Source organism: Saccopteryx bilineata, chromosome 4 (assembly GCF_036850765.1).
Source record: "Saccopteryx bilineata isolate mSacBil1 chromosome 4, mSacBil1_pri_phased_curated, whole genome shotgun sequence".
Lineage (NCBI taxonomy): Eukaryota > Metazoa > Chordata > Mammalia > Chiroptera > Emballonuridae > Saccopteryx > Saccopteryx bilineata.
This window is the reverse complement of record NC_089493.1, coordinates 116,137,426-116,209,514: the sequence shown is the minus strand read 5'-3', so window position 1 is coordinate 116,209,514 and position 72,089 is coordinate 116,137,426. Positions and strand designations below refer to the sequence as shown.

The 72,089-nt window shown below is 36.4% G+C and overlaps 1 non-coding gene across 1 annotated transcript; it reads right to left on the bottom strand.

Moving 5' to 3' along the window:
- Positions 1 to 53,248: 53,248 nt before the first annotated feature.
- Positions 53,249 to 53,324, bottom strand: TRNAS-AGA (transfer RNA serine (anticodon AGA)). The gene has a single exon. It is a non-coding gene; the product is annotated as a tRNA-Ser (tRNA).
- Between the last annotated feature and the right edge of the window lie 18,765 nt (positions 53,325 to 72,089).

The following is a 72,089-nucleotide window of genomic DNA, read 5'->3' as shown; positions in this document are numbered from 1 at the left end:
AATTTATAAATTCAATGCAATACCAATTAAAACACTAATGACATACTTCAAAGATATAGAACACATATTCCAAAAAAAACAAGAATAGCCTCAGCAACCTTGAGAAAGAAGAATAAAGTGGGTGGTATCACACTTCCTGATATCAAATTATACTATAAGGCCATTGTACTCAAAACAGCTTGATACTGGCATAAGAATAGGCATATAGATCAATGGAACATAACAGAGAACCCAGAAATAAATCCACACCTTTATGGACAATTTATATTTGACAAAGTTGTTAATAGCATACAATGTGGTAAAGACAGCCTCTTTTAAAAATGGTGTTGGGAAAATTGGATAGCTACCTGCAAAAATGAAACTAGACCACAAACTTACACAATTCACAAAAAATAAACTCAAAATGGATAAAAGACTTAAATGTAAGTCATGAAACCATGAGCATCTTAGAAGAAAACATAGGCAGTAAGCTCTCTGACATCTCTTGCAGTAATGTATTTGCTGATTAATCTCCATGACCAAGTGAAATAAAAGGACAAACAAATGGGACTATATCAAACTAAAAAAGCTTTTGCACAGATAAATACAATAAGAACAGAATAAAAAGACACCCCACAATGGGAGAACATATTTGATAATACATCTAATAAGGGGTTAATAACCAAAATTTATAAAGAACTTGTAAAACTCAACACCAGGAAGACAAACAATCCAATCAAAAAACGGGCAAAAGAAATAAATAGACACTTCTCCAAAGAGGACATACAGATGGCCAATAGGCAGGTGAAAAAATGTTCAACAACACTAATCATTTAGAAATACAAATTAAAATCACAATGAGATACCGCCTCACACCAGTCAGAATGGCGCTCATTAACAAAACAACAAATAATAAGTGCTGACAAGGATGTGGAGAAAAGGGAACTCTCCTGCACTGTTGGTGGGAACGCAGACTGGTGCAGCCACTGTGAAAAACAGTATGGAGATTCCTCAAAAAATTAAAAATGGAACTGTCTTTTGACCCAGCCATTCCATTTGTAGGAATATATCCTAAGAACACCATATCACTGATTCAAAAGGAGAAATGCACCCCCATGTTTATGGCAGTGTTGTTTACAATAGCGAAGATCTGGAAACAGCCCAAGTGTCCTTCAGTGGACCAGTGGATTAAAAAGCAGTGGTACATATATACAATGGAATGCTATGGGGCCATGAAAAAGAAGAAAATCTTTCTTTTTGCAACAACATGGATGGACCTGGAGACTATTATATTAAGTGAAATAAGCCAGGCAGAGAAAGAGAAATATCATATGACCTTACTCATTTGAGGAATTTAATGAACAATGTGAACTGAGGAAAGGAATTGAGACAGAGGAGGGATCAAAGGGACAAGAGGGAAAGAGGATGGAGGGAAAGGGGATGATAGAATGGGATAAACCTGAAGGGAAGGGGGGAGGGCGTTTTGTGGAGGGGCAAGGAAAATGTTGAGGGGAATATGGGGAAGGGAGGCATGCATTCAGAGCAACATTATAATCTATGTAAACCAAATAAATTAAAATCAATAAAAAATAAAGTATAGCACATACAATTATGTACAGTGCATAATATTTAAAAATGATGATAAATGACTATGTTATCAGTTTATGTATTTACTATACTATACTTTTAATAGTTACTTTGAGTGTAGTCTTTCTGCTTATTAAAAAAAGTTTGCTGTAAAACAGTATGTTTTATTACACCAGTAGTAGCCTCAACCTCAGGCATCTCCTGTTTACCACATCTATTGATTGCTTCATTTTCATTTTTGCTTGATTCAGTCTTGATGTGTTTATTATAAATTCAATGTAGCCTAAGTGTATAGTGTTTATAAAGTCTACAGTAGTGGACAGTAATGTCCCAGCCTTCAATTCACTAACTATATACTTACTAATTTCCCCAGAGCAATTTCTAGCCCTGAAAGCTCCAGTCCTGATAAGTGCCCTATACAAGTATACAAGTGTTTTCATCTTTTATATCATGTTTCACTCTACCTTTCCTATGTTTATATGCACAAATACGATTGTGTTACAGTTGTCTACAATCTTTAGTAGAGGTATAGGTTTGTAGCCTAGGAGCAATAGGCTGTATCATACAGATCAGATAGCCTAGTTGTGTAGTAGGCTGTACCATCTAGTCTTTTGTAAGTATACTTTATGATGTTTTTACGACAAAATCACCTAATGACGCATTTCTAAAAACATCCTCATCATTAAATGACACATAACTGTACATGATGAGTTTGAAAGGAATTGAGAATAGCAAGTTACCTAAGAAAGGAAACTCATCCAAAATGGCTGATCTCATTCAGAAAAAAATATCTGTTATGTTTGAGTGCACGGCGCGTGTGCGCGCACACACACACACACACACACACACACACACACATACAAATAACAAATATCTAAAGTATAGCTAGCAAATGCAATAAGAAAACATATAATAAGAAAGTTGAAAACCAACAAAACAGTGATGTTGTAGAAAGGAATGAGCAAATTGTGCTGAGTAACAAGAGACCTTTTAAAGTTAATCCTATTATAATGTGAAATTAACTTTAAGCAGTAACTGTTGACTGTTTTGTCTTCTGCATAATATAACCTCTAGGCCAACATGCTAGAATCTTTCTCTGTAAATTTGAAACAGATGGCAGCAACTCTGCCCTGAATAAGTGTCACAGTTTGCAAATCAAATGTAGCAGTTCTACATTTTCAACATACCATGAGAAAATCTGATCTGTCACTTTTTGATTAAATCTTGCTTAATCATATAATTTAAAATTTTAAGTGATAAGTCAGGAGAATTTTCTTGACAGAGGGCTATAAAATGGCTACAATCAGTATAGTTTTGATTATCTTAAAAATGTGATTTGAGATTAATCTTGGATATGTAATTACATTGTTTTATTCTGCTTAATCTATATAATAAATATTTTGAAAATTTGCAGATTTGGATTAATTTATGAAGAGTAAAGTTAGTTAAGATTTGGGAGAAAGTCTGCATTAGAATATTTTTAACAGAAATGGAGTCTTGTTACATTTTGCTATATATTTAGGCTAATAACCAATAAAGTATTTTTTGTAAATACCAAGACTTCCTTAGTGAGTAGATTAAATTACCTATTTAAATCATAGTGTTATTTTATTCATAAGTATAAAAATAATTATATTATAAGCATTTTAAAATTGCAGTTAAATATTTTCTCTTGTTCTCATCTCTACCCTGCTGATTCTACAGTCTGATATGCAATGGTGACTTCATGAAGCAAACCATTTTATTTTCCCATTAAGGATGATATTAACAAAAGGGCAAAAAGAAGAAAGAATACTGTGCTCAATACAATCTTACATACACACATTAGATATTTAATAAATATTTGCTTGTTGATCTGCATGTAGAAAATTGTACAATTACTGAAATTAGTAAATTATCCCAGAGTGAAGACATTCCAGTAGCCACAATTGAAGTCAAGAAATACTGTTATTAGCAGCTTCCAAATTTCTCTAGAGCCCCCTGCAGTCACTGCCCCCTCTTTTCTCCATAGTTAACTACTAATTTCATTTTCAACATTATACTTTATTCAGTTTTATAGTCATTAACACCACACATATGGTAGACAATAAAATGTTTATTCTAAGAATATAGATTCACTTTTTTTAAATGCAATTATATTTTATATAAATGCAATTATACAGTATGTCTGTTGATGCCACATATCTCAAATATATATAAGTATGTATATTATATATGTATATACACAAACACCACACATATACATATACTCCATATATATACATATATATATATACATATATATATATATATATATATATGATCAACTACAGTCTAAAAGAGTTTTAGCTTCATAGAAATTGAGTGGAAGGCACAGAGATTTCCTACATTGTCTCCTGCTCCCACACATGCATAAATTTCCCTATTATTAACATCTCCCACCAGAGTATACATTTGTTATAATTGTTGTACTACACTAACACATTGTCATTCAAGTGCATAGTTTACAATAGGGTTGATTCTTGGTGTTGTACATTTTATAGGTTTGGATAAATGTATAATGATATAGATTCATCATTCTAGTGTCATACAGAGTATTTTCACTACCCTAAATTATTCTTGTGCTCCATCTATTTATCTCCTTACTTCAAACCCTAGTAACTACTATTAACTGTCTGGGTACTTTTTCCAGAATGTCATAGGGTTTGAATCACACAGTATGTAGTCTTTTCAGATTGGTTCCTTTCACTTATCAGTACTATACACTTAATGTAAGGAATTACCCTTCTAACCTTGAACCTTCTATGACTTGAATTGGGGAACTTCAGTTAAAAGCCCCAAATGAATGTCTCTTGGATGCAAACACTAAGAAACTGTGTGAGTGACCTTTGTGCAGACACAAAGGGATGCATGTGACTGGGCTTTAGAAAATTAGCCTAGAGACATTCTAGATTGCCCCTCCCTTTGTGCTTGTTAATTAGCAAAAGAAAAAGAATGTACTGACTAAATTAGCCCTTTCTCCATGTCAGCAAAATGGCCATTAGTCATTCTTTCCCCTAATCACTTGGTCTCCCTCCCTTGTAATCCTGTTACCTCTGTTCTGCTTCTGATCAATAAAAGCTGTGAGAGAAGGAAATCCAGGAGGTCTTCATTGCCTCTGTTGGCAGACCTCCCCCTCTTTCTCTTGACATCAGTTTGTGTCTTAAGTAGGTTTTTTCCATATGACATTGGTTGTTTCCAGAGGACTGAAGTACTACAACTTAAGAGTCTCCATGCTTTTTCATGGCCTGATAGCTCATTTCTTTTTAAAGTTGAATAATATTTTATTGTCTGTATGTACCACAGACAGTTTATCCATTCACCCACTAAAGGACATTTTGGATGCTTCCAAGTTTTCATAGTTATAAATCAGCTTCTAAAAACTTTTATATGTAGCAAACAACTTTTTTAAAGACAAAAACAAACTCTATCTCTAGTCTAATTATTCCTAATAATGAATCAAGTTCATGATTAATGAATATAGATATAATACAGAGGAAAGAGGAATCTTTGGGTTAAAGGGGTTAGAAGGTCACAAAATGACATCACTTAGTTCTAATTTTCAGTGATCCTTGTGCTAAGTAGTTGTTTGTCATATGAATTAATATGATGGGCCAAAGATCAAGCTATCGATTGATTGGTGTAAAATACTTTTCTATGATATGACTCATTGCTTTATCTCAAGAGTCTAAGAGGACATTCAAATTAGGTACTTATTTACAAAGTCTACTATTATGGTACTAAATTTCATAAGGACAATGGCAAAATGGAAAAATGTGAGAAGCTTAAAGCAAAGGAGGACATTATTTCATTTGAGAACAATGGCTACCAGCAGTGTTAACTCCTTTTATACTAAGCCGTAGATGCCTTTTCTAATAATAATATATACAACAGCATTTTTGTTGAGTGCCAACTGATCTTTTGTTGAAGCAAGTAGGAAGAAAATAAATTTTTAAATTGCATAAATTACCGTGATCTTTTTTTTGCAAGCTTAAATAAATCATGTTCCTGTAGTTATGTAAGTCATGTTACTTTTTTCTTTTCTTCTTTCTAAAGCTAAGGTTACTAAAATTATGTAGTGCCAGACCATAGAGAATTAAATCTGATAGCAAATGCTGGTGGAGCCTGGAATTATTAAAGCAGACAGTGTACTGAAATACAAAAGTAATGTGTGTTGAGATACAAAAGTAGCTTAATTATTTAGTTATGCTATTTCAACCTTCACAGTTGACTTCTCAGGACTAATATTGATACATTAAAGAGTTTATGCCAAAGAATAGAATCATCTTTTTTACTTATTGTGGTTTAAATAGGACCTTGCTTGAAAACAAATATGGATGATATAACCAAAATGAATTGATTAAACTAGCTGGCGTTCTGTCCTTGACCTAGACTAGTGAGTCTCAACTTTGGTTGCATAGCAAATACATCTGAGGAGCTTTAACTGTTGAAAATGGGTTCCATGCCCAGACATTCTGATTTTATTGATCAAGTGTGGCCTTGGCTTCCTAGTTGTAACATACAGCTGGGAATGGGAACAACTGACCTAATCAGGAAGCATATGAGAAAAGTACATGGATCTTAAAGAGTCAGAAGAGGCTGTTAAAATCAGAGACATAAGTATAATTTATGAGGGTTAATAAAACCTAATGAGCCTCTGAAAAAGAGCTGTTATGAGGATAAAATAAGATTATTCAAGTGAAGACTGGTGGTACAGTATTTGGAATGTGTTAATAATAAGCATTAATAAACATTATTTTTTCATTTTCTTTTGCTGCACCTCTCTTCACTCTAGCCCTTTAAAGGGTAGGGACCAAATATAATGGCCACTGTTTACTGCCAATGTGGAGCTTCTATTTTCTTTATATTTTAGTTCTCATTGGAAGATTGTTGCTGGGTAATATGGGAGATAAAGAAGTTAATAAACTTATTATTCTTCTGTTTTCCCTGCTCAGTATCTAATTTACTGCTTCCTCCTCATCCTTCAGGTCTCTATTTGAATGTTATATCCTCTGGAAAGTTTTTCCTAACTGCTCCCCCACCTAACCTAGGTTGGATTCTACTGCACACCAGCCTCCATGATGTTGGCAATTAGTGTATAGAATTTACTGCTGTATCTCCCAGGGTACACAATGCACATTTAATAATTTTTACTGGATAAATAAATGAAGTCATATAAAGTAAAATAATATTGTAATACCTAGTCTAGGGCAGTATTTACTGAGTGTCAAATAGATGGTTATAATATTAACATAATTTTTAATATTTTAAATGCTTTTACATAAATACTTTTGTCTAATCCTTTGATTAATTTTTTTCCCGTTTATATCCTCCAAACAGTGCCTTGGTTCTCACTGAGTTCACATAGTTCTAGTTAAGGTAGACAGGAGGAAAAATGAGTCAATAACATTGTATTAGCTCAGTGGTAATAAATGTCCCAGTAAAGGGCATGAGAGGAGGTACGTATATGTGTGTGTATTAGAGAAGTTGCTTAAGGACGTGTCTAAGAAACTAACATCAGAAATGAGATCTGAGACAACAGTGAGCCAGCCATGTAAAGATCCTGGGGGTTGAAAATTACAGGTCAAAGGAACAGAAAGTGCAGATTTCCCAAGGTCAGTCTGAGTTGCTATGTTCTATGAACAGTGAAGAGCTCCCATAACCACATAGAGAGCAAGAGGAAAAGAGTGGAAAATAAATGTAGAGTATAGTTGAGGACCAGTTCATGTAAAGCCTTATAGGCCATGGTAAGAATTTGGTTTTTATTCAAAATGGGACAGGAAATCATTGGAATATTAAATATTTTAGAGCTTGGAACATTTTTATTATAACCTAATCAGGTTTATAGTTAAAAACAACTTGAATAACGTGTGGAAAACTGATTTTGAGCACTATACGAGCACCAGAGTGAATGCACTGCCTTCATCCTTGCAACTGATGATGGCAAATCATCCTAAGGAGCAGCAGTGAAGATGGAAAAGTGGATGAAAAAATGCATTTTGGAGTTACAGCAGGAAATACTTGGTGATAGGTTGGGTTTTGGGTGGAGTAGTATTATTTGAATGTGTGAGCAGGCCAACTCTACCCATGTGTAAAGCCGGTGGCCAATGTTAATCCAAATTCGGAGGGACCCGAATTATGGAAGACAGAAGCAAGGTCCGTCGTTTACACATTAAAGTTTTATTGTCTAGCTTGCCCAAGTGGCGGGAACTCCGACAGAAATCTGACAGAGAGCGCGTCGGCCCTTTGTTCTACTTAGTTTTTATAGTTTTGTAAGTGGGAAGTACAGAAGCAAAAATTGCAATTAGGAGCCCCTTACCGTTATTGGTTATAGTCATATGTCCTTTAACATGATAGGACCACGTTCAATTGGCAAGCTATACATTATTTTGGAGAAAACAAAATTTACAAGTCAACACAACGGTAGAAAGATGTCTCTTTACATATTAAAGGCCTTCCTATATTTTCTAGTGTTCATCCGCCATCTCTCTGTCCAGAGTCAGAGGTATTAACCACATGCATTTACATAAGAGAGGTAGTTTCCGTGGGGACAAATGCCCACAAATGGCTCATTGCTATAAGAAAAAGTTTATTTTGGCTTTTCCCTTCCTGCACCTGGCTAGCCATTCACTCCTTTCCCCACAGGTGTGGTGGAATGTCAGGGAATCCATGCTTCCTTCCCTTTTCATTTACAATACAATGGCAAGAGCCATCCTGGTTATGCTAGTCACACAGCACAGAGACTATTCTCACAATTTCTCTTAACCCAAATTAATAAAATGTTCTCCAAGCCTCCTAAAATATTAATATTAATTCTGTAGCCTTTGGTACTTTACAACACCTGTGGGTGAAATGGCTCAGTGGCTCCTCAGCCAAGGCCAGGCAGGTTTGCATTAGATTTGGGCAGACGATAGAGGGACTGTGGAGTTGGAAAGGGTTGGGCCATTCCATTTAATAGAGTCTCACAATGGTTGACAAGCACACAGGCAGGGGAAACCACCTCTCAGGCAAACAAACTGCAAAATAGGCCCTCATAGTGGTGGGAGGCAATCCACCATCTCCAATCCCCTGAGCACAAGCACCCTTAGCCTTACATAGGCCACACACATGTGGTGCTGCCATGTGCTCATGCACCAATCAGGCAAAGTGCTTGTAGCCGCCAGTGAGCAAGCCTAACACAGCTGCCCCACACCATGTCAGGGGGTTTGATGGTTAGGTGGTATATATAGGTCTTGGTCTTTCCACTGTAACCCTGGGGACTTCCAAAGCACAGACCTCAAGGAGTGATTCTTAATCTTCTTCCTGAGTGCAGCTTTGGCTATGGTAGTCAGGAAATAATTTCTGGAGATTAAAGTCCTTTAAAGGGTGATTAGGGTTTGAAAAGTTGCATTCAAAAGCATGAAGGTAGAGATGAAAATGACTTGAAAAAGTTTGAGGGATAGTGAATAGATTAGTTTGTGTGGATGAAGGATTAGTATAGGTGTAATGCTGGTGGCTGAGGCCAGGCAGGACCACATTGGATTCAGGCAGACAGTAGAAAAACTGTGGAGCCAGAAAGGGTTGGGCCATTCCGTTAATAAAGTCTCACAACAGTGGACAAGCACACAGGCAGCAGAAATGCCTCTCAGGCAAACAAACAGCAAAATGGCCCCTCACAGTGGTGGGCAGGTAATTGCCATCGCAATGCTCCATCTCTCATCTCTCTCGAGCACAAGCACCCATAGCCTTATATAGGCCATACACACGTGGCTCTGCCAGGTGCTTATACACTGATCAAGCAAAGTGCTTGCAGCTGGTACACCAGAGCGCAAGCCTAACACAGCTGCCCCACAATAGGGTAAAGATATGCATGGAAAACAAATCTGGTTTCATTTTGTGGAAAACCATGAATGTCATCACAGACTCCATGTATTTTAGCTTTATAAAACTCAGGATGTTTTTTGAGAAAACCCAGTGATAACATACCAGGAGGACTGATCTAGCAGTGTTGACATAATGGCCTACAGAGAGAAAAATTTTGAAGGCAAGGAGACTATGTAAATTCCATTTAAGCAGGATTATTCCCCCACTAATTTATTCACATGTGCAGTTTGACAGTCACTGAGCACCTGCTGTATGCTAAAAACCAATGATTACCAGGATTCTCTTCTTATCTAAAAGTAGAATCAGGTATGATTGATGAAAACTGTGGCTTGACAGACACTCCCAAAGGGAGGATAAAATACAAATCTCTTAAATCACCAAAGAAAGTGTCTGTAAAAGCAGCTTGCTTTTATTATTCTAATACTGTGCCATTATAATTTATAGCTCTACAGTGTGTTTCTACATGAGACTATTTCCAAAGCATGAATTATAGATATCCTTAATACTGTCCTGCAAATTAATTATATATTTTATATACTCACAAATGTATGTTTTGAAGGCCACCAAATAGATATTTAAAAAGAGCCTGATAATGTAATTTAAATCAAATTATTATTTTATGATATACTACATTCCATGCACTTTAAATATAGATATATTTTACATAGAGCAAAAATAGTTTTTATAAAACTAAAAAATGACACTAAATCCTTTTTAACTTATATATGGAGAGAACTATTTAACTAAAGTGCAAGTCATTTTTTTTACCTAATATTACATGATATTTGGTATGATTTTTTGTGAGATGAAACTTCCAATAGTAATGTATAATATCCCTGCCTAACTATATTCAACACTATAATCCTTGACAAAAAAATAAAAGACATGTAAGAAATATAAAGAAATATTGCATATAATCTAGAAACTTGAAAACAAAGTGAAATTATCTGATTTTTTTAGCCTGAACAAAAGAATAGTGGCTAAACATTGAAGGAAGATTTACAAAATTTCAATTTAAAAAGAAGCATATCAAGAAATGAGGGTCAAAGGCATACTGCCAGCTATAGCTCTGTTGGCAGGTATGCTATAGTGCAGGGGTCTCAAACTCAACTCAGCATGTGGGCCGCAGAGCAAGATCACAGCCATTCCGCGGGCCACACTAGGTCTACAAAAGGAAACTGTTACGCAACACTTTTCTCACTGCAGTTGAAAACAAAAAAAAATCAGTACAACAAGCACAATCGTACATGCAGTTTACTCAGTGTCACAAAACGACCAGAAATTGTAGTTCACATCACAACTGCTGTTAACTAAGCTAATATCTAGCTAGGATGCTAGAGAAATGAAAAATACAAGTAGGCCCCTAGGCTTACTTAATTTTATCCAAAATATTTTGAACTTCGTGGATTAGTCTGCAGGCCGCACAAAATTGTTCGACGGGCTGCGAGTTTGAGACCCCTGCTATAGTGAACGTCCAGCACACTGAGGGGGTGGCTTTACCTTCCCATTTCTAACCAGCATATTTTAAATCCAAGACTGGAAAACTCTTCCTCTGAACACCTGTCCACTTTTATGTAAATATCAATGCAAAAAAGAAAGTGCTTGAAAACCAATTAGATATTACATCTTCAGGAATTTTAGGAAGTGAGTTTCGCCTATATGCAAATGTAATTCTATTCTAAAATAGAATGTCATCATATATTAGAGGAAACACTTTAAATATTTCTGATAAAACCGCCTATGAGAATTTACATAATGGGAGAAATTTGCCAGTCAACTCCTGAAGTTGATGATTTTGCTATGAATTTTACTCGGACTCTCTGTGGTTAACTTTATACTTTTACATTGAAACCATTACAACCAAACAATAGTTATTTGTTTTTCTGGTTATTCTAAAAGAGTAAAACATAACTCTGGGTATTAATTATCCACATGAGATAGATAATTTTTTCAGATATGAAAACTATCTGATAAATTATATTTTACAGTACCTGAACAGAATTAAAGCTATAATATAAGCTTGGGAGTTAGCTCTCAAAGAATATTTCCTTCACATGGTGTTTTTGAAACCTATACTTACTGTCGTCAAAGTAATATTTGTGTTAGATAATATCATATTTTCTTTTAGAGAACTTTAGAGAATTTCTAGAAAACATGAAAAATTTACTTATGGTTTTTGTCTGTAAATACTGTAACTTATTAATATTTAAAATAAATTATTGAATAAAACTTTGGTAACTGCCTTAAATAAGTAAAATTGCATTGTTTCTAATACAAAATTTTTTGTTGAGGATCATATTAGTTAAAGATCAGTGTTATAAAAGGGGAGAAATAGGGCATTTAATTAAGATGTAGCATAGGTCCACAGCTCATTTAGCAAGCAATTACTTCGATTTCATTGAATATCAGCAGACAGTGCCCAACATCAGTTTCTAGGTGAGAGAAAGCAAATGCCATTGATGTTTTGCTTTAAACATAGACAAAGTTAACTAATCAAAATCAACACAGTCCATGACTACAGATGTGTAAATTTTTTACTTAATTAAATTACTTTCAAATAAACTAAGATCTTCAAGTCATACCTAATAGTCAATCAATAAAGCTTAAATTAGTCCCTTCTCCTTAACAATAAAGAATATTAGAATGCAAAAGTGCATGTTTTTTATAGGATTCTTAAGGTTTTTCAGTTGCTCAGCTGAGAACATTAAGTGTCTTCTTTATGTAGTATATCATAATGCATTAAATTGTCCATTTGATAAAACTCCATATAAAAATAAATTAATAGATATTCTAACTTTCTTGATTCTATTTTCTTTGATCTTACAAAACAGTAAAATGATTGTATAAAGTGTGGTTCCGAGATATTAATAGATATTAACAGAGCCTATAACAGAGAAAATTAACATATTTTGGAAAATGATTGAATAAATGAACCCAAAAATAAACAGCTGAATAAAGCCAAATATTCTTTGACTTCTAATGACAAATCTAACTTTTATTCTTTGGTTTTATTGGTTAATAAAGGTTAGAAAGTATACTTCCTGATTCATCATATCTTTCTGTAACTATTATACATGACTTTATGATGTTAAAAATAGGCAATTTAAGGACATAAAAATAAAAGGCATAGAGTTAATAGCATCTAGTTCCCCTTGAAGGATTCAGGAGGCTTTGTAAATAAAGTTATAGTTGAACTAGATTTCAAAACATTAATTTTCACATTAAATATATATACTGAGGAGTAAAAAAACACAAAATCTTATTATTCTAAGCTCTTAGATTCTATTAATGATTCCAGAAACAGTTAAAACTTTTAATATGTCTATCATATTAAGTTTACAGTTATGTATACTAACTAAACTTTGTTTAGTGAACATTTTTGTGAGAGATGTTAATCATCTTATGAAATACTTCTTTTAATTTTTATCCTTCTTCCTTTTGTAACTAATTAACAGGCAGTATTTGAACCCTACTATGCACACAGATCTCTAGAAAGCATTAGTACTAAAACATAAATTTGATATGTTGGTTCCTTCCTCATTTATCCATTGGAAAAAATATGATTTAAGCATCTACTCTTCTTGGAACAATAGTTGGCACTGGGAATTAAAAAATGAGAAAAAAATGTACTCTGATAAATATAAAAATGCAATTGGGACAGGTATCATAAAGAAGAGATAATAAAGAGAATATAAAAGAGGGGTCTGACCTCACTAAGATTTCAGGAAGGTTTTTTTCTAAAACATATGACACATGAGCAAAATTACAAAGAATGCCTGGTAATTAACTTGGTGAAAACAGGAATGTTAAGGATGACAAAGCATTCTAGGCACAGAAAAAATCATGTGCAAAGGTGGAGACTTATTAGGATGAGAGCAAGTTAGATGAGAGAAAGAAGGCCAGAGTGACTAGGGAGGAATAAGCCAGACCTTTCCCAAGTTTATAGGCCAAACTATGGACTTACTTTTAAGAAAAGGGTAAGACATTGAAATGTAGGCAAGGAGGTGAATTCATTAGATTTGTGTTTGAGAATATAATCCTGGCTGCAAGATAATCCTGTTGAATTTATTAACAGGAGTCCAGACTAAAATTGGCCCTGAGATGAAAGCTCTGAACAGATAGAGAATTAATAGAGCAAATTTCTTTTCTTTGAAAGAAAAAGCAGTGATAGAAGTGAAGGTAGGGTAGGGGATGAATGGTAAGGAAGGAACTTTACAAAATAGAGGATCAACTTTGGATAAGATTTATCCCCTAAACTTTCAAAGAAAGTTTAGAAAGGAAGAGTGAGTTCTAATTAGAAATGCATGTGAGACTTGTGAATAGCATGGAGAATTTAAGAATATTCATGCTTCATTGCAAAGAAGACGACAATATTATTGACAAAAGAAATAGATGTGTGGAGTTGTTTAAGGGACCTGAGTAGAATAGTAATTTGTGTACCATAGATACTTTTAAACAATAAAAATGCCTGTTTTCTTAAACTCTGTGTGTGTGTGTGTATAGCCTTTATAACAAAAAGTATCTTTGGTCTTAAAAGGGTAGGTAGGCATTGACTGATATCTATTTATTGGAATAAATACTTAAATAAGTACTCTACTACTTTAAACTATTAAATTTGATGAAATTATATTATTTAGAAAATATAAAGTCTTAAAGCAACATAAGCATCAGAAAAAAATTTGATATGCTTGCAAAGTTTATTAAAATAATAAGAACCACTATTTCATTGAGCAATTATTGTGTTCCAAATACTATACTGAAATCTTTATATCTGTTATCCAGTTTGGTTCTTACATACCTGGTTTTATTAGTTTCCTTTTCCATTTTGTAGATGTTAAAATAAACTGGCTAAAACTTTTGATCAAGATCATTGCATCCTGAGTGGGAGCCCAGAATTTCTAACTGTGGTCTCTTGTAGTTCAATATCTTTTGCCTAAACCACTCTCTAAATTCAATCTGATAATGAGATATTTATATTTTGTCAATCAAGTTTCAGAGGTTGATCTTTTTAAACCTACCTTTGCTAATTTTCTATTCCCTAAATTTAGTTCAAGAGCAACAAAATTTCCTGTCCCCCAATACACACTCAAAGGGAAACACTTTGATACATGCAAGCATGCATCCATCTGACTCTGACAACTTTAATAGATAATATATATTTTTAATAAAGTTTTCATGAAGCAGTGGAGAAAAGAATTATATTACCTTTCCACTGCAGGACCTCATAAAAATGCTTCCAATGCTAAACTTCCACAAGACTTTATTTCATACCAAAGCTGTTACAGTCATCTTTGTCCTTGCACTCCATGTTCCCTTCTAACACCAGGTCTCTAGTCTCTTCTCTTCCCCTTCCTCGATGTGACTGTGACAGTTTGCGCTTTCTCCTCCTACAACCAGAGCTTTATGGAAGGTTGTGTCCTTTCCTTTTATTATACTCTGCCATTGCAGTCTAATTTGGCAAAGGGCCTACCCCCAAAACTGGTTTTCCTCCTGTGCTCAGCTGAAGAATATTGTGTAATATTTATTTTATGTCATTGAAAAATTTTAGAGAATATATAGAAGGTAGTCATTAAACTTATTGTATGAACCTTTTAGAATGCTTATAAATATGCTTTATTCTAGAAATAACTAGAAATATAGAGTTATATCCTCAATTCTAAGACTGAATTGTATTTATGGATTAGGTGCAAAATTAGTAATTCCAAATTATAAGTGGTACAGAAAATATATTATTTAGTTTTGCTTTGGAAATGCAGAAGTAATAATTCATGCTACTTTTGTAAGAGAAATCCTGAACCTACATTTAGCTTTTTTGTTTTTTCAGAAATTCCTATTACATCTTTAGATTCAGAAACATATCTTGTGAATAACTTTGTACCTCCATGTTTTCATTCACATTATCTTCTCCATGTTATTTTTTAGAAAACTACACTGAAGATCTGAGCATACAGATTATAGAAATGCAGGTAAACATCTATCATGAATAAATATAAAATATACCCAATTTACTGTATTTCATACATATAGAAAGGTCCAGGAAGAATTAGGGAAGGCCTAGCACAGAATTATTAATTTCAGAAACCTTAAAATAAGCTGAGTTTTAAAATTATATGCCTAACAGTCTGTCCTGTGGTGGTGCAGTGGATTGAGTATCAACTTGGAATGCTGAGGTCACTGCTTCAAGGCCCCAGGTTGCCCAGTCAGTGCACATGCAGAAACAATCAATGAATAAAGTGAAGCAACTATGAGTTGATGCTTCTTATTCTCTCTCTCTCCCCCTCTCTAAAAATCAATAAGATCTAAAAAAGAGTTATATGCCTAACTGATATCAGTTGGTAATTAACATCACCTATTCAGGAATTGTACTGATAAAAATAAAAGGGCAAAAATAAAAATTAACTCAGTATAACTCATTTTAAAAAAGCTCTTAAATCTATTCCCTCTGCTTGAAATTAAAATGAAATAATGAAATAGCATTTTGAGACTGTTCTGAACAGAACCACACAGCTAACTGTGCAAGAGAAGCAGAGTTTTTGCACAGATGGCCTGCCCTGGAACATGCCAAATTCACCCAACATATAAGAACTCTGGGAGAAGTTTTTCTGCCAATAGGTAAATACCGTGCCTTTCGAATTTGAATTGCCAAAACTAAAGTCTGAGGATGTTATGTTATGATATTGCTTATCTCTGATGAAGATCATAAATAACAAGAACATTATATTATATGGTTAATGATATGTAACTAACTCTTCGTGATCCAAATCACTGCACTAAAATTTTAGCCATGCTTGCCTACCTCCAATCTCTTCTCAGCAGTAAAGCCAAAGTGAACTGTTCAAAATGCAAATCTCATTAGCCACTGCCTTGCATAAAACTGTTCAACACTTTTGCTTTGTTCTTGGGATAAAACTCCAAATACTTGACACATTAGAGTCTTAAATGGTATGACTGTGTCTCTTCAGTCTGATAGCAGACCACACTGGTCTATAGCTTCTATAGCTCTCTCTGTGATCTAGGACTATCAACACCATTCTGGTTTGTGGGCACTTAGTGTCCCCTATATATGGAAGTTCTTCCTGGACCAAGCACCAAATCACTTTTGACCCTACCAAGTTAACTGGAGGTCATCCCCAATTTTTTTTTTCAGGAAAGTCTTCTTAGACCAATCCTTCTCTAACGCATCCTCTCCCCCCACTAGATTAAGGCTCTCTCTTTTTGGAATCTGACTCATAGCATCTTACGTTTTTCCTTTAAATAAGTAGTAAAGTTTAGCAATGTGCCTGAAGTGTAATATGTGTTAATATATGTAGAACAGTACATGAGAGGACTGATGTTTTAAACACCATTGGAAAATAACAATAAAAACAGGCAGGGACATTATAGTCATAAATATGTTTGTGGTAAGAATTTCAATCTCAGGAAAAGTGGAAATGAGTATAGAGACTACATTTTCATAAAAAAAAAATTATTTAAGACTTTTAAAGACAAATGAAACTGTAGCTCTCTACTTCATTGCCATAGTTCAAAATTCGGTAACAGCTTAGTCCTGATAGTTATATAGTCCCCAGAATATACTAAAAAACAATGAACTTCACACTTCAACAGAGTAAATTTTATGGTATGTGAAGCATACCTGAGTAAAGAGATAAGTTGAAAAACTAATGTCCCACTGTAGCAATTAGGGCTTAATGAGAAGATATTCAGCTCTCAGAGGCAATACTTGATTGTATATTTTTTGCCATCAAATAAAAAACAAATCCTGAACATTCTTATTCATGAGAGCTGTACGTTATCTCAAAAGTAAGACAAAAAGGGTTTTTGTTGTATAGGGAGGAATAAACAAGGCTAAAGGGAACCAGGAATTTGAGGAGGGGGATGCGTAGATGGCATGATCAGAGTGTGGAACGAGAGATGCCTTCCACGGTCAGCATTCCAATGCATGCTTAAATTCCAGAATGGGGAATAGTTTAGGGTCCTGTGGGTAGTGGAGAAGCTTGGTCAGTTTAAATTAGTGAGCATTTTATCCAGATTGGTGAGTGGGGGACAGAGTTCACTTAATTATTTATGAAAGAAAAAGTGGAAATTTGAAGAGTCTGTCTAGCTCTGCCATAGGTAAACAAAGCGGACCTGCAGGCACTTTTATCAAAGTCATATGGGGAAAAGTGATTCTTTGCAGTCAACTGTTTCCTGAGTCACATAAGGGTAGGAAGATTTCTTAACCCTATTTTTTCTCCAGGATGATAGGGCTCAGGTGAACTTTAATATTGTCAGTAGTCTTTATTAAGAGTTCCTCAAAAAGGTATTTTTGGTTACAATCATGGTGCATACAGATCATCAGGTGCAACAGATCTCAGATAACTAAAACTAGTAAATTCTCTGCAACTCAAACATAATTAGCTGTGGATATTTATAGCAGATGGGTAGTCCAAGAAGGAGGTTCAGGTTTGTAGCACAAGGATTTTTGGATTTTCTGTGTTTGAAATATTGTCACTCTATTGTACAATATTAAAATTCACAAATTTATCATTGATTTGGAAAGCATTTCTGTGGGCATCCTGATAGAAGGTGTTAGAACATAGTTTTGGCAATAATTGTAGGCAGTATTAAATGTTTTATGAGAACTACATTAGTGTAAATCACGATTTTTAAAAGTGAAACATGAATCAGTACCTTAAAAATCGGACTTCAGTGCAAGAAAGCAAGAAACCTGATTTATCTGTACCATTGATACTGTATATGTAAGTGCCATTTCTCAGAAGCATAAAAATCTGACTATAATATATTGGTTAGTGTAAGCAGAATAATATATATATTCCAGGCTGTGCTAGTTTCATTAATCATATATTTTAAGAATTTTCAGCTTATTTTTTATGCAACATTGCATTACATGTGGCATTGATATGCATGTGTAATTTATTACTTGGCAAATAAATTATCCTACACTATTTTATGGGCTTGATATATTGATTTTCAGTTGTGATAGATCATTTTAAGATGGCGCAGCTTTACTCGTGGTGATTTATCCGTAGAATCACATAGACTGTGGGCCAAGCTGAAGCAGCCCTTTGAACACTTTGTATAGGCAAAAAATAGAGTTGTTAAACTGAAATTTTTAACCTCAGTAGGAAAACATATTTAAACAGTTGAAAGAAATAACTTTCAACAAAGATCTAATTATTTGTTGAATAAGTGCTCATAAAAAGTAGTTTTGATATGTCTTTCTCTTCCAAATGCTAATCTTTAAAATGAATAGGTAATAAAGTATACAGTCAAAGAAAAAAATGTTACCAGTTTATTTAAAAAGTGTCTTCTATGATTGCTGATTGTCTTTTATCCCTTATTAGCTAAAACACATAAAATTGCATTGACTTGAAATATTATCATCCTTTCTCTTCTTTTGTAGAAAACTCCCTCTGAACAGAGTTTCATGGAGAAAAAACCATGCAGTGCCCCAACATCAAATATGTCATGGCCACTAGTGTACATATTGCAAACAAGGAACAAGATAAGTAAAAAAGGAGTATTTTTTAAATGCAGGATTTATTTTTGGAAAACTTTATAGAATTTTTTTTGGTTTATCTTTTTTGTTTGTTTGTTTGTTTAATCCCTTCACTTTTTTAACCTAGCTTCCCCAAACCCCTCCCCTCTAACAGCTGTCAGTCTCTTCTTTATGAGTCTGCTCCTAACTTTTTTTTTAATTAAGGGGGAGGTCGAGAGGCAGAAAGACAAACTCCCACATGCGTCCCGACAGGGATCCACCCAGCAAGCCCGCTATGGGGCAATGCTCTGCCCATCTGGGCACTGCTCCATTGCTCAGCAACTGAGCTATTTTAGTGCCTGAAATGAGGCCATTAGAGCCATCCTCAGCACCTGGGACCAACTTGCTCAAACCATTTGAGCCATGGCTGCTGGAGAGGAAGAGAGAAAGAGAGAGAAGGGGGAAGGGTGAAGAAGCAGATGGTTCCTTCTCCTGTGTATCTTGACCAGAAATCAAACCCAGGATTTTCACACACTGGGCTGACACTCTACCATTGAGCCAATCAACCAGGGCCAGCTCCTAAGTTTCTTAGTTTCTTGTGCTCATTAGAATCTACATATGAATGAAATCATATGCAACTTGTCTTTCTTGACTGTTTTATTTCACTTAGCATAATGTTCTTCAGGTTCCATGGTACAAAAATACCACAGCTTTTTTATACACTCTTCTACTGATGGACATGGACTTCTTCCAAATCTTGGTTATTTTAAATACTGCTGTAATAAACATAGGAGAACATATATTCTTTCAAATTAGTGTTATAGGTTTTTTTAGAATATAGTCTCAGAAGTGGAATCATTGGGTCATAAGGCTATTCCACTTTTTATTATTTGAGGAAATGCCATACTGCTTTCAATAGTAGCGGCTCCAATATTCATTCTCACCAACAGTGCATGAGGGTGCCCTTTTCATCACATCCTCACCAACATTTGTTGTTTTTGATTTATTGATGATAGCTATTCTGACAGGTGTGAGGTGATATAGCATTGTGGTTTAATTTGCATTTTCATGGTAATTTGTGTTGTGCAGTACCTTTTCATATGGCTATGGCCATTTGTATGCCCTTTTTGGTTAAGTGTCTGTCTATTCAGGTCCTTTGCCATTTCCTAATTTTAATGTGGTATCTTTGAAATTATTTTAAGACATTTAAATATGAATGAAATTGATTTAACTAGATGAGAAATATAGGATTTCTGTTCTGTGCATTTAAAAATACACTGAACTATTATAGGACCGAAGTTGTATAAAAAGACAATATAATTCTCACATGTCATGAATACGTATATGCAATTATAATTAAAAACACAAATTAGTAGATATGAAGCTCAAACATCTCTGTTTTATAATAAAGCAAATTTCTGAATATTAGAACTCAGTTGTTATTTCAGCAACTGCCACTAGATGTCAGGCAGCTTTCACTATCTTCTTACAGAAGGTCCATAAGTTCTTTTTAAAAATATTACAGCCCTCAAAATTTAAATTTCAGGCTCTTAATGGATTTAGGAACAAGGTCTTTAAGCATACATTAGAATTTGATAAAGTTAACTATCACTAAGAATGTTTATTTAGCCCTGGCCGGTTGGCTCAATGGTAGAGCCTCAGCCTGGCGTGCAGGAGTCACAGGTTCAATTTCTGGCCAGGGCACACAGGAGAAGCGCCCATCTACTTCTCCACCCCTCCCCCTCTCCTTCCTCTCTGTCTCTCTCTTCCCCTCCTGCAGCCAAGGCTCCATTGGAGCAAAGTTGGCCCGGGCACTGAGGATGTTTCCATGGCCTCTGCCTCAGGTGCTAGAATGGCTCTGGTTGCAACAGAGCAACACCCCAGATGGGCAGAGCATCACCCCCTGGTGGGCATGCCGGGTGAATCCTGGTCGGGTGCATGCGGGAGTCTGTCTGACTGCCTCCCCATTTCCAACTTCAGAAAAATACAAAAAAAAAAAAAAAGAATGTTTATTTATATATACATCTAAATAACTATTTTGATTAAATTGACCTTTTAATTTAGTTAAACATAGATTTTATAAATTTAAGTATTTTATAGATTTGTCAAATACTTGAAAGGCTCTTATCTAATTTTAGCTATAACTGTAGATTTAAAACAAGGATATAGTCCTTGTAGTACTATATATTTATTCAGTTTGAACCTCTGTGAAGCCAGGAGCCACCATTGTGGCCATTCACATGCAGGTTCGCATTGGATTCGGACAGACGGTAATGAAACAATGGAGCCAAGAACTGGTGGGCCATCATCTTTAATCCTAGCTTGCACCTGGTGGGCAAGTAAAAACACACACTGGGTTCCAAAACCCACTCATTCAATGCTCTCAAAGCTACTGACTTATCTGAGTTTCCTAGAATCAAAGGTTTCTAGCTCACCAGACTTATTCACCTCTGTTCCCCATCTCCTTCCTTCTCCCTGCACAAACTGCACAAACTGGCTTCTCACTCAGCACTCCACCATCTTGGCTGCTTCTCCTGGCCTCCTCCACATGGCCTTTCTCTGCTCTCAAACCCCAGGCTACAAGGATCCTGTCTGCCCACAGCCCACCCCCAACACACATTAATATCACCTGGGCGATGGCTTCTACCTGGGCAGTGCCATCTTTAATAAAGTGAGCATAATATATTTTATCTGCCCAACAGCCTCTAAGAAATACTTCTGTATTAATTTCATGCAAAGACAATGCATCTTATGTGTGTGCTATGACATTAACAGAGTCCATTGTACGAGTAGATCTATCTTAGACTCTATTTATAGTATTTTGTTTTGGAGTAATAAAGAACAAACAACTGCTTAATATGCTCACAGATTAGGAAGAGAATGCTACCTTGTTTTTTAAATAAAATTTTAAGAAACTTATTTTCACACTTTGATTTAAAATAGGAGATCTAAACTTTTATTTTGAAGTTGGTATTATTTCTTTATCAATAATATTTGTAGGTAATTAATGTAGCTAAGAGAATATGGGGCTGTAAGTTAGAAGGCTTTGAAGAATTGTTAAATGGTTTAGCTTTCACTTACACTTTTCTAAATGTATCCTGCATTGCATAGCCATTTACCCTATCTGAATTATAATTTTCTAATCTGTAATTTATTTATATGAGAATCACATGCTATAAATTGTGTGAAAAATTATTATGGAATTATAATAATTATTAAATGGTCATTCCTCTCATTTACATGTAAACTGCATAGTGGAGTCTCTCCTAAGATTTCTAGTAATAATTGGGGATAGAGAAGCAGGTGTGTGTGTGTAGGGAGGAAGGACTAGGGACAGACCTGTATTTGTCCTACCTGCTTTATTTCTTAGTCTTGCTCTTTTGAAATTAGTTCCCTTTGTAAAACTTCTTTGTTTTATTTATTTTTTATTTATTTTTATTTTTTTGCATTTTTCTGAAGCTGGAAACAGGGAGAGACAGTCAGACAGACTCCCACATGTGCCGGACCGGGATCCACCCTGGCACGCCCACCATGGGGCGACGCTCTGCCCACCAGGGGGCGATGCTCTGCCCCTCCTGGACGTTGCCACGTTGCCACCAGAGCCACTCTAGCGCCTGAGGCAGAGGCCACAGAGCGATCCCCAGCGCCCGGGCCATCTTTGCTCCAATGGAGCCTTGGCTGCGGGAGGGGAAAAGAGAGACAGAGAGGAAAGCGCGGCAGAGGGGTGGAGAAACAAATGGGTGCTTCTCCTGTGTGCCCTGGCCAGGAATCGAACCCGGGTCCTCCGCACGCTAGGCCGACGCTCTACCACTGAGCCAACCGGCCAGGGCCTTCTTTGTTTTCTACTAAATATCAGCTTGAATTCTTTATTTTTTAAATTTTGTCTCTTTCCATATCAGGTTCTTGAGGTATAGTTCTCAATTAAAGTGACCTATCAAGATATATATTTTCTAAATGAACTAGTTCTTACCCTGAGTTAGCTCTTGATGCCAGTAATAAAAAAATACATTTTATTCCTTTTTAAATTCACATGGTACCTATTTTGGTACTTATTGCACTAAATCAATAAGACCTATAGACTTATTGTCAATAAAGTCTTTATATTTTCATATTATGGGTATTGTTTTTTAACATTTCAAACTCAGGTTCACAGAGTTAAATTGATTCTACACTATTTTACTAAATGCTATTATTATATTGGTCAATGCAAGTTTCTTTATTGACTTTCTTTTTCTTATTTCCACATGGTTTCCTATTGTAGCAGATTGAAATGCTCAGTCTTGTTCAAGTCTGCTGTGTTCTTGCATATAGACATGCTAATCATTAGAGGAATTCTTCTTGAAGCCGAGTTTTTATAAAAGCAGACCCTTCCTAGAAGATGCCTTTCCAGAACAGATGGGGAAAGAGGTACAAAATAATGATTTTTTTTTATCAAAGATTTGTAGGAACCTCAAAACTGAACTCAGTTCGGCTAGAGTCAGCAGACCAGGAACAAAGGGATTTAGAGATTTTGTGGCCTTTGTCAGATCCCTGCGGGAGTCCAGCTGTTGGCAGTTGTCAATCACCTCTTGTTGCTTCCATTTTCCTTCCCTTGATATAGAAGAAACCTAAACTCTGCCCTTTCTTAGCATGATTTGAGGTACTGCTAGGGCTTCCATCTTCTCAGTTGGCACCTTTTCATCAATAAATTTTTCCTTGCTCCAAATTCTGATGTTTTGAGGTCTAGCCTTTTGAAGCAATGGGCACACAGACTTTGGATGGGTAGCATACTCACTCCCATATTTTTCTTACTTTTATGACTTTAATGTATAGTATATGTATCAAAATTTTCTCATATACTTACATGCATATAAGTGCAGAACCATATATATATATATATATATATATATATATATATATACCAGATATACTATGTTTGTATGTATGTATATATATACTATTTCATGTTTATGTTTAAAAGAAGCAAGTGGCTTAGTTACTGGTGAAGGTAGAGCTTATGCTGCCCCTCACTATGAAGCTAATGCCCAGAGACGAGGACTGAATGAATATTAGTATCTTTAATTGAATCATCAGCAAACCCGAGAAGGCTTAGGGCTTCAGACCCAAAGTCGGCATTAACACCCTTGTTCTTCTGGCTCTTTTTATATGATTCAAGGGCTGTTAGTAATGGTGCAAAAGGCTAATTTGTGCAGATAGTCACATAGGCAAGGGTTGGTGGGCTGTTCTCCTAAACCACATCAGTATGCTCTGTTTTTTGAGTAGACAATAGATAATCTGTCTTCTTCTTCATCTCTGCATTCCTCCCGGAGACCAAGTGATTCAATTTGTCATCTTTTTTAATCTCTGGATTCCTCCCAGATGCCTCCCAGAGGCTGCTGAGAAATAGGCTCCTCCTGATGCCTCCCTGAAAGCTAAGCTTCTTGCCACATTTCAAAGAGGAGGATCATGGAGAAGTTTAGAGACAAGAGAAAGCAAATGTACCAACTGATATTTCCTAACCCTTCCAGCTTGATCTAAATCCTATTTTTTTCTGTCATCTTTTTTCCTTATGGCAATGGGAAAGTATAATAAATGAGATATTTTTAATCAATATCAGAAGAATAATTGCACTTAAATCATACATAATGTTTACATGAAAAGTGATTAATTAGTGGTAAAATGGTTCAGAAAAACCATCCCCAAAATATGTCCTTTAGCATAATGATTATTTTGAGCTATACGCAATCAAACTCAGAAGACTTAGAAAAAACTCTTCATTTCCCTTTTAACTGCCTAAAAGAAATATAAATTTTTCCACTTATGGGAAAATCTGCAATTTAATTATATTGGAGAGGGGGCCTGTACCAGGAAAAGAGCTATTATCAGAGATATATACATGTAACTTTTCTTTTTTACACCAAGAAATTTCAGCATAGCAGGTAACCTTTGGTTACCGAACATTTCTTCCTCTCACATTCCTTTAAATTGCCTTTCTCTCCTTTGTAGCCCAGATTCCTACCCCTTTGCTTAGCCCAAGATATCATATAAATCTCAACTTCCTGGCTGACTGCTGAGTCTCATATTTTTGTGGGGATCTCCTATGTGCATGATTAAAGTTGTTTTTCTCTTGTTAATTAGCCTGATGTCATTTTAATTACTAGAGCAGCCACAGGACCTAGAAAGGTAGAAGGAAAAATTTTCCTCCCCAATAATGACAGCTATATGAGACTAATCTGAACATAGTTAACACATTGCAACTTTATATCTAACATTTGTGATGATAAGTCTAAATACTATGTTTTCTGTTTTTTATGTGTGGAACTAAAATTGTAAATTTACATTGAATAATACAATTAAGGAGACAGAAAATTTCCTGAGAAATGCCATGTGCTCTAGGTAAATGTTTTCCAGAATTGACTGTATATCACAGATACTTGGGAACCTTATAAAAATATATAGATTCTTTGGCCCTCCTAGCTTTATTAAATCAGAATCAATGAGTAGATCTCTAGTCATTTCTCTAATTTACATGTCAGCTAGGTAGGAGGAGGTCATGGAATCTTTCTTAATCTCCCCAAAGATAATTGAAGTGGGGAGAGCAAGGTGTGGAGAGGTGAATGAGGGGTGAGTCTGGATTCTGTATTTATATCTATTATCTATCTATCTGATCTCTATTTCTATCTCTACAGATATAGAGGTAGATTTTGATAATATATATAAGATATATATCATATATATATATGTCTTCATCTAGATCTATTAATTTCTCTCTTTAGAGAGATTTAGAGGTAGAGACAGTTTTATATATACAGGGGTTACTCGGGTTACAACAGTCTTGAAATATTATACAATGCTTTGAGTTTACAATGCTCATTCCCATAAAAACTAAAAAAAATTAAGATGTGAGTGTTTTGGCTTTTGCCATTAGCATCTTACTTATGGACTATGTGGGGGAACTACTTTGGCAGTGCCAAACTGGCATCAAATGGAGAGGAGCTATCTGCTGAGGACCTCATTCAGCTGAAGAAGCAGCTGATTGAAGAAGAAGAGATAGAAATCCCAGACCCAAGAGATTTACTACTAAGGGTTGGGCAGAAGGTTTTTCTATGATAGAGGATAGGTTGGCAAAATTTCAGGCTGAGGACTTGTAATGCCGGTGGCTGAGGCCAGGCAGGTTCACATTGGATTTGGGCTGACAATAGAGAAACTGCGGAGCCAGATAGTATTATGGCCATTTCGTTTAATAAAGTCTCAAAAAGGTGGACAAGCACACAGGCAGGGGAAAACCTCCTCTGGCACACAAACAGCAAGAGTGGCCCCTCGCAGTGGTGGGCAGGCAATCTGCCACCCATAATCCCCTATCTCTCCTCTCTCTCGAGCACAAGCACCCATAGCCTTATGTAGACTATGCACATGTGCCTCTGCCATGTACTCACGCACTAAGCAAAGTGCTTGCATCTGGTAAACCCATGAGCAAGCCTAACACAGCTGCCCCACAGGACCCCAGTGATGACAGATTTCAGTAAGTTCTACTCTACAGAGTAGTTATTGGATGTCTTGCAATGCTATAGGCAGATTTTGGAAGAGAAGAAGTCATCAACCTTCCAGACTAGCTTGGAACAATATTTTAAGAAGGTAGAGAGGCCTGCAACAGGTCCTGTACCCTTTACAGCAGCTGTTTCTTAAGACTAAACACCTGTAATACAGGTAGAATTATCCCCAGTGTTCCTACACATTCCTTAGGCCATCCTGATTCACCTGACCCAGTATCTCCAGCACCTTCTGCAGCTTCTCCTGCCTCTCCAGCTTCCTCCTCCCAATAAGTCACTCTCTTCCACCTTGCAATGCCCCTTCCAGTGTGCAAGCCAGCCACAAGAATAAAGGTAAGGGATTTTTTCACACTATTTTTTATTCATTTTTTCTGTTACTACAGTACAGTGTACAGTACAGTATACTTATGTTCTTTTCATTTTTCTGTAGATTAGTTGTGTTTTTATGTTCTAGATTATAATTTTACAACTGTGTTAGAATAGGTAATTGACTTAGGCTAGGGTGTGTTTCGATCTACACCAAAATTTGGGTATGTCACTATTGTACGAACAGAACTGTGTAGTAACCTAAGGCCCCTCTATATGTATAATACCATTTATATATTTGTATATTCTCAAGTAATTCTGATATAGCCAGTTCTGTGTACCACTGCTTAGTACACATGGCATTTAAGACTGAAAAAATGTTATTTGCTGGTTAAGCACTTAAAATGATAAAAAAGTAATAGTAATTATTCCAAGTAGCCTCAATTAATAATCTTATTGCTAATATTAGCTAAAATTTAAACATTTTAACAACACCTTGAATTTATTTTTGGTCTAATAATTTTTAGGTTTGTGTGTTTTAATTTTCCTCTGCATCAGGTACTGGTGAATAAAAGCATTTTTTATATTATTTTAAATTAATTAACATAGTGGTGGGGGTCATTACAAATCACTTACATCTATGTGAGAAATTTTCTATTATTTTGCTACTTATTTTTAAATCTTTTGTATATATGTGTGTGTGAATATTTATTAGTAAAAGTTGAAGCTATTAGGACTTTTAAAAAAGCTCCCTCTGTCAGAGTTTGAGTGCTAGTCTGAAGATTATAAATATGTTCAAAATTCATCCCCTCACTTGATCACTCACAGGATGAAGGCTTGATCATTTCACATAAATCCAAATTAAACTCCTGAGTTGATGTGTCTTTGTTGGTTACAGAGGAGAAAGTGGCTGAGGTGTACAAATTACTTGTAGCTAAATATGCTAGCCTCATTCATTGGGGAGGAAATAATTACTAAGCATTTTATGTTGCTACCAATCAGAATTGTACCATGATCATTTTTTTAGCCAATTAGATAATGCCCTATGAGTATATTAACTCTAATCTGGTCAGAATTTATTGATTTAGTTTATTTAATTATTTATTTACCAACATCCTAAAAATCAGAACTGAAAAAATATTGTCTAAACACAAATTGTTCAATAAAGCATGTGTACTGTTTCACTAAAGAAGCATTATAGCCACTAATGAACAAATAATACCTTATATTCTTTGAGGATAAGAGATTTCACTTATAAAGTGGTGGCAGAAGAGACTATGGGAAGTATTACACCAAAATAGTATTCCCTAAAGATGTAACGGTGGCTTTGTTTTCCCTCCTGTTAAACTGTGGGCTTCTGAGGCTCTTTGAACTCTGAAGGTTTAATAAGAGCAATTGAAAAACTATGAACAAAGATTTAACACTACTCCATTTCAGCAAAGAGGGATTTATTAACTTCAATTCACAAATCTTCAGCTGTGTCAGATTTCAGTGGTTTAGAAATGCTAAAGGGAGGAAAAAAGTGACAGAAAAAAATGAACTATATTTTTCTTTAAACAGAAAGGAGTTGAAATAATAGACAAGAGAACAAAAGATGATTATATGGGGTCTAAACTGATTGACTACCAGGTAGTCCCAGCAGGCAGTGAACTGGGGTCTGTTTATTTTGGGGGAAAAATAAATAGATATTGCTGTCCTACTTAGGAAGAAATCCTTATTTGGTCATGGCTGAGAAATCCTCACCCCTTCTTTTTAATGTTGTAAGAAGTGCCAAGAATTTAAACCTGAATACAAGTTTGGATATGTAGAGAAAAAAAAAGAAAACCTAGAAGAAAACTACCTGTAAGGAATAACATTTATCTCTGCATGATTCAATTAAATGTTGTAAATGACTAAAAGAATCTGTTGAATCACAATAATGGGAGATATTTTTATGCATTGATACCTAAGTGGAAATCTGAACACATAATTTTTTTAGCAAGTTCCATTAATAGATTTTTTTAGAATTTATAACCTCTTTTATTTATTTATTTACTTACTTTCTTACTTACTTACTTATTTACTTATTTATTTATTTATTGTATTTTTCTGAAGTTGGAAACGGGGAGGCAGTCAGACAGACTCCCGCATGTGCCCGACAGAGATCCAACTGGCATGCCCACCAATGTGGCGATGCTCTGCCCATCTGGGGCATCGCTCTATTGCAACCAGAGCCATTCTAGCACCTGAGGCAGAGGCCACAGAGCCATCCCCAGCGCCTGGGCCATCTTTGCTCCAATGGAGCCTTGGCTGCGGGAGGGGAAGAGAGAGACAGAGAGGAAGGAGAGGGGGAGGGGTGGAGAAGCAGATGGGCTCTTCTCCTGTGTGCCCTGGCCAGGAATTGAACCTGGGACTCCTGCACGCCAGGCCAACACTCTACCACTGAGCCAACTGGCCAGGGCAATTTATAACCTCTTTTAAAAATTAAATCAAATGTTCACACTAAAAATGAAAATAATCCAAGTACGTAGTTTTCTGTATAGACTATTTTCTTGATTATGTGTCATTTATACATGCCTCTGGCCTTCTGGGATTTCATTCATTGCACTAAAGATTCATCATACATTGTGTGCTGGCATTTTGTAATATAATTTTCTTAGAAAAGAAAACATGTTAATCTATGGATTAAATTTTAACTTTAGTTTGATGTTATCTATCTAAAGGAAGTATATGCCAATACCTAGAATTGGATAAGATGTCTCAGACAATACCAGTAAAAAGAAAAAAAAAATCAAGAAATATCTCTTAACTATTATTTGCATAGGTTGAATTTTTCTTTTTCTTCATCAGTAAATAAACTGGAGTTTCTACTTTTGCATGTTGGTTCCTATTATACACAGTATTACATTCTAATTTTTTCTTCTGTTTGTTACCATGCAGTCATGTCTGATGAGAGCCGTTTCTCAAGTATTCTCATGGGAGGACAGTATTAAAGTATATATTTGCTTTTAGCATTCAGGTATTATTTTCCCGTAAGCCCATTCATGTTTTTCTTAAAGAAAAATATATTTTCTAATTAATCACATTATTTTTTTGCCACCTAAATCAAAATATTTTATTTAAATATAGTTTTCAGTGAACATATACTGCTCACAAATATTAGGGGATATTTTATTGCTTCATATTCATTTTGAAATATCCCCTAATTTTTGTGAGCAGTATATTTAACAGCAGCTTAGACTTATGGGATGTATTGCTGATAACAAGGGGAAGCATATGGCACAATTGTTGCAATCAGCAAACAGTAACAAAATTCTGGCTCTGTCATTTTAAATATAAGTGATCTTGGAAAATTGCTTAGCCTCTTTGAACCTCATTTTATCATTTCTAAATCAGGAATAATAATGATGTGTTGATAAGATCAGATGAGGCAATACATATAACATATTTAGTATAATAACTGGCATTTATTATTATCTCTCAATAACGGTAGCCATTGTAATTATTATTATTAAAATTTTTTAACCTACTGCCTATAACCAACACAGCTTTAGTGTTCCCCTCAGCTTGACTATGTAGTTTTTTTCTCAAGCTAAGCATCGGACCTTTCTTTCTTTTTTTTTTTTTTTTTTTTTACAAGATTTACCTTAGAAAACAAGGTATTATATATTTTTTATGTGCCTCTTTGAGATGTATCTTTAAAAGTCGCTTGCCAGTTTTATAACTCAGAACTGTTTCTCAAGATAGCGCCATCTCCTCCTCTGTGGAGGGCGGAAGCCTACCTTCAGTGGGCGCCTTGCTCCAAGTTGTAAAACAAACTCCAGTCATAAGACAGGAGAAACATTTCTTTTGGGTGAAACCAGTTAGCAAAAACAGATTCTACAACTCCCACCCCAGCTCTTAAAAACTCTTCTTTCTTTTCAGTGTGGCTGAGTTTCCAAAATTAGCCTATGCTCTCTTCCCTATTCCTGGCAAGAATCTCACAACGAAATCAACTTTCTTTCCTCATCTTGTCTGGTGTAAGCTTTTCTTTAATAGCTAGTGCATAGTAAGCACTGGATAAATGACAGTAGATATTATTTTAAATTTATTAGAAGAGTGATATAAAGAATAATTTTTTATTTTTTTTACTGATTTTCTTGAAGAATACCTATTTATATTGGAGGTGATTGCATAGAAAACCTGGAAATGTTAAAATTTGTGATAGGGCCTGACCTGTGGTGGCGCAGTGGATAAAGCATCGACCTGGAAATGCTGAGGTCACCGGTTCGAAACCCTGGGCTTGCCTGGTCAAGGCACATATGGGAGTTGATGCTTCCAGCTCCTCCCCCCTGTCTCTTTCTCTTCTCTCTCTCTCTGTCTGCCTGTCTCTCTCTCTCCCTCTCTCTCTCCTCTCTAAAATGAATAAATTAAAAAAAAAATTGTGATAGGAATATGGGCTTTCTTCATTATCTACTTACAAGCAAGAGAATTGTGGTGAAAACCGGATCTGAATATGGGCATGAATATGTAACAATTGAGTAATACATGGTTTTCTTTGAAATAAGGGACTAAGGGAACTATGAAAATTAGACAGTAATTCGGTGGCCAAATGCCTAATAAAAAAAAGAAATGAAAGATACAGGAAAATATTGTTTTGGAATGAAAGAAAATAGTGATCCCTGAATCCCAATGATGATGCCAGCATGTATGTAGTTGACAACAACAAGGGTAGTAAGGACAATAACTTCAAAGGAGGGTGGAGGAGAATGGCTTAGGACTGGTAATGGCACCTGAGCTCTCTCTCCTTGACTTACTTGAACTTGATGATATCCCAGTTATAAGTCCTCAACATGTTGTGTCTATATCAGTGTCGCCAACATCATCTGGGAAGGGCTGTTATCCACAAGACAGGAAATGAGTGTTGGAGAGGCTGTGGAGAAAAAGAAACCTCATTTACTGCTGGTGGGAATATGAACTGGTACAGACACTATGGAAAACAGTTTGGTGGTTCCTCAAAAAATTAAGAATAGAGTTACCATATGACCAGAAATCCTTCTTCTGGGTATCTACCCCAAAAACTAGAAAATATTTATTCACAAACATAAATGCACCCTCATTTTCATTGAAGCATTATTCACAGTGGCCAAGACATGGAGACAAGCAAAGTGTCCTCTGATAAAGAACTGGATAAAAAAAGATATGATACATATACACTGTGGAATACTACTCAGCCATAAGAAAGACAAAATATTACTATTTGTGACAACATGGGTGGACCTTGAGAAAATTATGCTAAGCAAAATAAGTCAGAAAAAGCTAAGAAATATATGATTTCACTAATATGTGTGACATAAAACTGAAACTCATATACGAAGATAACAGTATGGTTTTTACCAGAAGGAAAGGGGTGGGGGAATAATGGAGGGTAAATGGAGTCAAATATATGGTGTTGGAAGATGATTTGATTTTGGGGGGTGGACACACAACACAATATATAGATCATGTATCATAGAAATGTACACTTGAAACCTATATGATCCTATTAACCAATGTCATCCCCATACCTTTAACAAAAAAGAGTTAAACATTTCATAAGACTTGTTACAACTTCTAAAATTTATAAGTTATCAGTATGAAATCTTTATGACAGCCCTCCCTGAAAATCAATTTCTGCTTGCAGAGTCTTCAAACATATATCTTCTGAATTATTTTTGTAAGAAGTTTCCACTTCCAACTTAGTAGAACACCCACATGCAATGAAATAAATAATGTCTTCTCTGGTTGGCAACGTCTTGAGATTTTTCATCTCTAATTCTGTTATGCTAAGGTTACCATTTCCTCTGAATTATGTATATATGTTGTCAATTAACTTAAAAACCTTTTAATAAATTATACTTAGAATGTGGAGACAATGAATTTGTTCTGAGTTAGTATGATATTCTTCCTTCATTATCCTTTATTGGTTTAAAGGGGGAAAGAAGTGGCCTCTGAACTTGCTTCTGGCATATGATTTTGAGGGACTACTGACTTGAAATTGGGAGTTCTCTCTACTTATTAGTAATTTCACAATTAAGCAACAAGAAAACTAATGCTGATACCTCAGGAGTAGTAATTGATTATTAATCTACATTATTTAATTGTTCTAAAAAGTGATACAGAAAAAAATCTCCACTAGAGTGTATTATTTCTGTTTTGAAAGTCTATGAAAAAAAATTGTCACACATAATATCTTTACTGTGATATCCAGGATTAGGGGAGTCTACTCTGTTCTGCAAAAGAATAGAAAAAAATATAAGGGAAAAACGTAATTTGTATCATTTTTTCTTTTTAATTTTAAATAATTTCAAACCTACAGAAAAAGTTCAAGAATACTACCAAGATTTTTTTTCCCTAAACTTTTTCAGAATAAATTGTCAACATCTTCTCATCATTCTCAAATTCTTGGGTTCACATTTCCTATAAAAGGGGGGATTTCCTATATAATCACAATACAACCACCAAAATCAGAAAATTAAATGTTGATACATTACTGCTGTATAAACAGCAGACACAGTCCATTTTGCCAACAGTACCAATAATGCCCTCACAGCAAAATAGTCCAGTCCTGGGTATGCATCAAATTTAGCCAACATGTTTTTTAGACTCCTGTAATTTGTAATAGTTCTCCAGTTTTTTCTTGATTTTTATGACTTAGGAACTTTACAGATCAATTGTTTTGTAGACTGTCCCTCATCTGGGTTTCTCTGATGCTATCTTATGATTGAATTTAGCGTATGCATCTTTGGCAGAGATGTCACATAAATGATGCTCAGAGTATTTTATCAGATGCCACATGATTTTGATTCATCACATTATTGATGTTGGTTACTGGTCATTGGATTAAAGTGGTGATTGCTTGGTTTTTCCAGTGTAAAGTTGTTCTTTTCTCTAAAATATTAATAAACATTTTGTGGGGAGTTTGTTTGTAAAGATGTAAATATCTTATTTCCCCTCTAAATTTTACTTACTAGTTTAGCATATATTGATGTTTCTTGGCTGATTTACATTACTGTGCTAATTGTCAAATGGTGACTTTTTTTTATTACTACTGTTCCTTCTATAATTATTAGCTGGCATTTCTCTGTAAAGATAAGTTAATTTATTTAGTCATTTATTTATTTTTGTATGGACTAATGTATTCTTATTTTTTAATGAATTATTTTTTATTATTATTATTCATTTTGTTGTGCATATGTCCAGATTTGGCAAGTCTGGACACCTTTGAAATGACTTCTGTTTTTGTTTTGTTTCGATATGCCCTCATTATTCTTTTTTTTTTTTTAAAGATTTTATTTATTGATTTTACAAAGAGGAGAAAGTGAGGCAGGTGGAATGAGAATATCAACTCATAGTTGTTTCACTTGAGTTGTTCTAAACAAGATTTTTTTAAACCCATAATTTTCCCCTTATTTGAACCTGGGATGCTTTTTTATCATCACTCATACTGGTATGTTCCATATTATTCTATTTATTTATTTATTTATTTTCATAATAATTTTATTTTTTTAATGGGGTGACATCAATAAATCAGGATACATATATTCAAAGATAACATGTCCAGGTTATCTTGTCATTCAATTATGTTGCATACACATCACCCAAAGTCAGATTGTCCTCTATCACCTTCTATCTAGTTTTCTTTGTGCCCCTCCCCCTCCCCCTTTCCTCTCCCATTCCCTCCTCCCCCCTGTAACCACCACACTCTTATAAATGTCTCTTAGTTTCACTTTTATGTCCCACCTACGTATGGAAAAATGCAGTTCCTGTTTTTTTCTGATTTACTTATTTCGCTTCGTATCATGTTATCAAGATCCCACCATTTTGCTGTAAATGTTCCGATGTCATCATTTCTTATGGCTGAGTAGTATTCCATAGTGTATATGTGCCACATCTTCTTTATCCAGTCATCTATTGACAGGCTTTTTGGTTGTTTCCATGTCCTGGCCACTGTGAAAAATGCTGCAATAAACATGGGGCTGCATGTGTCTTTACGTATCAATGTTTCTGAGTTTTGGGGGTATATACCCAGTAGAGGGATTGCTGGGTCATAAGGTAGTTCTATTTTCAGTTTTTTGAGGAACCACCATACTTTCTTCCATAATGGTTGTACTACTTTACATTCCCACCAACAGTGTATGAGGGTTCCTTTTTCTCCACAGCCTCTCCAACATTTGCTATTACCTGTCTTGCTAATAATAGCTAATTTAACAGGTGTGAGGTGGTATCTCATTGCAGTTTTGATTTGCATTTCTCTAATAGCTAAAGAAGATGAGTATCCTTTCATATATCTGTTGACCATTTGTATTTCTTCCTGGGAGAAGTGTCTGTTCATGTCCTCTTCCCATTTTTTTTATTGGATTGTTTGTTTGTTTGTTGTTGAGTTTTATGAGTTCTTTGTATATTTTGGATATTAGGCCCTTATCTGAGCTGTTGTTTGAAAATATCATTTCCCATTTAGTTGGCTTTCTGTTTATTTTGTTATCAGTTTCTCTTGCTGAGCAAAAACTTCTTAGTCTGATGTAGTCCTATTCATTAATTTTTGCCTTCACTTCTCTTGCCTGTGGAGTCAAATTCATAAAATGCTCTTTAAAACCCAGGTCCATGAGTTTAGTACCTATGTCTTCTTCTATGTACTTAATTGTTTCAGGTCTTATGTTTAGATCTTTGATCCATTTTGAGTTAATTTTAGTACAGGGGGACAAACTGTAGTCCAGTTTCATTCTTTTGCATGTGGCTTTCCAGTTTTCCCAGCACCATTTATTGAAGAGGCTTTCTTTTCTCCATTGTGTGTTGTTGGCCCCTTTATCAAAAATTATTTGACTATATATATGTGGTTTTATTTCTGGACTTTCTATTCTGTTCCATTGGTCTGAGTGTCTATTTTTTTGCCAATACCATGCTGTTTTGATTGTCGTGGCCCTATAATAGAGTTTGAAGTCAGGTATTGTAATGCCCCCAGCTTCATTCTTTTTCTTTAGGATTGCTTTGGCTATTCAGGGTTTTTTATACTTCCATATAAATATGATGATTTTTTGCTCTATTTCTTTAAAAAATGTCATTGGAAGTTTGATGGGAATTGCATTAAATTTGTATATTGCTTTGGGTAATATAGCCATCTTGATTATATTTATTCTTCCTAGCCAAGAACAAGGTATATTCTTCCATCTCATTATATCTTTTTCGATTTCCCTTAACAATGGTTTATAGTTTTCATTATATAAGTCCTTTACATTCTTTGTTATGTTTATTCCTAAGTATTTGTTGTTGTTGTTGTTGCAATCGTGAAGGGGATTATTCTCTTGAGTTCGTTCTCAATTGTTTCATTGTTGGCATATAGAAAGGCTATTGACTTCTGTATGTTAATTTTGTATCCTGCAACCTTACTGTATTGGCTTATTGTTTCTAGTAGTCTTTTTGTGGATTCTTTGGGGTTTTTGATGTATAGGATCATATCATCTGCAAAAAGTGATACCTTTACTTCTTCTTTTCTGATATGGATGCCTTTTATTTCTTTGTCTTGTCTGATTGCTCTGGCTAGAACCTCTAGTACCACATTAAATAAGAGTGGAGAGAGTGGACAACCCTGTCTTGTTCCTGATTTAAGGGGGAAAGCCTTCAGTTTAGTGCCATTTAATATGATGTTAGCTGATGGTTTATCATATATGGCCTTTATCATTTTGAGATATTTTCCTTCTATACCCATTTTGTTGAGAGTCTTAAACATAAAATTGTGTTGTATTTTATCGAAAGCCTTTTCTGCATCTATTGATAAGATCATGTGGTTTCTGTTCTTTGTTTTGTTGATATGGTGTATTACGTTAACTGTTTTACATATGTTGAACCATCCTTGAGATTCTGGGATGAATCCCACTTGATCATGATGTATTATTTTTTTAATATGTTGTTGTATTTGATTTGCTAGTATTTTGTTTAGTATTTTAGCATCTGTATTCATTAGAGATATTGGTCTGTAGTTTCCTTTTTTTGTGCCATCCTTGTCTGGTTTTGGTATGAGGGTTATGTTGGCCTCATAAAATGTGTTTGGAAGTATTGCTTCTTCTTCAATTTTTTGGAAGACTTTGAGTAGAATAGGAACCAAGTCTTCTTTGAATATTTGATAAAATTCGCTGGTATAGCCGTCAAGGCCTGGACTTTTATTTTGGGGGAGGTTTTTAATGGTTTTTTCTATTTCTTCTCTACTGATAGGTCTGTTTAGGCTTTCTGCTTCTTCTTGACTCAGTCTAGGAAGGTTGTATTGTTCTAGAAATTTATCCATTTCTTCTAGGTTGTTGAATTTAGTGGCATAAAGTTTTTCATAGTGTTCTACAATAATTCTTTGTATATCTACGATGTCCGTGGTGATTTCTCCTCTTTCATTTTGGATTTTGTTTATATGAGTTCTTTCTCTTTTTTCCTTGGTAAGTCTTGCCAAGGGTTTGTCAATTTTGTTGATCTTTTCAAGGAACCAGCTCCTTGTTCTATTAATTTTTTCTATAGTTTTTCTGTTCTCTAATTCATTTATTTCTGTTCTGATTTTTATTATCTCCTTTCTTTGGCTGGTTTTGGGTTTTCTTTGTTCTTCTTTTTCTAGTTCCTTAAGGTGTGAAGTTAAGTGGTTTACTTGGGCTCTCTCCTGTTTGTTCATATATGCCTGAAGTGATATGAACTTCCCTCTTATCACTGCTTTTGCTGCATCCCATAGATTCTGATATGTCGTATTGTCATTTTCATTAGTCTGTATATATCTTTTGATCTCTGCACTTATTTCTTCTTTGATCCATTCATTTTTTAAAAGTATGTTGTTTAGTTTCCACATTGTTGTGGGATTTTTTTCCTCTTTTTTGCAGTTGAATTCTAGTTTCAAGGCTTTATGATCAGAAAATATGCTTGGTACAACTTCAATTTTTCTGAATTTGCTGATGTTGTTTTTGTGGCCCAACATATGGTCAATTCTTGAGAATGATCCATGTACACTGGAGAAAAATGTATACTCAGTCACTTTGGGATGAAATGTCCTATAGATGTCTATCATATCCAGGTGCTCCAGTGTTTTGTTTAAGGCCACTATGTCTTTGTTGATTCTCTGTTTGGGTGACCGATCTAGAGCCGTCAGCGGTGTATTGAGGTCTCCAAGTATGATTGTAATTTTGTCAGTTTTTGTTTTAAGGTCAATAAGTAGCTGTCTTATATATTTTGGTGCTCCTTGGTTTGGTGCATATATATTAAGAATTGTTATGTCTTCTTGATTCAGTGTCCCCTTAGCCATTATGAAATGGCCATTTTTGTCTCTGAGTACTTTTGCTGTCTTATAGTCAGCATTATCAGATATAAGTATTGCTACGCCTGCTCTTTTTTGGATGTTATTTGCTTGGAGTATTGTTTTCCAGCCTTTCACTTTGAATTTGTTTTTATCCTTGTTACTTAGATGAGTTTCCTGTAGGCAGCATACAGTTGGATTTTCTTTTTTAATCCATTCTGCTACTCTGTGCCTTTTTATTGGTGAGTTTAATCTGTTTACATTTAGTGTAATTATTGACACTTGTGAGTTCCCTATTGCCAATTTAAAATTGCTTTCTGTTAGTTTTGTGTCTTGTTTGATCCTTCTCTTTCATTTTTCTATCTTTTTTTATTTGGTTGTATTCCATACATCTTTCCTCTGTTGCTATCTTTTTTATCTCATGTGCTTCTGTGGTGGTTTTTTCAATGGTGGTTACCTTTGAGTAATGAAAAGGGTCCCTACCCTGTTCATTGTAGTGAACTATTTTGTGAGTACTTTTGTACTCCATTGTCCTTTGCTACTGTTAATCTCCATCTTCTACCCCCCTTTCTTTTTGTTGTTGTCACAGTTTAAATTTGGTTTTATTGTGTTTTTCTTGGAGCTTTTACTTGTGGCTCTGTTTTTTTTTGTTCTTTGTATCTGATTGGAGAACCCCCTTTAGTAATTCCTGGAGTGGGGGTTTTCTGATGATAAATTCCCTCATCTTTTCTGTGTCTGTGAATGTTTTTATTTCTTCTTCATATTTGAAGGATAGCTTTGATGGGTATAGTATTCATGGCTGAAAGTTCCTCTCTTTCAGGACTTTAAATATTGGGGTCCACTCTCTTCTAGCTTGTAGAGTTTCTGCTGAGAAATCTGATGATAATCTAATGGGCCTTCCTTTATATGTTGTATTCTTCTTTTCCCTGGCTGCCTTGAGAATTTTTTCTTTGCTGCTGGTGTTTGTCAATTTTATTATGATATGCCTTGGAATGGGTTTGTTGGGGTTAAGAAAACTCGGAGTTCTGTTTGCTTCTTGAACTTGTGGCTTTAGTTCTTTCCACAGGCTTGGGAAGTTCTCATCTATTATTTGTTTGAGTATGTTCTCCATTCCATTTTCTCTATCTTCTCCCTTTGATATACCTATTATTCTTATCTTATTCTTTTTGATGGAGTCAGATAATTCTTGTAGGGCTATCTCATTTTTTTAAATTTTTGAGTCTCTTTCTTCTCTCTGTTGTGCCTCAATTTGCTTGTCTTCTATTTCACTAATCTTCTCTTCTATCTGACCTGTTCTATTAGCTAAGCTTGTTACTTCGTTTTTCAGCTCGTGAATTGAGTTTTTCATCTCTGTTTGATTTGTTTTTATAGTTTCAATTTCCTTGGACATATATTCTTTGTGTTTATTGAGTTGTTTTCTGAGCTCCCTAAATTGCCTTTCTGTGTTTTCTTGTATATCTGAGAGGATTTTTAAGATTTCTATCTTGAATTCTCTGTCGTTTAGCTCCAAGGTTTCCAATATATTAAATTTTTTCTCCATAGATTTTTCCTCATCTAGCTGTGTTACCTCTCTTTCTTTTGTATCCATGATATTCTATTTTTTCTTCCTTAATGGCATCTGAGGGTGGTTTTCTTGATAGTATTAATGAGATTTAATAAAGAATAAAAAGTTAAAAAAAATAAAAAATCAAAGAGTTGTTTTTTTTAAAAAAAAATTAATAATGAAATAAAGAAAAATAAAATAAAATAAAATTTTTTAAAAAAGGAAATTATTCCCCCCCTCCTTTTTTCCTCTGCTCTCCTCTCCCCTCTTTCTTGAGAAAATCTTGTGGTGAACTGTGAATTATAACAAACAATGCCTGTAATGGAGGGCCTGAATTGGGGAAAAGTAATAAAGGGGCAAAAAAAAGAAAGAAAGAAAAAAAGAAAGAAAAAAGAAGGAGTATGGACCCACAAAAAGCAAATATGGAAAAAAATTGGGTCAAGAATAAAATGATTTGCTTTTAGGTGTTGGTTGACTAAGAGTTATGATGAGAGGAATAAGAGGGAAACAGAAAAATGGGGGGACAAATTAAAAAATTGCTATTGTATTTAGTGGAACCAGAACTAGATAAAATGGAGAGCCAGGGATGGGAGCACTGCTTGTGAGTTAAAAAGGTGAAATAACCCCCCCCCCAAAAAAAAATGCCACAAACTAAGTTTGAGTCCCAGATAAGATAATTTGTTTGTTATTGAGGTTTGAATGAGAGGAGATGTAAAGGAGAAAGGAAGAAACTAATATAGAGGGAGAAAAGAAAGAGAGAGAGAGAAAAAAAGAGGAAACCACTAAAAGAAGAAAAAAGAAAAAAAAGAGAGAGAGAGAGAGTTAAGGGTTTTGGAGTGCAACCCTCATAGAGAGAAAGGAAGAGGAGAGAAAAGATAATGGGAGATGTAATACTTATGGGTAGTATAGGTCAAGGAGAGGAGAGAGTAAGACCAGCAGAGAGTTAATCGGCCAAATTGGAGGAGAAGGAAAAATATCAAGAATGAAGATAAGAGAAACAAACGAAAAAATATAATAAAATAAGATAGGTTATAAAGTCTGCAGATTATTCTTGATTTTGAGAGGTTATCTTCTTGCTTTTTCTTTTCTCTCCCTCTTCCTGGTTGGTGACTCTGTACCCCGGGTTCTGCGCTTTTGGCATGCTCAGGTAGAGGTTTGGAGTTGATAAGTCTCTATCTATGGCAATGTCATGTATTGTGCTTTAGTCTCGTTGGCAGTTGAGGCTCATTAGCATTTATAGGCTCCGCCAGTGAGAGAGTCCGTGTTCCTGGAGCCTTTCTCCTAGTCTTTCCTTCCTCAATTAGTAGCCTGATAATCCAGCTATGGGGTTGCTGCTGCCTCTGCCTGGATAGTAAGAGGCTCAAAGAGCTGGCAGCTCCCCACTCTATTTCCACTCAGCACAGGGCTCTGGGTAAGGCTCAGTCAGTCAGAGCTGCTAGCATAATCAGGCGGGCTTTCCACCCACTCGAAGACCTCTGGCTCTGCCACTGTGTCTGATAACACAGGCGGGCGCCCACTTCCGGGGCGCTTGGAGGAAACTCTTGCTCACTATCTGCGCGCAGACCAGGATATCCAGCCAGCAGTCTCACGCTCTGAGTGAAACCCCCAATTGCATGGAAAAGTTGCAGCGTTGGAATTGGCTCTCGCTCCGTCCCCGTGCGTGGCTTTTCCAAGGCGTGGGGGCGGCCTGAGATTCCACTTTGGCCCACACAAAGGCCCCTGACTCTGCCCCTCTGTGCGATAACACGGGCGCGCACTGCCGAGGCACTCAGAGGAATCTCTCACTCACTATCTGCGCGCTCAGACCAGGATATGAGGCCGGCCGCGTTTCCCTCTGAGTGAATCCCCTACCAACATGTAAAAGTTCCACCGTTGGAATTAGTTCTCGCTCCCTCCCATGCGCAGCTTTCCCAGAGCACTGGGGCTGCCCAGAGATTCTGTTTTCGGCCCACAGAAAGGCCTCTGACTTTGCCTTTCTGTGGGGTAACACAGGTACCCACTCCCAGGGCTTAGGAAGAAATCTCTCGCCCAGTATCTGCATGCACCGACCAGGAGATAGGGTAAAATGGCTGCCCCGCTTGTCTTTCTTTCTTTGGGTTTGGCGCTAGTGTTAGCTTGTATTGCCCGGGTTGCCACAGGATCAGTTTTTCCTCAGCTTGGATCTCCGTGCCACAGCCTGGTTCGGCCATTTGTGCCGCGGCCTGGATCTATTCACCCCCTTTGCCCGCCTCAGTTTCTATATTCACGGATCCCAGAGAAAGCCGCCTTGTTTAGGTTAGTGAGGAAGGCAGAGCATTTCTTACTCCCTATTTCCTTCGGGGTTCGGTTATATATTTAGCCAATTTTTCACTCGACCATACCTTCGGGTGTATTGCGAAACATCTGGAGGCTCCAAGGATAGGTTTTTCTGTTTCTGGTTGAAGATCTTGTTGAGTATTGGGGGAGATTTATCAGTATCACTTCCTACCCCGCCATTACTCTGACGTCATCTCTCATGCCCTCATTATTCTTTAAGCAATTCTTTACTTTGTAGCACAACAAGGTACTCCAAAATCATATTGCTCTTTCTCAGCCTCAGGCATAGAGTCAGCCATTTTTACAAGGAGTTCTTGTTTCTTTTAGTAGAGAATACTATTTATTTATATATTTTTATTTTTTTAAAGGGACAGAGAGAGAGAGTCAGAGAGAGGGATAGACAGGGACAGACAGACAGGATTGGAGAGAAATGAGAAGCATCAATCATCAGTTTTTCGTTGCGACACCTTAGTTGTTTGTTGATTGCTTTCTCATGTGTGCCTTGACCGCGGGGCCTTCAGCAGACCAAGTGACTCCTTGCTCGAGCCAGCAACCTTGGGTCCAAGCAGGTGAGCTTTGCTCAATCCAGATGAGTCTACGCTCAAGCTGACGATGTCAGAGTCTCGAACCGGGTCCTCTGCATCCCAGACCAACGCTCTATCTGCTGTGCCACTGCCTGGTCAGGTGAGAATACTATTTAGAAACCAGAATCTTGATCTTGGTGTGCTCACTGTCATTGATGTGTTGTTCTTCTTAGGTCATGCAAGTCAATAAAGCTACAACACACACATACATACACACACATCCTTTTATACCCATATTTACTTTTCTATCTCTATAGATTAAGAACCATATGATCTCATACTAATATCTTCAATTTCAGTAGAACTCTTTGTATATAGTAAAAACTAAAAATTCATACTGTCTCTTAATCATACTGATACCACAAAATCCTATTCTCATCTAATACCACAAGGTATATTTTAGTTTTATCATTTTTTCTATATTTGTAGCCCCCTTCTCAAATATTTATTTATAGTGTATTTACTACTGGATGGGTGCCAATTTGTGTAATCAATTCCTCAATGTCAGCTGCCATTCCTTCTGCATAGGTGCCTCCTCACCCTATTTGGGCACCAACAACACAGCAGGGTGTCCTCACTACTTACCTTCTCTCCCTGGGGCCCTTGCTTATTCTCTTCAGGCTCTGAGCTGTTCAGCCCACACTAGGCTGCTGTTATATGCTTTCCTCACAGCACACATGCAGAACCTCTGATGCAATTTCTTCCAGATACTTTTCACTCCTTGGGCTACAACCCTCACAGATGTGCCACTGCCCCATCCCTCGTAGACTACTCACTCACTCACATCACTTAATAATTTATACTCAGTGTTAGGAGGGAGGAAGAGAAGGAAAGACAGAAGGAGGGAGGGAGGGAGTAAGGGAGGGTAGAAAAGTGAAAAGAGAGAGGAAGAATACAACAAAGTAATACACAAAGGAAGAAAAATAGCAGGGTAGAAGGAAGGTATGAAATTATTCACAATTTCAGAGACTACCTGTCTTGTTATAGATGGGAGTGTGGACACTTAACCACATGCCATGAAGGTGCTCATTTTTTACCTCTTCAACAGCAAAATTTAACTGGAAATTTATGAAAACAGTAATCATGCCAAAAAGATGCTAATTGTATAATAAAATATAAAATATGTGGCAGAAGGTATTAAACTGCTCAGTGATCTCTGGGTCAATCTACTCTATAACTGCAGCACACTGGAAGGAGAAGTAGATAGGTAAAGGAGTATGAGAAAGGGTCTCAGAGAATTGTATATTGTCAGGAATTAACTATATGGCTTATTTGCTAGCTTGTTTCCAGGAAACAAATACCAGAGAAGCAGAAAGCGGATTGCACAGGACAGGGTTATCATCATTCTGGTTTTGGTTTATAGGTTTATTATTGTTTGATTGCCCATGGCAGTGACTAAACTCTGATACTTAGCAGAGAATAACTCAAAATGGAAGTGTAAACTGAGTGCACTGGCAATGATGACAAGTGATATCCATCAACTGCCTCTGAAGATCCTGGACTGAATCAAATTTTTGCATATTTTCAATTTCAAATTCTCACATACTTGGATCAAATCTCTCATATTTTAGGCAAATATAGTCAATGTTCTTACATAGTCAATATTTATGATGCTAAGCCTGTGTCAAAATAACTCTAAATGATCATATTTGGCACAATATTATATGTAACAAGCTCAGAATTAAGTACAAATATAATTACTGTGCTGAGGAAGGGAAAACATCCAAGAGTTGTTAGTTCATGTTTTTCAGAAAATGCACAGATACAGACTCACACATACCACTGTGATAGGCAGTAATTAGTGACTTACACTTTGGCAAGCATTCTTTAAAGGAAATATATATCTTCCTAAGGACACCTTTTTTTTCTGTGTCTACAGAGAACGTTGTTTCTACATGTAGTTCACTTAGAATAAAGTTCTCTATTACTTAGATAATTCTAAAATAGAAATAGTCATATTAGATAAGTAATTTCCTGTTGAAATGAAAATGCCTCCCCTTCCCATAGCATGTTAAAAATGATCATAAGATTAATAGGGAAAATTATTAATGTCAAATATTGAAACTGTACCATTTTTAACCACATATATACACACACCTCAACTTCCACTAAAAGGAGCCTATTGTCTACTCACTCCACAAAGTCTATAAATAGGAAATGAAGAAAGAACAGCAGAGGTTCCAGAAAAGGTAAATTAACTGACATATTATTGAACATAGAGAGAATAATAGTTTCTCTGCATTTAATTATGTTTTACTTGAGTCAATACTCATTTCAAGGATATATATATATCCTTGGGAGAGAGAGAGAAAGGGGGGTGAGAGAGAGAAATATCCATTTGTTTTCTCACCTTCAATCTTGGCATGTTGGACAATGTTAATTGAGCATGCACCCCGGGTCTCATCACAAGGATTTTTATAGCACGACTCCCTTCTCCATTGACAAAAAATTCACTTTACTAATTAAAATACATTTAGTTGGATATCTTCAGATTGACTTGTTATATTTTCTGAGCAGTTTTTAGGATTCCTTTCTGTTGACTTCAAACATATACAAAAACACATGACATCTAATAATGTAGCAGAGAAGTTTAAGATAACTTTGACTTTTTTGTATTAAATCATTTGTACCTAAACTGGGATTCTTTCCTGCCTGTCTCTATATGAGATTTTTGTGTTTATTGTTGGAATTTAATAATATCAATAATATTACTAGCTTCTAGTCTATTGTCTATTAAAACTTAATTAAGTTTATTACTTTTTCTGATTATACAGATTTGATGTTCGATATTTTCTTTACTTTACATATTTTTTAAATAATATACACTTAAAAGTTTGAATACTACATTCCATTATTTTTGGCATTTTGTCTTTTTAATAAAATATAGGCCCTGGCTAGCTGGCTCAGGGGTAGAGCATTGATCTAGTGTGTGGAAGTCCCAGGTTTGATTCCTGGGCAGGGATGCACACAAGAGAAGCATCCATCTGTTTCTCCACCCTTCCCCCCTCTCCTTTCTCTCTATCTCTCTTTTCCCCTCTCACAGCCAAGGCTCCATTGGAGCAAAGTTGGCCTGGATGCTGAGGATGACTCCATGGCCTCTGCTTCAGGCACTAGAATGGCTCTGGTTGCAACAGATTAATGTCCCAGATGGACAGAACATCGCCCCTGATGGTCTTGCTGGGTGGATCCTGGTTGGGCGCATGTGGGAGTCTGTCTCTCTGCCTCCTCGCTTCTCACTTCAGAGAAAATACAATAAAAAGGAAAAAAACAAATAATATTGTATTGTTTCTATGTTATTTATTCTTTCCTACAGTCCTCCAAATCATCTTGATCTCTAATCTTTGTTAGTCTTCTAGATCTTTCTAATATTTCCATAAATCTCTAGTTCCATTTTATCTATTTCCCATTTATTTGCATTATAAATGATTTTTATCAATTGTCTTATTCACATCTCTGATTAAGTTTTCTACATTGTTGAACCAGTTTTCACTGCTTCTGATAGCACTCATCCAGTTGCTCTCCTATCTGTCTTCCAGTTGTCAGGGAGTAATCATCTTATAGTTTTATTTTTTATTTATCCTTTTTATGCAATGTGCATACTTTTTAGTTAAAATATTTGCATAAATCCTCTATTGTTGAATAGAATAACTTTTGTTCAATTCTTATATTTGACAAAATAAATATTTGGGATAAAATTTTCTTGGCTACCTTCCGGTTTTTACCTTTAATTTTCATGGCTTCCTTTTACTAGGAATGTTTTACTACTCATGTATAACATTGAATCTTCTACTTAGATCTTGTATTGAAATTCTGTAAGTTGAAGAATGATATTCAATAAATTACATGGTTTAGATAAATAAATATATACATGTATGTATATATCTCCATGGGAGTGTGGGCTCAGTGGAATAAATCTTTTCTCTTTTTATATATACAGTGTGCCTGTAAAGTCACGGTGCACTTTTGACTGGTCACAGGAAAGCAACAAAAGATGATAGAAATGTGAAATCTGCACCAAATAAAAGGAAAACTCTCCCAGTTTCTGTAGGATGATGCGACAGCATGTGTGCCTGCGCAGATGATGATGTAACACTGTGTATACAGTGGAGCAGCCCACGGCCATTCCAGTCAAGATGTGGACGGTACAGAGGAAAGTTCAGTGTGTTCCGTGGCTTGCTAAATTAGAATCCGTGACCAAAGTGCAACGTGAATATTGGCGTGTTTATAATGAAACGCCACCACATAGGAATAACATTACTTAGTGGGATAAGCAGTTGAAGGAAACCAGCAGTTTGGTGGAGAAACCCCGTTCTGGTAGGTCATCAGTCAGTGATGAGTCTGTAGAGGCTATACGGGATAGCTATCTAAGGAGCTCTAAAAACTCTGTGTGTGAGCCCACATCAAACTGCATAGGTATGAAACTGGGAGAGTTTTCCTTTTATTTGGTGCAGATTTCACATCTATTGTCTTTTGTTGCTTTCCTGTGGCCGGTCAAAAGTGCACCATGATTTTACAAACACACTGTATATGAGCCATATAATGTCTTTTTGAGCTACCTAGTAATACTTATATTGGTTAATTTCCTGTTTTTATTTTGTTAAATTTATTGAAGTGACATTGGTTAATAAAATTATATAGGTTTTAAGCATATTATTCAAGTACATAATGTAACCTGTATATTATATTGTGTGTTCACCACCCAAAGTCAAGTCTCCTTCTGTCACCATAATTTGACCCCCTTTACACTCTTCTACCTCCTCCACAACCCTTCAAAAGTTAATCTTCGATGCCTTGTTCAAGATTAAGTTATAAAAATACTGTAACTTACCTCTTTATCCTTTTCTTTTCTCTCTTGCTCTGATGAGATAAGCTGCCATATTTGAGCTGTGCTATAGAGCAGTGGTCCCCAACCCCCGGGCCATGGACCGGTACCAGTGCACAAAGAAAGAATAAATAACTTACATTATTTCCGTTTTATTTATATTCAAATCTGAACAATGTTTTATTTTTTAAAAAATGGCCAGATTTCCTCTGTTACATCCATCTAAGACTCACTCTTGATGCTTGTCTCGGTCACATAATACATTTATCTGTCCCACCCTAAAGGCCGGTCTGTGAAAATATTCTCTGACATCAAACCAGTCCGTGGCCCATAAAAGGTTGAGGACCACTGCTATAGAGAGTCCAACATGGCAAGGAACTGTGAGAAACCTCCAGACAACAGCTAATGAAGAGCTAAGTCTGACAACAATCACGTAACTGAACTTGGAAGTGAATCCTTCCCCAGTTATGTGTTGAGATAATTTTGGTCTTGACTGAAATTCTGATGGTAGCCTATAAGAGACCTTGAAACAGAAGACCCACATAAACTTCACCCAGATTCCTGACCTACAGAAGACATGTGATAATAAAAATGTTGTTTTAAGCTACTAATGTTGGGGATAATTTGTAATAACTAATACACTGAGTTAGACTATATAAGCTCTTCTTTGATAAGTCATGGTCTGCTAATATAAGAATCATTTTTGTTTTCATAAGGAAGTGAAAAAAGTTATAGGCCAGAGATAAATACTTCTAATGGTAAAAATAAGACTTTTACTCAGACAAGGACTTAGAAAGAAGAATTGAGGTACTTAATAAAATTATTAGGAATATCGCAATGTGCTTTGCAATCCTGTTTCCTCCACATTGTCAAGTGAAATCTTTAGTAAAATCTACAATACTAACAAGTTTTAATTATTGAGTTGCTGCTGGTCAAATAAGTTTTTAAATATGACATATATGTTTGCTCACTTTTGGTGTGGGAGATAGACTGTAAACTGGCAAAGTCATTATAGCCTAAGGCTTAGTTTTAAGACAAAGCTTTTCCCCACACCCTTGACTGATTGCATGATGTAGGGTGGTGAACTCTCATGAGGAATCCCATTATGCCTCAGATAAGTGACCTTTGTATCAGAGACTTTCTTGTTTGTATATTGGATTAAAGGTTTTGATTTCTACAATATAAAATTGGGCAGACTGAGAGCTTGCTCTCTCTTGGTTCTTGAGATTAGCATTGGAGAGCAGAGAGCAGAGAAAGGGCCACGTGAAGAAGAGGCAGCCAAGATGGCGGAGTGCTGAAGGAGAAGCCAGTTTGTGCAGAGAGAAGGAGATGGGAAACAGAGGTGAATAAAACTGGTGAGGTTAGAAACCTTTGATTTTAGAAAACTCAGATAAATCAGTGGCTTTGGGAGCCCTGAATGGAAAGGGAAGTGTTTTCCCACTGTGTGTATTTCTTGCCCACCGGGTGCAAGCTAGGATTAAAGCTAATGGCCCACCAGTTCTTGGCTCCATTGTTTTATTACCGTCTGTCCAAATCTAATGCAAACCTGCATGGGCCAGGCTGCTGTGATGGTGACCATAGCTATTGGCTCTACAGTTGCATCTCCCCTGAAGGGAATGTGGTACTGTATTGTGAATGACATAAAGGTGAGGATAGGAAACGTTGAGAAGAGTTTTGAGAGGCCAAGAACAATAGCATTACACTTTGTTTATTTCAAATTAAGTTTACCACTTTGTTAGTTGCCTAAATAATATGGCTTCAACTAAATTAAATTACAGACATGTTTATTTTGGAGGAAATGCCTATTGGATGATGCTTATGAACCCAGATTACTAACTGTCAAAATCAGTGAATAGTACAACATCTAATGTTACTAAGCTAAACATTTGGGAAGAAATATAGACTAGGAAACATATATATATATATATATATATACACACACACACACACACACACACACACACACACACATATATATGTATATGTATATATACTTTGTGTTCAGAATTTTGTTTGACATTTTTATGAGAATTTTGTTATAAAAACATTTGGTTTTGGCCTTTAAATATATTTTCAGGGAGGTATTCAGGCTATCATGTAATAAATGGACTTCTGAAAGAACGTCTGTCCAATATACATGTAATAGAAAGTTACTGGGGATAAGGAAAAGCCCATAACATATCATAATCATGTTATGAACTGGACATCAGTTGATGTAGAAGAATTCTACATTTATATTATCTTTATTTTGTGTATTTCTTAATGCACTTAGAGATAACCATAAGATATGAAAGGCATTCAAGATATCAAATGATGTAGTTTTCCCAAGTCTTTGGCAAGAGTCTCTAATTAGAATTCTGACTTAAATGAAAATATATGCAATGCTTATTTTGAAGAAAAAAAACCTCTAGTGTGCAAACAGAAAATTATTTGTCTTTCTTACCTCCTGTCTCTCTGAATGGGATAATTTTTTTCACTATCCTCAGAGAAATCTCTGAGATAAACACTCTTTATCATTCTTAGGTAGTAAATAATCTAGTAATTTCTAGCTATGATAACCATTCTATTTAAATAATTTTAAATGATTGGTCCAGAGTAATAAATATTCTAAACTTCATTTTAGGGTGAATATCTCCTTAGCCCAGCTCAGACCTGCTGCAAGCCTGGAAGTCTACAATGTAATAAAGGCAAAAGAGTGGCTTCTCTTCCAATTTTCCCACTTTTTTCTTCTCCTTTTCACCAGCAACCTGATTGTGTGTTCTAATTCTTTCCTGTTTGAAGCTGGGAGGGAGCAGTGGTGAGACAAGATGTCACTGTCCTTTTCTGGCGTTCATGCTCTCTGTGCTTGGCGGGTGAACTCAGGGAGCCCTGGATGTGAGGCGGGATCTTAAAAGCTAACTCTTTCCCTTATAGAGCCTTTGTGCGGTTCCTGAGAGACCCTATTGGGCCGGCAGCGGCCACCGTGGCCATGCAGGTTCCCACTGGATTTGAGCAGACAGTAAAGGAACTGTGGAGCCAGAAAATGGTGGGCCATTCTGTTTATTAAAGTCTGCTAAAGGCAGATGAGCAGGGAAGACCACTTCCCTCTCACTCAGGGCTCCCAAAGCCCTGACTCATTGCTCAGCTTCTCCAGGACTCAAAGTCTCCCATTAGCCTCAGAACCCCAGCCAAACAAGCTGGGCAGAAATATCTCTCTCTCTCTCTCTCTCTCTCTCTCTCTCCCACCTTCTCCAGCAAAACCAGCTGGGGGGAGGGAGACCCTTCACCAGCAAACAATGGCCCCTCCAAGCAGGAAGGCAATTCGCAATTTACAATCTGCCGCCCTGAGGGCAAGCACCACACCCTTCCATAGAAAGACATAAGAGCAAACCTAAAACATTTGTTGCAAACTTATTTGCCCAACAGACCTGTTGTTACCTTTGATTCCCTTATTTTAGATAATGTCTCCTTTGCCTACAGTTTTACTTATCTGTTTGGGTTTTGAGGGTCCTTTCTGCACATATGACTCTGTCAGGGTCCCATGGCTTCTTTGGGCACCTGTCCCAAGGAAAAATCCTTTTGCAGTCCTTCCAGATCTGTTCTTCCTCCCTTTCTGATCATATGTGCCCCGGAGAAGCCATGCTAAGACAGGTCTTCCCAGCATTGTCATTACTGTGTCCTTCAACATGCTAGCCAGGCACAGGTTCTAATTTCATTCTTACTCTGATTTTTGCTTTAACTAACATACTGCTGGGGTCATGGGTCGAGTTCTCTGGTCTCTATGAAGTCCCTCATCTTGTTTACGTGAGGCTACTGCGTATTGGAGAGAGAGATATGTAATAGAATGTCACACATTTTTTTCCCCAAATAAAATATTCCACTGATTTTGGTTAACAACATTGTTTCTTGTATATTTTGGGGTGGCTAATGAACCAAGGGTTGCCAAGTATTTTCAGAATTTTGTATAATTCTGCAGAGATGATTTAGCATTTCACTTTAAGACATGGAAGCATGTTCTATCTCCCAACAGGTATTGTTATTTTTAGAACTGGAGCTTGGTATCTGAAGCAATGGGAGCAGCAAGGCACAGAAGTGAGGGGTCATTGATCAGAAAATACCAGTGTGACATAAAAATACCAGTGTGACATAAAAACAAATCAAGTTCCATGTCTTCAGGACACCTTTTCTTACCACTCTCTTCTACCTCATTAAACTCTTAATAACTCTGTGACTCACACTGTCTTAAAAGCATTTCAGCATGTGCTGCCTTCTCTGGAAATTCAGTATTTTAAATATGTACATTAGCTTTTAAACTGATTTTTTTGGTTTTGTAGAGGAAACGTTTCTTATTTGCTTCATACTCTACACTACAAAAGGAATGCATATAATAAATACTAAGTAAGTGTATGTGAATAAGTTTGTAAATTTGTCTTTATTGCAGAAATTTTACTGGGGGTGGGTGTTCCATAGAAGTCAAGCATTACTTGGTGCTTAAGTTTAGCAATAGCTGAGACTACTACTGATTGTAGTAGAGGACAAAAATAGCCAAGTTTACATCAGTAACAAATACTCCTTTTTTTATATACATACTCCTGCATATTCACATACTCATCATTTTAAAAACTGGTTTGATGACAACGATTGAAGGTATCATTTGGGCCAGGTATTATAATCATCTATTTTTCCCTTGTTAACATCTATAAGAATAAATTATATTGCATGTAAAAAAATCCAATTAGTTTTATGTTATTTTGGAAAATAATAAGTAGGGGGTTTTATCATTAGTTTCATTAGGCAATGTTTATTTTGGTGGTTTTAAGCTGGATTGAAAGCCTTTAGGTACTCTAAGAATAGATCTTTTCTGACAAATTATGACCCTGTTGAGACAGTGTGTTATCACATTTTATACCTGTTGGAAAATATAATTGATGAGAAAAAGTATTATGTAATATCACATATATAAATAACTTTTCTATGGCTGGCTCATATGTTAGAAATAATCCTCAGATTGAAATGATCTTTTATTGCTTCTATGTGTAAGAATATGTCAGCGCCAATGAGGAACTCCAGCAGGAAAGCACTAAGCTGTCTTTTTCAATACAAGTGCCAGGGCTAAGAAATGATAAATCAATATGACTTCAGAAGATAAGCTTTTAATTAAATAATACTCCCAAGTCATTCTTTCTGTTTCCTTTGAGTTCTTTGTGAAAATTTCTCTAATTCGGCTTCTATGTGTAAATGTATGAATACATTCACTCTGACTCTAGATAGCTCCACAATTTCCTTCTCATATTTTTCTACTTATTGTAAAATGTCACTGTTAACATTTCCAGAATATTTTACTTGGCACTTTGTGTGTTAGTGCCCAGCTTCTGTCAGCGTTCAAGTTTTAAATGTTTGTAAATAGAAAAAAGAAACACTTTACCATAAATTTTTGAAGTGTTGAAACAGAAAAACAAAGTTTAAAAGTGAAATTTAACGAGAGCTTTTCTGAGTTTGTGGACCATTTTACTTCTATGTTGTGAAAGTGTCTTTTTTTTTTAAGATAAAATTAATTTTAATAACATTTATCCCAATAAATTTAAAGTATTACCATTTGAACATCCAATCAATATAAGATTATTAATGAGATAATTTACATTTTCATAGTCTTTGAAATTTATTTATTTATTTATTTATTTTTTATTTATTTATTTTTTTTTCATTTTTCTGAAGCTGGAAACAGGGAGAGACAGTCAGACAGACTCCCGCATGCACCCGACCGGGATCCACCCGGCACGCCCACCAGGGGTGGTGCTCTGCCCCCCAGGGGGCGATGCTCTGCCCATCCTGGGCGTCGCCATATTGCGACCAGAGCCACTCTAGCGCCTGAGGCAGAGGCCACAGAGCCATGCCCAGCGCCCGGGCCATCTCTGCTCCAATGGAGCCTTGGCTGCGGGAGGGGAAGAGAGAGACAGAGAGGAAAGCGCGGCGGAGGGGTGGAGAAGCAAATGGGCGCTTCTCCTGTGTGCGCTGGCCGGGAATCGAACCCGGGTCCTCCGCACTCTAGGCCGACGCTCTACCACTGAGCCAACCGGCCAGGGCAGTCTTTGAAATTTAGAATGTGTTTTATTTTTTCTTATTAATTTTAATGCAGTGACATTGATAAATCAGGGTACATATGTTCAGAGAAAACATCTCCAGATTATTTTGACATTTGATTATGTTGCATACCCCTCACCCAAAGTCAAATTGTCTTGTCACCTTCTGTTTTTCTTTGTGCCCCTCTCCTTCCTCCACCCCCTCTCTCTCCTTCCTTGCTCCCTCCACACCCCCCTTCCCCCCTCCCCCATTACCATCACATTCTTGTCCATGTCTCTGAGTCTCTTTTAAACCTCAGTTTCAAGAGAGGTTCAGATGCCTTTGACTATACACTGTTTACCTCTTTGGATGACCCTAAAAACAAGCATGAGGTCAGTCAGCTCTGAAAATAATAAAAGGAGTTCAATAGTATCTTTCTATTTACACACATACACATCCACTCACACATCCACATTATTAGAAGAGTTATGTAAAAAAATAAAATAAGTAACTTTTGAGTAAGTTAGATAGTATTCAATATTGGAAATTTTAATCTTCATAACATATATATATATATATATATATATGCTATTGTACTTTGCAGATTTTTGCCTATCATGGAGGGTTCTGGAACCTAATTCCATGAAAGCTAAGGGCCCATTGTATATGCTATTTAAATAATCTACTTCCTCAAATAAAAGATATTCAGATATACCATAGTAAACATCAAGTGGCTGCTCTTGATGAGTATTGACTCAGAGGACAGTATTTGAAACATTTTACTTAAATATCAACTTTGTTTTTCTGTCTTTTTTCATCTTACTTTCATTACGTGAACAGAATGTTCACCTGGGACTTTCTTCCCAAGTTTAGATTTAGGAACAAAAATCCAAGAACTAAGTCTGAGACTTCCTTAGCCATAAAAGAATAGATGTCAACCATTTTCACTTTCCAAAGCGAAACAAAGTGTTAGGCTCTGAGCAGCACTATAGAGGAGGTAATTCAGAATTTCATGAAGCATAGTTGAGCTCGTACTTATAATTTAGATTGAGAGGCTGTGCATTGGACAGGTTCAAATTACTTTGGAGAGGTTCAGATTAATATTAATTATTAATATTAGTTCTGTCCATATTAATTATTATTTAACATAATATCAATAATAAGTTTCAACTTTCTCAGTTTTATATTCAGTAAATGAATGAAACTGGGAGTATGAAAAACATAGTGGACTATGAACATAAACCTCTAAATGACCACAGGCTGGTTCCTGTAACCCAGGGGTGGGGAACCTATGGCTCGTGAGCCAGATGTGGCTCTTTTGATGGCTGCATCTGGCTCACAGACAAATCTTTAATTAAAAAAATAATGTCAAACATATAAAACATTCTCATATATTACAATCCATTCATTCCCTACCACTCATGTTCATGGTTGCAGGTGGCTGGAGCCAATCACAGCTGCCCTCTGGGACAACTCCAAATTTTTATTGGATAATGTGTAAGATACACGGGTCATTGTATGGCTCTCATGGAATTATATTTTAAAATATGTGGTGTTCATGGCTCTCTCAGCCAAAAAGGTTCCCAACCCCTGCTGTATGTAACCCATGATTCTAGAGTAGAAGACTGACATCAGAAAATGTCTATAGTAACAATGTGAGTGGCCTCTGGCCCTATTTATCATGACTTTATGTATAAGCCATATGGAGGGAGAACCTGGATTTTCTCAAATTTTGATCAAGGACATAGAAGCTGAGGAGACCTCAGCAGAAAGTGTCTAAAAATTTCTCTGTCTGTGGGCTAAGGGTAGTACTGTAAATGACCAAGCAGAAAAGTCACATTACATGCATCAAGAATGCTAAAGATAAAACACCCTTAGCAAAGAGTACCTTCTCTATAACCCATGAAATTTCTCTATGAAAGAATCATCTTTCAAAACCTTGAAGCCAGCTCAAATGGTACCAGTCAAGTAAAATTTTTCCTGGTTCTCTAGCTTTGAGTCATACTAAAGGGTTCAGAATCTCAGTTTTGCAAACTTAGAAAATAGGGAAAGAAATCTAGCAGAGGAAATAAAGATCATATTGACCCTTTTCTAAATGTTGGCTTCTACAAGATCAAGTTGAAAGAGGGAAGACTCAATTGTGGTTGAAAATTGGAATTGTGTTTTTCACATTGGGCTAGATTTTTTAATTATTAAATGGAGGTCTACAGTGATTGGAGGACTTTGAATTTTCTGAAATGTAAGAATTGGAGACTGCCTACATTTTTACTCAGAAATAAAGAAAGTCCAAATGAAGGCTAAAATTTCAATGCTTTATGACTGAATCTTGTGTTCTCAACTAACTTTCAGTGTACACACTTCATTCAAGCACATCTTTATCAGAGGTGAAAACTCATGAATGGATATATTTAAGGAATAACTGAATAATCACATGGCAATGCTATAATTAGTATTTTAATGTTTAAATCGTGTGTTTATTGCCAAGAAATATTTAAAGTTGGAAATTTCCAGAATAGAAAAAACTACAGAGTAAGAAATATGTTTTATGTGAATAAGTGGATCTTTAAAGAAAGGAAATGCTCACTTTTGTTGTAAATGTCTATAGTAGAAGAAACTATTCAATCACTGCTTTCCATCCTCTTTCTTCTTTTGCTCCTATCTGTACTAGAAAGTATTAATATCACTCTAGCAGAATGCATTTTCTGGAGTTTGCCACAACATCCCTTATACCACATGCTCTTCTATAAAGCCATGTGAATACACCACTTCCCCCAGCAAGAGGTGGAGTCTATATCTTTACCCCCTTGAATCTGGTTGGAACTTGTTACATTTTTGATCAATAGAATATGACAGAGAGACAGTATGTCAGTTTCCAGAGACTTGTTTAACTAATGTAGAAGCTTCTTTTTGCCTATTGGAACACTCACTCTTAAAATATTACCCTTTTTTGTGACAGAGATAGAGAAAGGGACAGATAGTGACAGACAAGCAGGAAGGGAGAGAGATAAGAAGCATCCATTCTTCATTGCAGCTCCTTAGTCTCTTTAGTTGTTCATTGATTGCTTTCTCATATGTGCCTTGACCAGGGGGGCTGCAGCAGAACAAGTGACCACTTGCTCAATCCAGTGACCTTGGGCTTCAAGCCAGCAACCTTGGACTCAAGCCAGTGACCACGGGGTCATGTCTATGATCCCACTCTCAAGCCAGCGACCCTGTACTCAAGCTGCTGAGCCCTTGCTCAAGCCCAATGAGCCCTTGCTCAAGCTGGTGACCTCGAGGTTTCAAACCTGGGTCCTCCGCATCCCAGTCCGATGCTCTGTTCACTGCACCACTGCCTGGTTAGGCAATATTTTCTTCTTGGTACCAAATCACCAGACTGAGAATGCAAAGCTGCTGGAGGCCTTGGTTAGACACTTTGGTTCATAACCCCAGTGCAACTGGATCTGACAGTCAGCAACTACCAACAATGTGTATGAGCCATATTATATGTTCAATCCAGGTAGGCCTTCAGATAACTCTCGCCTCAGCTGATATCTGACTGTGACCATATGAGAGACCCCCAAAATCCAGCTGAATTCAATCAACTCAGAGACAATGAGAGCTAATAATTTATTCTTTAAACTATTAATTTGGAGTCTCTGTTCTGTAGCAATAGATAACTAGAATCATCCATAATTTTAAATATGAAGTAGGATGGTCACTTCATTTTTAAGTAAGTCTATAAAGTGTTTTTGAAGTGTAGAAGAAATAAATTTTATTTAAAGGTAATGTGTTTTACCTAGAGCCCTTAAAAACAGAGTGAATGTGGTAATGCTTTATTTAGGGGTGCCAACCCAAAGAAGCATTTGTGAAAGAAAAAGGGAGTGAAACAGAAGAAGGAAAAGGCAAATAAATGTTGGCATATTACTAAGGTGGCTATAGTTTTATAAATGGCTCAATCATGCAAATAAATGTCTCTGGATAGGCCATATGGGCTACTGTGCCTCAGAATAATCTTCTGTGGGAGAACAAGGGGGAGAAATTCATTCTATGGCTCCTTCATATTTATTGTCTCTTATTAATTAAAATTTGCCAAAAGAGCATTTATTTCCCCACAATTCTAGATTGTGTTGCCTGTGCCTCCTTGACAACTGCTGAGGAATCATGCCTTTAGCCTGAAACTTACTTTCAGTCTGGAATTTGTGGGGAGAACCAGAGACTCTATGGATGGGATCAGTCGAGATTTAGGTGCCATAGTTGTTGGAGCTTTTGCTCCAATGGGACAAGTGATGTATTATTAGAGCCTTACTTTCCCTCTGGGGGATCCTGAAATATCCAGGACTCTAAAGAGATGAGGTCAGAGCAATGGCAGTTGGAGCACTTCACTGAGCAAATTTCTGAGGGGTCAGGAGGCAGGTAAAACCAGTGAAGCAGGAAAGGCATATGAATTAGATGTGATACAACCCACCCAATGGCCTGCTCAGATCTTCTCTCATATTCCCGTTATACCCAGCTGTAGGGTTATAAAATAAGAATAAGTTTCACCAACTTCTCTAAGGAGGAGGGTGTGCAAATCCAATCACTCATGGTAGTAGCTATGTGCAATAATTTTTAAAAAGCTGAAGAAAATAGGAGACCAAGCTATAATTGGTATGTGGGCCATAATTATTTCTTGTCATCTTCCCTTTCCAGCAAAAATTCTAGAGGGTTTTTTACACTTAGCTGGAATTTTTGCAGTCTGTGTGTTTGTATTGTTGAAAGATCCAAAGTATCATATCTGGAGTATTTATCAATTCCAGTGAAGGAATTTCATTAACCCTTTCAGAGTTTAAAATGTATAATGTTGGTAGATGAATGACCTCCCTGAAGAACAACAGTACCTTATAAGGGACTCAAAAGCAGTTGGCAGGTTGTTTATTCAGTAAGATCAAGATAAACACAGTGAGAGAAAATCCATGTTATTAGTTCATCAATAGCTATCATTTTTGCAAACATAGCCCCTCCTTTTGTGGGTCCACAATATAATCGCTGGAGTGGCTGATGACAGTATCTGTCTGACATTTTCAGAATAGGTCTGTCTTCTATGAATTTTATCTTTTCTGACTGGTATTATGTGAGTTACAAAGATGTATGCATTTGTGCCCTCTTTCACACAAAGAGCCACATACCTCTTTCCTAAATTTTCTTTTCCCCAGTCTTGCAGTGTTGGTCCTTTCAGATTTTTGACCTACTAGCTAAGCTGATCCCACTGTGAGAGTCAAAATATAGCCACGCTGAAGACAAACTTTTCTTCCATATCAATCAATACAGTGGTCCCTCGTCTATTGTGGGAGTTAGGTTCCGGAACCCCCGCAATAGGCGAAAATTCGCGTAGTGACCTTATATTCTTTTTTACTTTTATATATTTTAAGGCTTTATAAACCCTCTCTACACTCTTATAAACCTTTCTCACACTGTTCTTAACCTTTCCTACATTCTTGTAAACACTTCCTATGCTCTTAAACACTTTCTACACTCTAAACCTACATAATTTTAACAACATATAAAATACCTATAAACCTACATAAAATTCCACAATATAGCAAAAAATCCATGATACAAAATTAGATATATACAATTTAAAATCTGCGATACAGTGAGACCTTAAAAAGTGAACTGCAATATGGCAAGGGACAACTGTAAGTCTATAATCAAGTGTAGCACTCCCAGTTCTGTCCTCCGGGAGGATTTTTCTTTACCGTTTTCTTCTGGACTATCTTATAAGGACAACAACCATCCATTTCTGGCTTCAGCCAACATATTTCGCTGATACATCTGAGTCAAGTCTAAGTCCTTCTATTTTAATTTAGTTGGTTGTAAGCTACACCAAGAAAGCCATAGGTGTGGATTGAGAGCGAAGCATCTGTACCACAGAGGTAGGTGAGCCCATTAACAAGTAATTTCTGTTTTGTTTTTGCTGTGTCTACCCAGTCTTGTTACTTAGTGGATCTGTAATACCAGTTCATAATAGGTTTCATGGGTCTTAAGGTCATTTAGTGCCCCATGGTGACTCTCTATCAGGGCCTAATAGCACATCAAGAAATAATTTTTCAAATGGAGAGTTTGTTTTTTACCATGAAGGACATGATCTTGCTCTACAAATTTAGGAGTTTACATAATGATATGTAAATGTGATCATCTGAAAAGTAAATACTTTACAATTGAGATTCAATCCATTTTAATTTTCTTTAATTATTATGCTAAAAATATTTTTTACTTCCTTAATTTTAATAAGATTCTACTACAAATATTTCACCAAATTAAAAAATACTTTTAAGAGTTACAATGACAGCCCATATGCATGCACGCACATAAATAATTTGTGAAGTATTTATGTATTTGTTGAAATTTTGTCCACAGGATATTTAACTTCAGTCAGTAGTCACTGTGATATAGAGAAGGGAGCATTGAACAGAAAGCTGAAAACGGGTCCATTTTTCCTTTTTCTACTTCCTTGTTAAATGTCCTTGGACTGTAATTCAAATAGGTAAACCTCAGTAATTTGCTGTACCAATCACAATCCTAAATTTAATTATTATAATTCCTAAACATAAGAAGACCAAAGGGACATATTCTTTTACCCTATTTGTATCTCATAATTTTAAACCTTTCTTTTAAAATTATTGATCCTGTGCCCCAAACTCAGATATTTTGGTTACTGAATATGAAAAATGACACAATTCCATTATTTGGCTTCAACTAGTAAAATTACCATGAATATATATAAATGCATCAAAAAATAATTGTTTTATGAATAAACTCCAAACCATTCCAAAGAACAAATAGGTACCAAAGTTGAGTAGAAAAGTACGTACTTTTTAATTTTAAAAAATATGCGAGGAGGTATTGTTTTATCACTATGTAACAGGATAAAATATAACTTGAGAACATTTTATATATTAATGTTTTTTCAAAGGTTAAAAATTTAGCAGATTTTTTACACTTACATAAAAAAATAAATCCATATCTTTTGGCTGTGTATATTTATTGTCTTTATCATATATACCTACCCTGGGATTGTTGCTGAACTCTACATGACCACAAGTTAGCCCTTCAGGTGAACTCAAACTCAACACCCTCCCTGTCCTCGGAATATAGTTCTTCCCACTACTCACTCCCACAGCCCCAGAACCATTTCCAAGATGCAACCTTGAGAGAGGAATGTGTTGTTGAGATCATTTGGATGGTGTATATTACAAAACCAGTCCAGGCCTCTGTGTAAATTTAAAATTCTGTCAGGCAAGTGCAGAGATTTTCTTGACTTACTGCAATGGAAGACAAGCTTCGTAAGTACTGTTGCTTATTAAACCTGCCACCTACCAGAGAGATGGTGGCTGAATTAACTGTGGTGCTCACTTTGCAGTGTATGCAAATGTCAAATCATTATGGTTTATACCTGAACTATGTGTATGTTGATCATACTTCAAGGGGAAAAAAGGCACAAAACTACTATCTACCAAAATGAAATGATTTGTCCTTCTTTGGTGGTTCCTTGCCCTCTGTAAGGCCGGGGCTGCCACCATCGTGGCCATTCACCTGTAGGTTCCCACTGGATTTGGGCAGATGGTAAAGAAACAGTGGCTCCCGCCAAGAAATGGTGGACCATTCCTTTATTCAAGACCCGTACCAGCTGACGAGCAACACACACAGGGAAAAACACTTCACTCTTCATGCAGAGCTCACAAAGCTACTTATACATTATCCGATTTTATAACCAGAAGAATCTTCTCAGGTTTCTCCTAGAATGGAAAGCCTCACCAGTTCAGTGGAGCTTCTCTGGTTCCCCATCTGCACATCTCCCTTCTAATCGCACAAACTCTGCTTCTTCTTCAGCGCTCTGCACTCTCTCTCCTCCAGAACACATTAGCAAGACAATGGCCCCTTTCAATCAAGAAATAATTTGCAGTTTCACAGATCACATATTTGGCACTGCCCAGTGCCATTTTTTACTTGTTTTTTTTTTTTTAAATTTATTCATTTAGAGAGGAGAGAGAGAGAGAGAGACAGAGAGAGAGAGAGGAGAGACAGAGAGAGAAAAGGGGGGAGGAGCTGGAAGCATCAACTCTCATATGTGCCTTGACCAGGCAAGCCCAGAGTTTCGAACCGGCGGCCTCAGCATTTCCAGGTTGACGCTTTATCCACTGCACCACCACAGGTCAGGCCCCAATGCCATTTTTTACACTAAAAGTGAGCAAACTAAAAAAATACAAATATTGCAAAGTCATTTGCCCAACACCCTCCATGCATGGGGACCAGTTTCAAGTTGAGGAACTAACGAGGTTGTGAACCAACACCACTAAATTATCTGGAATATTTGGAGAAGATCAACCTACCCATATGGATTTTTTTTTTTTTACTCTATTTATATTTTTTACTTTAATACCATATTGTCTTGATTGTTATAGGTTTATAATAAATCTTAGGATCAGGCTGTAGCTCCTCCAACTTTATTATTCTTTTTCAAAATTGTCTTGAATATCTGGTATCCTTTGCATGTTCATTAAACTTTAGAGTCAATTTGTCATTTTAAGCAAAAAGCCACTAGAATGTGTTTTTATTGGTTTATTTATAGAACTTATAAATACATTTTAGGAAAACTGAAATCTTAGCGTTTATTAAGTCTTCCGATTCATGAACATGATCATTTCTCCATTTATCTCATCTTTTTAAATTTCTTGCTGCAATATTTATTGTTTCAGTATATAGGTCTTGCACATCTTTTTGCCAAATGTATAACTGCTTTTTGTTTATATGCAATTGTGACTGAAATATTTGTATTAATATAATTTTAGAAAATTTTTGGCTAATATATAAAATAATATTGTTAAAATACAACTGTGCATATTGATCTTATAACCAGCAATCTTCTTAACTTGATGCACAACTATTAACATGTTTAATTTTTTGCAAGTCAGTTTGGTTAATGATTGATTGATTGATTGATTTTTTAATTTTATTTTTACAGAGAAAGAGAGAGAGTCTGAGAGAGAATCAGAGAGAGGGATAGATAGGAATAGACAGACAGGAATGAAGAGAGATGAGAAGCATCAATCATTAGTTAGTTTTTCATTGCAACACCTTAGTTGTTCATTGATTACTTTCTCATCTGTGCCTTGACTGGGGCCTACAGCAGACCGAGTAACCCCTTGCTCAAGCCAGCAACCTTGGGTCCAAGCTGGTGAGCTTTTGTTCAAACGAGATGAGCCCGCGCTCAAGCTGGTGACCTCGGAGTCTCGAACCTGCGTCCTCTGCATCCCAGTCTGATGCTCTATCCACAGCGCCACCACCTGGTTAGGCTGGTTAATGATTTATTTCAGACCTTTTAAATCTATTGAGACTTGTTTTAGGACCCAATATATGTTTTATCCTGGTGAATTTTTTATGAGTATTTGCAAAGAATATGTATTTTGTGTTGTTGGGTTAAATATTCTATAATTGTCAATAAGACCATGAAGGTTAGTATTGTCTTCAAGTATTCTGTATTCTTACTGATTACCTCTCCGCTTTTTCTGTCAGCTATTAGGACAACAATATTAAGCTTTTCAGTAGTAACTGTTTCTCTGATTTTCTTTTAATTTTGTAAGTCATTGCTTTATATATTTTGAAGGTCAGTTGTGAGGTACATTTACATTTGTAATTGTTACATCCTCCTGTTGTTACTGTTCTTTGTCTAATCATTAAAATGTCCATTTTTATCTCTACTAAGATGTCTTATTTTAAAGTCCATGATTTCTGATGTAAATATAGTTGCTCATCTTTCCTTTGATTTGTGTTTACATCCTATTACTTTCAATTTTTTTGTCTCTCTAATTTTAATATGCATCTTTACAAAAAGTATATAGTTAAAGCTATCTTTTTCAATCTAGTCCAACAATATATGCCTTTTGTATAGGTTGCTTCCATAATCAGATATGCAATTATTGATATACTTGCCTTTTTTTTGACATTATAATATTTGTTTTTGTCTCATCACTTCTTTGTTTCTCTGCTCCTCCTTGACTGCTTTCTAGGGAAGAAGGAGGAGAAATAAATGCTTTTTATATTATTGGTACTATTATTAATAATAATATTTTTACAATGACCACCATTTTGCATTTTGAAGAAAAAAAAAGTTGGTGGGATAGGATGTTAAGATGGAATTTTAGGGTATATGACCTCCATCTTCTTAGATCTCCAGTTAGATGAATAAAGCACCCATAAAGATTCAATCCTTGTCTCTACTTATTTGGCTGAGTGGTGACAGGCAAGGTAAACATCAATATTTCTGGTTTCATTGCTGATGACTCTATTGGGACAACTTTAGCTTCCGAGATCAGACGAGATCGGGCGCGTTCAGGGTGCTATGGCCGTAGACTATTGGGACAACTTTAGGACTCTCCAGTAACTCTGGGTTTTTAGCAGGAAGTCCTGCTGGCTGCCAGGACTGGAGGCCCCAAATGTGCAGATCTGGAGACTCCTAAGCAGCTGCCACATCAAATAAGCTGACGACTCTCCGCCTCCAATCCCCAGCACCTTCTGTCACTGTTACCTTTGATTAAAAAACTGCACTTTCTGGTTCAGGTTTACAGTTCCATGTTATGACCTAGAATGGTCATCAGGTTAAGGGACCTTCCAGTTTCCGGTTTGGGTTTTTCAGAGCTCCGTCTGGTAGGCTGCAGAGCAGCTTCATTCCAGAAAATTTACCCTTTGGGGTGAATTGTGACTGAGTAGTTGCTGTCAAAAATCAGGGGAATAGGAAAAAATCCTCAAGGTGGCACCAAAGGTTAAAGGTTGAGATAAGGCAAGATAGAGGGAAAATGGATGTCTAATTTTAACTTTAGCTTTTCAATTGGAACTTTCTAAGAGTCTGAACAAACTTTTACTTGCAAGTACTTAACAGAAATAGAAAGCAACTTAGGATGGCCAAAAGTTTTGCTCTGTGGTTATTTGTAGAGTTGGGGGTGCAGTAGCAACTCTGTTATTAGGCTTGTTTAGGTTTTATTTATGGGTCATTACTCATGTCACTGTACTGTATTTGTCTTGTTTGTGAAATTATACTCGGTCTGTGAAATAAGAGGAGTCAATTTGGGTTTGATAGCTCTCATCTGTCTATCTGTCTATCTGTTTGAAATTCCTGTTATTCTATACACACTGGGAATACTTCTTCTGCTATTTGAGCTTTGTGTCATTTGGACCTTGAAAAGGCCATTCTTGGTGCCAGTTGGTATGAGATAAGATTCTAATACATGGTCTCAGCACCTCCTTCAGAGAATTTAGTTTGTAAACACTCATTCGTTTAAACTTTTTCTGTGTTTTGAATTTTGTTTAGGCTTTAATATAAGTGGCTTGACCTCAGTTTCACCAGATAGTCTATTAGGCTGTATTTTAGCTGATTTGTCAACTTAAAGCTAGACCTGTTTTGCTGGTCTCAGAAAAATGAATGAATGTTTCATACATCAGACCTTTATGGCTTTAGAGATGACCCTAATCTATGTAGATATCTCTGTAATTGCTACAGAGCCAACTGAATGATATACTCAGATGAAAAAATTTCCAAAATGGGTGAATAAATTTTTCAGTTCTTTGCCAACATTTATGTGGCTTCCCAATTCTTGAGCTATTAAAAACAACTGTTCTTATTTTATAAATGAATTCTTTAAAGGGCCAGAGGTATGGCTTCAAAAACAGTCCAAACTCACCAAATCATTTTATCTCCTCAAAACCTCTTCTATCATCTTAAAGCTTATAGACAATTGGATTTGTGACACCAAAGTCCTATGACTTTGTATTCCCTGTACTTTTGAGATTTAAGTACCCGGTCTTGCACTTTTTTGCCTATACCTTTGAGATCTAAGAACCTAGCTGGGCCATCCTTTAAAATGAATATTTCTGGTGGCAAATCTATTAAAAGGGAAAAATAAAACCCTAGCCATCTGAACAGCTTAATTAACTAATTTCAGCTGATAAAGATAAATTGCTAGGTAAGTCTTATGTTTACCTGCTTTTGGCCTTTTATTACAGAGAAGCTGCAAAATACATTTGAAGTTGTATATGAATGTATTATTCTTTATTATACCTCATAAAAGTGTGTGTTTACTAATGACAGGACCTATTCCTAAAGGCTATGAAATGTGTTCATAAAAGTATCAATCTAAAAAACGCTGATTAGTCATTTTGGGTTGTCACTGAAAGTTAAGGTTTCTGAGACTATTTAATTGAAAAGAAATTGTATGGTTTTGGTGATGGAAGGTATAGAGATACTTTTTGAAGGAAAAGAAAGAAAATCAAAATGGGGTTCCTAACTCTACTCAGGCTATGCCTTTAACCGAACCCAGCTGAAACTCAAATAAGAGTGGGCTTCCTCTCTTAGATCAGTATAAAAGGTACATCCTTTTTCTTTGTATCAGAGACAAAGAGAGACAGAGAAAGTGACAGTTAAGGACAGACAGGAAGGGAGAGAGATGAAAAGCATCAATTCTTTGTTGTGGCACCTAGTTGTCCATTGATTGCTTTCTCATATGTGCCTTGACTGGGGGGCTACAGAAGTCTGAGTAACCTCTTGCTCAAGCCAATGATCTTGCGCTCAAGCTGGTGAGCCTTGCTCAAACCAGATGAGCCCATGCTCAAACCAGCGACCTTGGGGTTTTGAACCTGAGTCCTCTACATCCCAGTCTGATGCTCTATCCACTGTGCTACCATCTGGTCAGGCAAAAGGTACATCCTTGATTGCCTAGAGGAAGGAGTCCCTGACCAGAAAAGTCTGCATATAGTATAGACAGTACAACAAAAACACTCTGAAGACCCCTCTGACTTTCTTAAAAGAATCTACCAAGCCTGAAGAAAATGTACTAATTTAGCTATGCAAGCCCCTGAAAATATTAGTCTGGTAAATATGACTTTTATCTCCAAAGTATAACCAGACATCAGAAAGAAACTTCAGAAGTTAGAGAGAGGAAGAGGCATGGATACTTACCAATTAGTAGACATTGCCTTTAAAGTTCATATTGACAGTAAACAGAAGACCCAGGTAGCCATCATTTTCTTGGATCAGGCCTCAGGGCGACTCCACTGATGGGCAAGAGGTGCGAAGCCCCTACTTGGCTCTCTTTTCTGCTAATCAGTGTGCATATTACAAGGGGAGATTTCTCTGGAAAAGTGAGGGCCCCAAGTGAGAAAAAAAGAAGCCAAAAGTTATGTTGGGAAAAGGAAACAGCTCCCACAATGAATGACATGGCCCAGGGGCTCAATCATCTCAATCATTACAATACCTGTTAAGGTCACCCCGCAATCCAGAAACCTTGGGTAAATAACAGTGGGGAGGGACAAATTGTAGACTTTGTGATTGATAATGGAATGATATACTCTGTGGTCAATAGCCCTCTCACTGAGTTCTCACAGTAGGCTGTGATTGAAACTGGAATTTCTGAGAGCCCTAAAAGACATTTTTTTCTAAAATTATTGAAATGTGTTTTGAGAGATGATACAGTTTTAGCTCACAATTTTTAATACATTCTCAAGTGCCCATTTCCTCTTCTTGGAAAGAACTTCCTGTCAAAGCTCCTAGCTCAAATTGCTTTCTCTCTGGAAGAACAACAGCTCTACCTAGAGGTCCTTCCAGAGCACACCTGGAAGTACCTGTGGGAAGAAGAAAAACAACTCTGTCCAGAAGAGATTGCAAAACAGGTAAACCCCACTGTGTGAGCTGCTGGGAAATGTGGGAACGCTAAGCAAACCTCCTCTGTCAAGTTGACCTCATACCTGGGGTAGGAACTCCCAATAAGAGGCAATATCCCTTGCAAAAGGATACCCTAGAGAGAATACACTTAATAATTTAGAAGTTTCAGGAATATGGATTTATTCAGCCCTGCTGCTTTTCATATAATACACCCATATTGCCTGTTAAGAAACCCCCTTAAATGCCATAAATGTCACTGTATAACACTTTCACCTTACTATCCCAAATCATTATATGTTGGTGAACAGTATACCCAGGACAGCTTCTGGTATTCAGTATTAGGTTTGAAAGAAGCCTTTTCCCTGCATTCAAGTTGACCCAGACTCTCAGCTGTTATCTGCTTTGTAATGGCAGGACCCAGAATCTTAAGTCAAGACTCAGTACCGCTGGACAGTCTTACCACAATTGTTCAAGAACTCCCCCATGATTTTTTGGTAGACTCTGAGCCAGGACTTCAAAAATCTAAAACTAGAAAAAGGACCTTTGTTACAATATGTAGGCTGTAAGGACCAAGAAAAGATCAAATTGTTAGACTCAGGAAAGTGTGCTGGGATTGCCAGAGTGTAGAAGCAGAGACAGGGAGGTAATGATAAGGACCCTGTAAGGCTGAGAACAAAGGAAGACAAATGTTTGCATTCCATTGGTCAGAGACCCTTATCAGAAGTTTATGTTTGAAATTTGCCAATGAGCTAGACCCAGCCCCTGTTGCTATGCTGTGTGCGACCCCCTTAGCGAATAGGTAACTACCACATTTGCTTCTGTATAATGCTTGCTTACTTAGGATATATAAGGACCGAGCTGTAAGCGCCAGGGGCGATTCCCGTTTGTAGCTCCTTGTGGGTACAGTGTCTCTGGACACCTGGGAATTCGCCCCTGCGCAGGTTAAACTGGCCAATAAAGAAATATCTATACTCTTGAAAGTCTCCGGCATCTGTTCTCGTACCCAGTGCATGCTACATAGACGATATCTTAATTACTGAGACATCATTTTAGCAATGTTTAACTAACACTGTAGCCACCCTGAACCCTCTAGCACCTGTGACTACAAAGTATTGACCCAGGAGACCCAGATTTGCCAACAAGCAGTAAGGTTTCTTGGGTTCCTGCTTGAACCTGGCCAAAGGAGTCTTATTGGAAATAGAAGAGAAATCATAATTCAAATGATATTTCCAAATACCAGAAGGCAGTTAGTAAGGTTCCTGGGAATGGCAGGCTACTGCCACATTACAATGCCAGGTTTGGACTCATTGTAAATGGCTGCATGAAGCTCTGAAAGACCAGAATATAGGCCTTTCCAAAGGTCAAAGGAGTGCACTCAGGCTTTGAGTCCCTGCAGGTACACCTGGCTTCTGCATTAGCCCTGGGCCTTCCAAGCTACAAAGCCATTTCAACTACTATATATGTTTATGAAAGGCAAGACATCACTCTAGCAGTCCTTATCTGAATGCTTAATGACATCACATAGCCCATAGCATCTTGGGATGGAAGAAACTAGATCACACGGTCCAGGGGTGGCCAGCCTGCTTGAAAGCTGTGGCAGCCACCTGTGAGCTTTTCAGGAAGCTGAAAAGTTTTCCTTGGGACAGCCTAACACCATATTTGTACCCCACCAAGTGTTGAGCCTGCTGGAGTAAAAAGAAAATTTATGGCTCAATTGTTGAAGAATTGGCAGGTGCCAAGCAATCTTCTTGACAATTCCAGCATATCCCTAAAAACAGTAAGCTAAATCCTGCCTTTCTTCTCCTGGAATCTGACTCAACCACACTAACGCATTCTATGCTAAAATAATTGATGAAGTTTATTCTAGCAGAAAGTTAGTTGTCGGGAGCCGATCAACGACTGCTGGCTGACAAGGTCACAGCAGAAGAAGATCAAAAACTGCTGATTGACAAAGTCACAACAGAGAAGACCAATGGCTGCGGGGTGACAAAGTCACTGCAGTGAAGACCAATGGCTGTGGGGTGACAAAGTCACCGCAAAGGAAAGACACAATGATACTTCCCCCTTTGACCTTTTGAATTAATCTGACCTTATACCCCTCCCTTTTCTGGGTGTGTGCTATTATTTATGGCACAGGGATAATAGTACCGTGCTTTCCCTGTAGATTCGCAGTAATTTCTTTGGAAATGAGACAGAGGTGTAAGTTCCACAGAAAAGCCTGTAAGCCCCTTGTACTGGGCTCATAAACATAAGAGGCTGGCTATGATATCCCTCGTAAAGGGTTAAGTTAGTAGGAGAATTTCTTCTTATTAATCATGTTAGAAAGAATAAAGTTAGAACTTAACTAGTGTATGAATATAGTAAATAAATAAAATTTGACTAGACAATAGAATCTTAGGTAAGGTGTAGTGGAGTGGCCCGTTGCGTGGCCTTGGATGGGAGCGCAGCTGGCAAGAAAAGAATGTTTTGCTAAGAGACTTGTTTTGTGACTGAAGGCAGTTGTGGGCTTTTCTCAGTGAAACATTCTCAAGAGATTTTTGTATTTTCCAAGGATAAGGAGAGGAATGTGGTGGGATCCATAGAAGCAATAGCAATTAATGCCTTCTGATATTATGTTGCTACTAAGCTATCTTGCAGGTGCACTCTATATATCTTTAAGCAAAAGTTACTCTTGATATTATGCCAATTTCTTAATAAGCAAGCCTTTTGAAGTTTTGTGAGAAAAATTAGGACACTACATGAACTCAAGGCCATTTGCCTGAGCAAGCGGTGGTCCTTTGCTAGTCCTTGATGATTTCGTCTGTTAATCTCTCTCTCTGCGCCCTTGATTCACAACAACAGTAAAGTAGAGTTATTAATTAGTACTAATCTTTTAGAAGTTTGTACTGATATTGCTATTGCTATTCAAGTTATTGTATATCTGTACTTTGAATGACTTACCACCTGATTTGTAGCTTATAGATATGAATTAACTGTTATCTGGAAATATGTAACCATAGTGAAACTAAAACAATGATGTATTCAAAATACCATGTGATTGTAACTTAGTGTGTGTGCATAAAAAGTAAAGTTAGACCAACCATTGGCAGAGATGCCTGGCAGTAAATGCTAACTAGAAAATAAAGAGAAAGAAAAGAATTCGGCTCTCTCACTCGATTTGCGCCGACGCCGTCTCTTCCTGTGGGACCCCTGGATTCCCCCCGGGGCTGGACCCCGACAGTTAGTAAAGTTTTAGGAATCAAATGGAGACTCCATATGGCATAGAGACCACAGGCTTCTTAGAAAGTAGAGAAAATAAGTCATACCTTAAAGAAGAATAAAACCAAACTGTGTTAAGAAATGCATCTCCATTGAGACAAGCCTTATTTATTCCCCTGCTCAGGATAAGAATGGATCCTTGAAGGAGGATTCAATTAAATCCTTATGAAATTATGTATGGGTGGCCATTTCAGGCTACAATTAGGGTAGAAGACACATATGTAGACCAAGAAATAAAGGTAAAAAACTATGTATAGTACTTTTGTCAGGCCTTGGCTGTGATTATTGACCTTGCGTGTGTCAGAGATCTCTCCCCCATGTTAGCTACATTCCTTTGAGCCTGAAGATAAGGTGCTACTCACAACTTGGAAGACAGGTTTTCCAAAAGCCAACTAGAAGAAAAGTGGGCTGGACTTTGGGACGTACCCCTCACCACCCCAACTGAGGTGAAATTGGTAGGAATAAAACCGACTATCACACCAGAGCAAAAATAGCACTTGAAGAACAATGAACCCAAAAATAGCACTTGAAGAACAATGAACCACCAAACTGTAAGAACCTGAAAGTCATCTTTCAAAAACAATGACTTATATTCTTGTAATTACTTTTTGTTTAACCCCATGTTGTGGAGAATTTATTCTTTTAAAATCAGATGAAAATATTTGGATCTAAATATTTCTGACTTTTGTCTTGCTGGAGGAACCTATGTTGAACAAACTTTCATTTCATATCTTGTAGGGGTTTGTATTTCCCTGGAAGGTCTTCGAAATTACATTTTGTTTCAGCATGTCATAAGACCATAATGAACTCCTATAATTACTGTGTTAATTCTAAAGGACAGGGAAATGTTCTCTTTAAACATGCTCAACAGAAAAATGATTACTTCTATATGAAATATCTCATAGAAATGAGATAGTTAAAACTAACAGTAGGGAATGATAGAGAGAACTCAAGACTTAAAATTTTAGCTTGAGTAATAGTACCTTTAGTTATAATCAATAAACTGAATGGTTAATGCAAGTAAAACCTTTGTTCCAGGAACTGGGTTACCTGAATGGGCCTATATGACTTCATGGGATCTGCAAGCAATCCACCATTGTACCCCAAAATACTGAAAGCAAAGCCCAACATTTCTTCCCTTTAAAAATGTTGGTTGAGATGGGATGTTAAGATGGCATTTTCATGTACATGATCCCCATCTTTTCAGATCACTGGCCATCTGCATAGAGCACCAATAAAAATTCAATCCTTGTCTTTACTTATTTGGCTGACCAATGACAGGTAGCACAAATGCCGATGTTTCAAGTTTCCATCCCATTCCAGTCTCTGAGAAACCACTGTCCCTGTCTGATGTTTACTATCTTGAGTGCCATTGTATCAAATGTTTTGTTATAGTTGTATCAGATGAGAGGACAAGTCTAATCCTTTTTACTCCAACTTGACTAGAAGTTCTTATTTTCTTAATTAAAAAAAAATGGCCTTGATTTTTTTTATATGCAATAGATTTTGTCTTTTGTCTGTAATATATTTTCCACATATTTTCTCCCAAATTCTGATTTATTTTTGACTTTGAGATGTTTTTAGCAATGTACAAGTATATGATTTTTAATTTGTAGTCACACTTATCAATCTATTAATTTATTGTCTCTGCATTTACTTTATGGTCTGAAAGCTTTGTCAAACATTTAGGCAAGAAGGCAATTCAGTAATCTTTTCTCTTAGAATTTGTGTAATAGCTGTATGTTACCTTATAGGATCTGATTTCATGTTTTTCTAAATGTTTACCTAGTTGTCCCAACATTATTTTAAAAATATTTATGTTGGCCTAGTTCTTTGAGATAATTATTTTGCCATCCATC